We start from the raw sequence: 72,089 nt of genomic DNA, 5'->3' as shown, positions 1-72,089 counted from the left end.
TGTGTGCATGCGCAGGGGGGGGGGGGCGGCATGGGAGGGGGGTTGTGTGCATGAGTGGGCGCAGTCCCGGGATTGTGTGCTTGGGTGGAGGGAGAGCATAGGTGTGGGCATGCTCTCCTGCGCCCCCTTTTGGCACATGAGCCAAAAAAGGTTCGCCATCACTGCTCTAAACGGAAGGTAAGGAAATGAATGAGATGCATTGTTTATACTGGCTCTGTGCCTCATGTCAAGTCAAACCCTCTCTATGCCTTCATTTGAGGCCTCAGCATTCTCCTGTAAGGCTCAGAGGAAGCCCGATGGGTTAGAATCCTGTGCTAAAGAAGCTCGCTTGTTATTATAAATGCATGCATATTCATTAGATATCATGGAAATTGCCCTCCCTTCCCAATCAGCTCCTTCAAAGAAAATCTAAAACTGGATAAGCCAGGTGCCCCTGACATTTCTCACCGATTAGCAATGGTGTGCAAGAATGTGCAACACACAGTAATAGAATTCAGCGGTGAAATCCATTTTTTTAAAAACTGCAGACATGAATGGGAAAAGCCTAAAGATGTAGCTTCTATGTCTATGGGTGCCACCAGGGTTTGAGCCATTTTATAAATTTTAGGGCCACAGCAGGTTAGGAAGAGAGCCTGCTTCTTGTTGCCCAGGAGATCCTGGAAGTTGTTGGCTTCCAGAAGCATGTGAAAATGGCTCATGTATGTTGTCCATTCTTTGTTTTTGTTTTTCAATTTATTGATTTTGAAAATGAAAAAATAAAAAATAGCACATGTACATTTCTAAACAGTTCATACTCCGTGTCTGTTACCTTTTAAATTGTCATTTCTACACATTATTTTAAATTGAACTCTATGCATTTACATATGTATAACAAGCAAAGATACTCTTTATGTTGTCCATTCTTTGGTCTTCGGGTCAAAAATTGTTGGAGCGGGAGATCTTTGAGTAGCTATCTTCAAGTTTGGCCAGAACAGGACAATGTTTGCTTCTAGGATGGCCGTGGATGCCACGAGGTGCCTTTGTCCTGTTGTCTTCTTCTTCTTTTTTTAAAATAAAATTTATTTGTTTTTTTTCAAATATAACAAAAAAGACATACACAAAACATATACATACAACATTTGAGAAACAAAAGTTTCCCCACTTTTTTTTTGAATGTTCGATCAGAGAATTTTACTTCTTTCATATAGTATTAATTCTTCAATTCTTTTATTTGACGTGATGCTTTGCTTGAATTTTTATTTATTTCTTTGCTGCTCTTTCCTTTAACCAGTCATAGAATTTTGCCCATATTTTATAATAATCTGAATCTTCGCTTCCCTCTATTTTTTTGGATAACCTGTCCATCTCCGCACAGTCCAATATTTTTTTAATTACTATATTTTCTTCCGGTGCTTTATCCATTTTCCATTGTTGGACATATGATACCCTGGCAGCTGTTAATATGTGTATAACTAACCTCTTTTTCCATTTTTTAAAATTAAAATACCCAATAAATACAATTCTGGTTTTTTTTTCAAATTCTTCTTTTATTATTTCTTTTAACCAATCTATTATTTTATTCCAGAAATCTTTTGCTTGTACACATGTCCACCATTGATGATAGAACGTGCCTCTTTCTTTTTTGCACTTCCAGCATAACGGGGAGGTTTTTGGGAACATTTTTGAAAGTCTTTCCGGTGGTAGGTGCCACCTGTAAAATATTTTTAGAAACATAGAAACATAGAAGTCTGACGGCAGAAAAAGACCTCCTGGTCCATCTAGTCTGCCCTTATACTATTTTCTGTATTTTATCTTAGGATGGATATGTGTTTATCCCAGGCATGTTTAAATTCAGTTACTGTGGATTTATCTACCACATCTGCTGGAAGTTTGTTCCAAGGATGTACTACTCTTTCAGTAAAATAATATTTTCTCATGTTGCTTTTGATCTTTCCCCCAACTACGGTAACTTCAGATTGTGTCCCCTTGTTCTTGTGTTCACTTTCCTATTAAAAACACTTCCCTCCTGGACCTTATTTAACCCTTTAATATATTTAAATGTTTCGATCATGTCCCCCCTTTTCCTTCTGTCCTCCAGACTATACAGATTGAGTTCATTAAGTCTTTCCTGATAAGTTTTATGCTTAAGACCTTCCACCATTCTTGTAGCCCGTCTTTGGACCCGTTCAATTTTGTCAATATCTTTTTGTAGGTGAGGTCTCCAGAACTGAACACAGTATTCCAAATGTGGTCTCACCAGCATTCTATATAGCGGGATCATAATCTCCCTCTTCCTGCTTGTTATACCTCTAGCTATGCAGCCAAGCATCCTACTTGCTTTCCCTACCGCCTGACTGCACTGTTCACCCATTTTGAGACTGTCAGAAATCACTACCCCTAAATCCTTTTCTTCTGAAGTATTTGCTAACACAGAACTGCCGATACAATACTCAGATTGAGGATTCCTTTTCCCCAAGTGCATTATTTTACATTTGGAAACATTAAACTGCAGTTTCCATTGCTTTGACCACTTATCTAGTAAAGCTAAATCATTTACCATATTACAGACACCTCCAGGAATATCAACCCTATTGCACACTTTAGAGTCATCGGCAAATTTTAATTGGTTTTCCTTGAATGCAGTCGATTTTGTCATCTGCCAATTATTAGTCCATAATTTTTCCCATTTTTCTAATTCAATTGTGTAGCGTCCTGTTGTCTTCTTCAACCACCCTCGTCGCCAGTGTTTGATTGTGCAGGAATGAAGAGGCGAGATGTAGGAGCAGTTTAGCGCCTTTATTTAGCAGTAGCAGAAAGTAATACGGAATGCTGGCAGGCTACAGGGAAACTGGCCAGGCACTGACAGAAGTTTATTTCCCCCGCTGCCAAATTAGCCAATCAATGCAAATCCATGCTATCTACAGCCAGGGGGTAGGCTGTTGCCCTGATGGGGGCGGGGAAAGCAATGGGGTAGCAAAAATGGAGCTCCACCCCAGAGTACCCAATTTGCACTGAAAGATGTTGAAAGAAAATGCAGGGCATCCTGCATAAGCCACGCCCACAGTGTTGTAGTCAAAAATTGGGTAGCCCTTCACTGCATACATCCGTATGTAACAATTAACAAATTCCATGGGGCAATTAAAAAATGAATGCTATTACATATATATTACATATATATACAATCTTTTGGTTTTCTTGTTAGTATATCCATATATATGTAATAACTATTAAAAGGAAAATATTCCTTTCTGTACTATGTATGAGCTGCAAACCAACTACGCCACCATCTAGGTGGTGCTGATACTAAGCTATGATACCAAATATTCCATGTATAAAGCAAGATGCTTTATTCTTTTTTCTTTTTGTATGTTATATGTATATACTGTTGTTTTGTTGTCTTTTGTTATCTTGTTGTTTTAATGTATATATTTAATAAAGTATTTAAAAAAAAAAAAAAAGAATGCTAAAGGCTTCCCAAAACCAAAGTAGGGATGACGCTTGTCCTTACCATGTCATCATGTGATAAATGTTAACTGATAAGAGTGCAGTGACTGTATATGGAGGAGGAAAACTGATATGGAATCCTGCTAGAAAGTGTCACTTTTCACTTAATGGTACCTTTCCACCTGCTGCAATTGAACGGGGTGGAAAGGCCAAATTCTAACCATGAGCCTATGCCCTAAAGCAGGGAGTTTCTCATGCTTTGGAGAAAAGGTAGAAAATGTGTTAATTCTCAGAGTTTGTCCAGCTCAGAAATTCCCAGACAGTAGTTAGCCAAATGCTACGGCGAATTTCACCCAAAGGCATAGAAACATAGAAACATAGAAGTCTGATGGCAGAAAAAGACCCCATGGTCCATCTAGTCTGCCCTTATACTATTTTCTGTATTTTATCTTAGGATGGATATATGTTTATCCCAGGCATGTTTAAATTCAGTTAATGTGGATTTATCTACCAGGTCTGCTGGAAGTTTGTTCCAAGGATCTACTACTCTTTCAGTAAAATAATATTTTCTCATGTTGCTTTTGATCTTTCCCCCAACTAACCTCAGATTGTGTCCCCTTGTTCTTGTGTTCACTTTCCTATTAAAAACACTTCCCTCCTGGACCTTATTTAACCCTTTAATATATTTAAATGTTTTGATCATGTCCCCCCCTTTTCCTTCTGTCCTCCAGACTATACAGATTGAGTTCATTAAGTCTTTCCTGATATGTTTTATACTTAAGACCTTCCACCATTCTTGTAGCCCGTTTTTGGACCCGTTCAATTTTGTCAATATCTTTTTGTAGGTGAGGTCTCCAGAACTGAACACAGTATTCCAAATGTGGTCTCACCAGCATTCTATATAGCGGGATCATAATCTCCCTCTTCCTGCTTGTTATACCTCTAGCTATGCAGCCAAGCATCCTACTTGCTTTCCCTACTGCCTGACTGCACTGTTCACCCATTTTGAGACTGTCAGAAATCACTACGCCTAAATCCTTTTCTTTTGAAGTATTTGCTAACACAGAACTGCCAATACATATATAATGTATTTATATACATTATAATCATAATTTGCTTACACGGGGCCTTCCCCGCTTATCTGAGGTTAAATATTATAACCGCATACCCAAAATGGTTAAGCATTTCTATAACTCTATACCAGTAGTGGGTTATAAAACCCTTCGCTACTGGTTTGTGGATGTGCTTGTGCACACGTGCAACATTTCTGCGCATGCGCAGATGCTCCCCGGGTGGTTGGGCGGAGTCTCCTCCTGCTGGCGTTACCGGTTCTTAGAACCGTTCCAAACTGGGAGCAACCCACCGCAGCTCTATCCTCAGGATTTTAATTGGGTTAACTTAATTAGTTTGGAAGATCTTTTTATTTTATTTTATTTTATTTTATTTTATTTTATTTTATTTTATTTTATTTTATTTTATTTTATTTTATTTTATTTTATTTTATTTTATTTTATTTTATTTTATTTTATTTTATTTTATTTTATTTTATTTTATTTTATTTTATTTTATTTTATTTTATTTTATTTTATTTTATTTTATTTTATTTTATTTTATTTTATTTTATTTTATTTTATTTTATTTTATTTTATTTTATTTTATTATTTATTTATTCAATTATTCATTTATTCATTCATTCATTCATTCATTTATTTATTTATTTAGTCCAATACACAATGAGAGTTTTAGTGGGTATATATATATATATATATATATATATATATATATATATATATATATATATATATATATATATATATATATACAGACATAGTAAAATACATAATGAAGGTTATAGAGGAGATACTCATAGTAAAATATATCAATGAAAGAATAGAAAAAGAGATATAGAAATGGAAGAAAGGTATAGGAGATATAGGAGAGCAATAGGACAGGGGATGGAAGGCACTCTAGTGCACTTGTACTCGCCCCTTACTGGCCTCTTAGGAATCTGGATAGGTCAACCGTAGATAATCTAAGGGTAAAGTGTTGGGGGTTTGGGGATGACACTATGGAGTCCGGTAATGAGTTCCATGCTTCGACAACTCGGTTACTGAAGTCATATTTTTGTGAATGAAAATCTGTGATTTTTATTCATTCCCCCCCCCACCCCAATTGCTCCTTCCTGGTTTCACTGTGAAAAGAAAGGATGGGAAGGAGCGACAGTTCCCATGATCAGGCACCACTAGAGGAAGCAAAGAGGATTGTGAGAAACAGGACAGATTGGGATGCTTCTTGGCTGTAACTCCACTGCATGACAAGACCCCAACCCCAGCAAAAGCATCCTCCTTGGAATGGAGCCACCCATTCCCAGTAAATCTAGGCAAATTCTAGCTATGATTTCTTTGCAAACTCTTGTGTCTTAAATAACCAACTCATTTGCTACTCAAGCAAAGCCACATCTGAGAAAAAGATAGTAGAGCCACCTCAAGAGAATTGTGAGCCTATTGACGTAGTCCGGGCAAGAAATACAGGTAGTCCTTGACATATAACAGTTTGTTTGAAGTTACAGCAGCCTGAAAAAAGCTGCCTATGACTGTTTCTTACGCAGCATGTCTAGGGTCACGTGATCAAAATTCAAATGCTTGGCAACTGACTCAGATTTATGGGGGTTGCAGGGTCCCGTGGTCATGTGATTCCTCTTTTATGACTTTCTGACAAGCAATGGGTAAGCCAGATTCGATGATGATGATGATGATGATGATTATTATTATTATTATTATTTATTAGATTTGTATGCCGCCCCCTCTGGAGATTCGGAATGGCTCACAACAACAATAAAACAATGTCCAACAAATCTAATAATTTAAAACACTAAAAAAAAAACCTATTAAAAGCAAAGATACACACAAACATATCATGCATAAACTGTATAGGCCCGGGGGAGATGTCTCAATTTCCCCATGCCTGACGGCATAGGTGGGTTTTAAGGAGTTTACAAAAGTCAAGGATGGTGGGGGCAGTTCTAATCTCTGGGGAGAGCTGGTTCCAGAGGGTCGGGGCCGCCACAGAGAAGGCTCTTCCCCTGGGTCCCGCCAAATGACATTGTTTAGTCGACAGGACCCAGAGAAGGCCAACTCTGTGGGACCTAACCGGTCGCTGGGATTCGTGCGGTAGAAGGTGGTCCTGGAGATGTTACTAACTTAACAAGTGCAGTGATTCAACTATGGCAAGAAAGGCTGTAAAATGGGGCAAAACTCACTTAACAGTTGTCTCACTTAGCAACAGAAACTTTGGGCTCAAGTAAGTTGAGTACTACCTATACAACCAGAAAATTAGCTCTTTCTTTATTGTAAGGTTATAATAACATAATCTAGCAAGATTGAAAATACCAATCCCCTCATTTCCCGTTACTCTGGGGAAAACTAGAGTCCGTTCTGGAGTGTTTCCCATGCCCTCCTTCCTTCTGCAGATGGAGATATATTTTACACACTTGTTATTTATTTATTTATTTATTTGTTTGTTTGTTTGTTTGTTTGTTTGTTTGTTTGTTTGTTTGTTTGTTTATTTATTTATTTATTTATTTATTTATTTATTTATTTATTTATTTATTTATTTATTTATTTATTTATTTATTTATTTATTTATTTATTTATTTATTTATTTATTTATTTATTTATTTATTTATTTATTTATTTATTTATTTATTTATTTATTTATTTATTTATTTATTTATTTATTTATTTATTTATTTATTACTTAGATTTGTATGCCGCCCCTCTCCGAAGACTCCAAACTGGGTTCTCCTTCCCGTCTTTCCTAGACTGTTACAGGATTATGTATGTAAGATTTTTCTCTTTCACTTTCAGATTGGCTGGGAATGTGTATACAAGTCTAGATAAGGGTGTATGTGATATGGGGAAGGTTCCCCAAATGATCAGAACAAAGCTTGATTATGCTGTGTAGATTTGACAGTCGACTGATAGTGTGCGTCTTCTTTGAACAATCAAGTTGATGAATATTTTCATTCATTTTCTGCACATTCATTTCTTCATTCGGACCTTTAGTATGCAACCTTCCAAACTGTTATGCTCAAGATGATTCACAACACAACGATACATTGAAATAGGGCAGATCAGTACATACGCAGAGAGAGAGAGGGAGAGGGAGAGAGGGAGGGAGGAAGGGAGAGGAAGCGAGAGATTCAAAGATCCCAAACCAGGGATGGGATCAAACTTACCACCGGTTTGCATCCGCCTGCACCACATGGCTGTGCCGTGCGGGCACTTAAAACACTGGGCACACAGTTATATTGTGTGTATGTTTTATTGTTATTGTTAAAAATCAATAAAAATATTATTAAAAAAGATGCAGAGATGGATATGATGACAAGAAGGCTGAATGATCAAGAGGAATCTGAATATTATACTATATGGAATAAAGTTTATAAGTGGATAGATTAAAAATAAAAATAAAAATTAAATGTTATGAGAAATGTATGAGTATATCAAAATGACTTTATATTTTCTCTTTTTTTATTAACTTAATTTTATGTTATTATAAGGTTTGAACAAAATTCTTCTTTTCACCTAGATTAATATATTGATTTAATGAATCAAGAATATATTCTTTTTCTGTATTAAAAATTAACTTCTAAGATGAGAGGGGTAATTATAACCCCTACTATGTGTTAAATGTTTGTACGTTTGTGTGTGATTTTTATGAAAAATCAATAAAGTTTCTATTAAAAAAAACAGCAGTGCCTATGCAGTGCAGGAAAGTCAGCTTCTGCCTTGTGCATAAGAAAAAAATCCCCTTCCCCATTTAAAAAAAAATCCCCAAAAAGAGAGATGGCAGCACCTACGGACCAGCACCAACAGAACTTGCTCAATGACGTCACCAGCGGTTTGCTACCGGTTCTATAGAAATTGTTGCAAACCGGAGGAACCCACCTCTGACCCAAGCCCATAAACCTAGTGAGAATAAATAAATAAGGAGGTACATCTTGCAGGGCATTCTTCAGGGGTGAGGCAACAATTAAAGCTTACCTTCACCGTAACATTCAAGGGTGGGAAAATTTAGATAAAATCTTACTTGATCACTTCAAAGTGTTGGAAATGTGATCAGAGATTATATGTTCCTTTGAATCTTATGCAACTTGACATGGGAACCAGTGAATGAGCAAACAATGCACTTCATTAAGCATGGGAGAAGCATGCTCTCAGTGTCTTTAATAATTGAATAACTCTTGGTGCCAACCTCTAAATTTTGTGGCACGTCTTTCTTTAGCTGGATATCAATCCTTGTTTAATTGTATCTAATCTCAAGCCTTAATCATAGGAAGTGGGCTAAGAAAAAGTGGCAGAATAATGAATTCCAGGTAGTGCCTTGTTTTAAGAATGAAGTTAAACCATATGTTACTCCCACCTCATTCACTACCACACCTCTAATTTGTCAAATGTTAAGAATGTATTTACATTTATGTCTAGTTTCAACTAGGTGTATTGGAGTGGAATTAATATTCAAGAATTTAAAATGTCACCAAGTAGTTTCCGAAAAATGAAATCTCTATAGGCAAAGTTTTTTGATTGAACAGAAAAGTAAGGTAGATTGGAAAAGAAATTAAATGCAGTAACAATATTGCAAAAGACTGAAGTAGAGTGGAGATCAGGAAATGTTAAACCAGATTTTAGAAATGTAGCTATGAGAATATATTGCAGTAAAACCAACCAAGACTAATTAAAGACTAACAGATCTATTATGACTTACAGAAATAAAAGTTCTCCCCCTCCACAGCTACTGTATATTGAAGTATTGTGAAATTTTCTAGTCCTTGCATTGGCAGAAATCTTTGTTAGCTTAAATTGTTCTGCTTTGCTTGCTGAACTCTACTTAATCTTCGGATGAGGCCCACAACGGCTGCTGTTCCTACAGTTTCAATTTAGGACAAGTTAAAAGAAGCAATTGGTGGTGGTATCCATGGGCTTCATTCCGCTTTCCACCGAATTTATTTTGTCAAAGGGGAAAACAACATCATGTTCTCTCTTACCTGAAGAAGATGGGGCTGGAGAGGAGGTGAAAAGATGGTTAGACTTAATCTGGTTTGGCAACAGTCAAAACCTTGAATACAGGACAGCTGATTCTTTGATGCTTTCTATCTTTTGATCTCCCTATCTGGCTTACATTGACTTATCTCTCACTCTGCTTACACACTTTGCAAGTTGTCTGAACATCAGGTTGCAGATATGGAGGTGCTTTGCACCTAGGACCTATCATTTGGCTATATCTCATTTTTCCTCATTTACCATATCTCTGTCTTTTGCCTCCTCCTCACCTTCTCTTTGTCTTGCTGACTTACAATCTTCCTCTCTTTCTCTTGTGAAAACCTGGCCCTCCTCCAAATCATTCAATTGATTATCTTGGGCTGAATATTTGTATTCTTGTGGTTTCATAAATTATTCTCAATACTCCATGTGGCTGTTTTGTGCAGTAGGTGTATACTGCTACCCTCAAAATGATGCTATAGAGCAATGCACACCAGAACAAACAAGGCCAGCTGGCAGGACCGCGGGGAAGGGCCTTCTCTGTGGCAACTCCGGTCCTCTGAACCAACTCCCCCCAGAGATTCGCACCGCCTCCACCCTCCAGGCCTTCTGAAAGGCCTTAAAAACATGGTTTTGCCAGCAGGCCTGGGGCCATTGAGCACTAACGCTTTGCTTTGGCCAGTACCTATGAATGATAGATGGATGAGTGTTTTTTTAACATTGGGGTTTTAAATTGTGTGTGTTGTTTTATTGTTGTACGCCATCCTTAGTCCATCAGGAGATGGGAGGCCTATAAGTAACAAATAAACAACTAGACACAATAACAGTATTTTTCCTGGACATATGTTGGTTTGGATTCTTTCCTTAATGGGTGGCTAGCTTACATTCCCTTGCCCAAGGTTTCAATAATTAGTTTTGGATTTATTTATTTATTTGTTTGTTTGGATTTCTATGCCACCCTTCTCCGTAGACTCAGGGTGGTTTACAGAAACAGGAATACCGGTAAATACAAAATGCGACATGTAAAAAACCCCCCAAACATAAAATCTAATGCTAAACCCCCAGGATTATTAAAACCAGACACCCACATTCATCCTACACATTCAAATTGTCGGCTGGAGCAGAGTGCCAGTGCTCAACGGCCCCAGGCCTGAGGGCAAAGGTGTGTTTTTAAATCCTTATGAAAGACCAGGAGGATGGGGGCGGTGCAAACCTCTGGAAGGAGTTAATTCCAAAGGGCCGGAGCTGCCACCGAAAAGTCTCTACCCCTAGGCCTGTCAGACGGCATTACTTAGCTGACGGGGCCTGGAGAAGGTCGACTCTGTGGGTCCTCATTGGCCATTGGGATAGGTGAGGCAGGAGGCAGTCCCATAAGTAATCTGGTCCTAATCCATGTAGGGCTTTACTGTGGATTACTGTGGCTTGTGGTTATACACTGGATGTTTGCCTTTTACTCAGAGGTATTTCCTATGGGAGAGGACACAGCCAATGGCTAAGCTTTTGTTTGTGTGTTTCTCTGTCTGTCTGTCTGTCTGTCTGTCTCTCTCTCTCTCTCTCTCTCTGTGTGTATGTATGTGCATATGTGCATGCCTTTGAGTTGGTTTTTGACTCTTGCTGACCTGACAACAAATGCTCTACCCTCCACATTGGCAAAAAGAATCCTAATCGCACATACGAACTGAATAAACAACCTCTCATGGCTAACCCACATTCTGTAAAAGACCTTGGAATACTAATATCGAATGACCTAAGTACTAAAGCCCACTGCAACAATATCGCCAAAAAAGCCTCTAGAGTTGTTAACCTGATCCTACGCAGCTTCTGCTCAGGCAATCTCACACTACTCACAAGAGCCTACAAAACTTTTGCCAGACTCATCCTAGACTACTGCTCATCTGTCTGGAACCCATACCACATCTCAGACATCAACACCCTTGAAAACGTCCAAAGATATTTCACCAGAAGAGCCCCTCACTCCTCCACTCGAAACAGAATATCCTACAAAAATAGACTTACAATCCTAGGCCTACAAAGCCTAGAACTACAGCGTCTAAAACATGATCTGAGTATTGCCCACAAGATCATATGCTGCAATGTCCTACCAGTCAATGACTACTTCAGCTTCAACCGCAACAACACAAGAGCACGCAACAAATTCAAACTTAATACGAACCGCTCCAAACTTGACTGTAAAAAATATGATTTCAACAATCGAGTTATCGAAGCGTGGAACTCATTACCGGACTCAATTGTGTCAACCCCTAACCCCCAACATTTCTCCCTTAGACTCTCCACGATTGACCTCTCCAGGTTCCTAAGAGGCGAGTAAGGGGTGTACATAAGTGCACTGGTGTGCCTTTCGTCCCCTGTCCAATTGTCTTTCCTTTCTTTCATCTATCATATATATTCTCTTCCTTTCATATTTCCTCTCCTCTAAGCTCACTTTCACCCTTTTTATATTATCACATGTCTATTTTCTTCCTATGTACTTGTGTATTGGACAAATGAATAAATAAAAATAAATAAAAATAAGTTTGCTGCAATTTTCTCGTCAAGGTTTTAGAAGCGATTCCCCCTGGGCTCCTTCCTGCAGAATTGGTGCAGCCATCCACTCATCACACTAACACACACATTCTTCCTCCTATCTAATTATGCGAGGGTTTTTAAAAGTGCCACTCTTCTCACCTTCCCCATTCTCATGCTAATGCTATGACAGCTCTGGGCTGCAAAATGAAAAATGCTTTCTCCATTTAAGAATCAGTCCAGACAAGCAGCTGTTTAGTAGGCTGTAGCAAGAGCCTGATCCTGATCCTGCTATTGGGTGGCAGCAGGGCTTGAAATGAGGCTTTAAAAACAACAGGGGTATATTTGGTAGAAGTTGTAGCTCAGAAGGCTCTAGATCAGTGGTTCTCAACCGTGGGGTCGGGACCCCTTTGGGGGTTGAATGACTATTTCCAGACAAGACGGAGTGGCTGTGGGTGTTGCCTCCCAAGGACAATTCCATCTGTCCGTCCATTACCCTGGGGGGGGAACTACTGACCCCCTCAGAGAGGGTGCGCAACTTGGGCGTCCTCCTCGACCCACAGCTGACATTGGAACATCATCTTTCGGCTGTGGCGAGGAGGGCGTTTGCCCAGGTTCGCCTGGTGCACCAGTTGCGGCCCTATTTGGACAGGGAGTCATTGCTCACAGTCACTCATGCCCTCATCACCTCGAGGTTCGATTACTGCAACGCTCTCTACATGGGGCTACCTCTGAAAAGTGTTCGGAAACTTCAGATCGTGCAGAACGCAGCCGCGAGAGCCATCGTGGGGCTTCCCAGATTCGCCCACATTTCTACAACACTCCGTGGCCTGCATTGGCTGCCGATCAGTTTCCGGTCACAATTCAAAGTGTTGGTCATGACCTTTAAAGCCCTACATGACATTGGACCAGAATACCTCCGGAACCGCCTACTACCGCACGAATCCCAGCGGCCGATAAGGTCCCACAGAGTTGGCCTTCTCCGGGTCCCGTCGACTAAACAATGTCGTCTGGCGGGCCCCAGGGGAAGAGCCTTCTCTGTGGCGGCCCCGGCCCTCTGGAATCAACTCCCCCCGGAGATTAGAACTGCTCCCACCCTCCTTGTCTTCCGTAAACTACTTAAGACCCATCTATACCGCCAGGCATGGGGGATTTGAGACACCTTTCCCCCAGGCTTATTATAATTTATGTTTGGTATGTATGTGCTGTTTGGTTTTTTAAATTTATAGGGTTTTTAGTTTTTTCTTAATATTAGATTTGTGCCTGTACAATATTGTTTTATCGCTTGTTGTGAGCCGCCCCGAGTCTTCGGAGAGGGGCGGCATACAAATCTAATAAATTATTATTATTATTATTATTATTATTATTATTATTATTATTATTATTATTATTATTATTTCACAGGGGTCGCCTAAGACCATGGGAAAACACAAATTTCCCATGGTGTTAGGAACTAAAGCTTCTATTCTGGCGCCTTGGAACATATTTTTACAATCTGACCAATCAGGTATTTACAGCGGGGGTGTCCCTCTGACCTTCCTGCCAATCAGCTTAAAGCTCTGTTGGACTTATGGTTGGGGGTCTCCACAACATGAGGAACTGTATTAAGGGGTCGCGGCATTAGAAAGGTTTTCAGAGAGGGGCGGCATACAAATCCAAATAATAAATAAATAAATAAATAAATAAACCACTGCTCTAGATGGTCTGCAGATTGCTCATAAGTGCATTACTGTCCCTGAAGCAATAGCAATAGCACTTATATACTGCTTCATAGTATTTTACAGCCCTCTCTAAGCAGTTTACAAAATCAGCATGTTGCTTCCAACAATCTGGGTCCTCATTTTACCAACCTCGGAAGGATGGAAGGCTGAGTTAACCTTGAACCGGTCAGGATCGAACTCCAGGATGTCGGCAGTGAGTTAGCCTGCAGTACTGCATACCAACCACTGCACCAGGAAGGCTCCAGTAGCTTAATCTGCAACCCATGTTTTGGAATAAAAATGGAGAAGCAGGTGCGAATCTTCCCTCCCCCGCCAATTGCTTGAAAAGAACTTCAGAGGAACAAGGATACACAAATGGACTTTTGTATTTGTAATCCCAAAACCAGTTTGGTTTTTTAAAAAAGCTGCTGGTCTAGAAGCTGGGAGAATACACGTTCTAGCCCTTTCCTTAGGCACAAAAGCCAGTTGGGTGACTTTGGGCCAGTCACTCTCAGCCCTGTATTAAATTATTGTTTAAAAAAAACATATTAGGAACACAGGTCGGCTTTTCAATCTAGCCTGGTAAAGAAGTGCTCTTAATTTTACATAAAGGTCTTACAACAGAGAAAGGCTCGCCTGGAAGGAAGAGATAAGGCCAAAAGAAAACGTGGTAGCCATCACTGATATGCATGTTTTTGATGGGAAAGTTGAAGTTTGAAAAGCGCAACTTTCAGTTTGATTGCTTTTCTTCTTTACTTTCACAGCTGGCAAGGCTGATCTAACCTCCAGAGGGAGTGCCCATTCCAGAAAGGGGAAACCATCACGGAAGAAGCCCACTTCCAATCAAAATCTCCGGAAGAAATGCCAATCTTCTGCGGTGGAACGGAAATACTGAATGGGTTGTTCTGACTGGAGGAAGCATGCCAGCAAGTCCCACTGAGATTAAGTTACGTAAAGCTGTAAAGATCAACAGAATAGAAGAGAATAACAGGGTTAGAAGGGACCTTGGAGGTCTTCTAGTCCAACCCCCTGCTTAGGCAGGAAACCACACATCAATCTCTTCTTAAAAACTTCCAGTGTTGGAGCATTCAGATGTTGAAGCATTTGAATGCTCCATTCACAGAACACTTTGAATGGCACCCAGAAATCTAAGGGAATCCAATGGTGTCAGATAGGTGTCAGATAGCTGTCATGGCTATTGCCTAACAACAGGAGTGGGTGAAAGTAGAACTACAGTATATTCTGTACCAATTGCAGTTTATGAATTTTTCAAACGAAGCACCATTTATTTATTTATTGTACTTATATGTCGCCCCTCTCTGTGGACTCGGCGCAGCTCACAACGTACAAAAAGATACAATATAGAACTAAATATTAATCTAAGCCAATTAATAAGCCATTGCAAGAGGATAGCCCAGTGTGGATGAAGATAACACTTTATGTAGTTGATTTATCTAGTTGATTACAGATATCAGGTTGATATCAGTCAGGACATAAATAATTTAATTGCAATATTGGTGACAATTTTGCAGTACCCCAAATTCGAGGCATGTCTGAATAACAGCCTGATGTTAAAATTTCAAAAAATGACAAATATCCATTGTTTGTTTCTTTAATCCCTCAAGACATACTCACTGGTTAATCACCACACTACCTCCCCAAAAAGATAATGTGACCATCTGACATTGTCGTCTGCATTCATTTTAAGAATAAAATTCCATTGTCTTTGGCCTCAGTGGTTTTTATCCCTGCCTCATTAATTTGTTTGCTTTGTCATCTGATGAATGTGAAAAATGTGAATGCTTGCGAACCATTCTATGCAGTATTGGGCTGCCCCTGGTATGCCTGGGATTGCTGATCTGTTAGCAGAAACAGTGATGCGTGCGCATCTGCATGTCCCTGCCATGCCCCTGCGCAGCCCCGAGCAAGAATCGGCAATTTTTAGTGATTTTTGGACTTTCTTTGCTTCTAAGCATAAGCGGAAGCAAAGAAATAGGCAAAAATAGCCGAAATATTTATTGTGCAAGCGTCCGATCTGGTAGCAAAAGGTAAGTGTGGCCCTTCTGTAAATTTATGTGACTCTTTAGATTCACTTCTTATTTCAGTTTGTGCTCACGTTGTTCTATTATATTTATCGTGCTGCAGTTGTTTGAGTGACGTTCAATGTGTAGCTGCCACTGATCAGATCTCTGTATAAATCTAAATAAAAGACGGCTCTCTATCTTTCAAACAAGTTGACATGCACCAGGGAAATGGAAAAAAGGTAAGACGGAAAAAAATAAATCTTGGAGAGGTTAGAACAAAAGACTGTATTGTTAACAAAGCACTTTGTTACATAAACCCGGAGAAGGAGAAATTGTCTATTGCCAGAGATAGAACAGCAATGCTTGCCAATGCTTATGAGAACTGGAATCATCACATCCAGTGGGTATCCTGTTGGAAGAAACTGGTACACAACAGTTCATTTAGCGACCATGCAAAGTTACAGTGGTACAGAAAGAAGTGACTTGTGACCATTCCTCACACTTATGATGGTTTTACCATCCCCATGGTCACGTGAATAAAATTCGGATGCTTGGCAACCGACTCATATTTATGACGATTGTTGTGTCCTGGGGTCATTTGATTCCCTTTTGCGGCCTTCTAACAAGCAAAGTCAATGGGGAAAACAGATTCACCTAATAATTGTGTGACTGATTTAACAACTGAGTGAGAGGAGTGAGGATTATTTATACCCTCTCTTCTGTCTTGCCCTTGAGCTTCCTGTTCCTGTGACAAGAACATGTATTCTATTGTATTGTATTGGTTGTTATAGGGGTCACAGCTAATTTTGTAGATTGTCTGAGTCCCAGGCTTGATTGAAGCTTACTGGGTGTTGCAATGAAAGGCAATTCCTATTGTGATTGAATGGCTCTGCCCTGCCTTTGTTCAGAGCCAGACCTTGCTGCAGGCACTAATGGATTACCAAATCTGCATTTCTAAAGTTGCCCCATCTCAGTATCTGCTTATGGGATAGGCAGGGACCTGAGGTTCTGTCTTCCAGAGCATGTTTCTCAATTTTTCAACTGGGAAAATATAACATTCTGCCTTTTTAATATTTCCTAAAGTATTTCATTCTCCTAGCAGGCGTGGGTGCTAACTTTCTAAACCAGAAATATTTAGTACCAGAAAAATGTGACAAAGAGAATATATATATCTAATATTACATGTATTGAGAACAGGAAGAATTGTATTGTATTCCACAGCACTGGAAAAATGAGGAAACACCTATAGAAGAAGATGTAATTTCCATTTTTTTAAGATGGTGCAGAAATGGACAGCTTAACATTAAAGATGAAAGAAAAAGAAGGAACCAAGTTTTTTCGAACATGGGATTTGATTTACAAATGGTTGGATAATGGAGGTAGAAATTAGGAGCGGGATAAGTATTAACATACTGTACAAGCAAAATGATCTAGACCAGTGTTTCCCGACCATGGCTACTTGAAGCTATCTGGACTTCAACTCCCAGAATTTCCCAGCCAGCATTTGCTGGCTAGGGAATTCTGGGAGTTGAAGTCCAAATATCTTCAAGTGGCCAAGGTTGGGAAACACTGATCTAGACAATATCCCGTTTGCTAAGCACGTAAGTATGTAATGTGGAAAATGCATAAATAAACTGGTTTTTAAAAATTTTATAAATAAAATATGCAATGTGCTTTGTGGGATTGGCAACAAGTCATATTGTGGGTTGCCTGAAAAGAGTCGGTGATGCCACAAAGGGTTTGACCTATGATTTTACAAATAAAAGGAGATGGCTATGGCTGTAACATTTAAAAAGGACTCCAAAGGAATCAGTTGGTCAGTGGGAGAGAAAGAGAAAGGGGGAGATATTTACTGAACTGAGCAGAGCAACAGGCATCTTTCCCTGTCTCTGATGAGCAAAGCTTTTCACGAGCCAGAGAAATCTAATAGTCCCTGGGGCTTTGCTGCCAATTGCTCCCTAGGCTGCTGTTAGTAACACAGAAAAGCGGTGCCTCTCTCAGCGCATCTAATTTCATCTCTCTCCCTGCATCACCACCTCCTCCCCTCCTGTCCCAGCTGCAAAATGCTGGACCTCATCCTTCTCCTGCATCCTGGCACTTGCCGGGTTCTACCTTCGCACTGCGATTCTGCAAAATTGGGCCCAGGAAAAGCCTTAAAAAACCAACAATCCAACAACCCTCCCTTTCTTTCCTCTCTATTTCTTCCTGGACTGAGCCTGCTCTCTTCAGCGTCACCCCCACCCCCGTTCAAAAGCTGGGTAATGGTATCGCCCCAGCTCCATCGGAGGGGAGACACTATGCTTTAGATGTTGCTGGAACGTAGGAGCATCACTGCGGGCTGCGTCAGAGGCAGAAGCGGCTGCTGACCCGAGAGAACAAATCCTACTCCAGTTGTCTGCTAAAAGAAGAGACTGAATCAGCTCTCCTCCACCCCTCCTCTCTGAAGAGGCATTATCTGAAAGAGGAGCGTCACTTGAGAGGAAAAGATGACGCAGGGGAAGGTAGGTTCAAGCTGGAGAAGGACCCCAAGCCTTCATTCACATGGCTGAATGACCTCTAGGTTTGATTTATCAATGTCCCATCACCCTCTTTATCTCAAGGGCTTGTAAGCTAAATGCTTTCCCTGGATGTTCAGTGTGTACAGATGGAAAAGAGGTTTTTATTGTTCAATTAATATGGGGTTGATCGCTTTGCCTCCCTACACGCCCACCAAGATTAGGTTTTTTAACAGTCCTAGAAAAATTATCTTAATCTAGACTACTCACAAATTTTATAAAGCATTCTTTTTATTTAGCAGGGAAAGGAGGGGAGGGAGCGACTTTGAGTCCATAAGGGATGTAATGTCTTCATGCTTGCTTTGGTTCTCCCCCAGTACTAAGAAATCTGTTGGCGTGGCAACTTAGCAAGAGCATCTAATTGAATTTATTTATTTTATTTATTTATTCATTTGTCCAATACACAAATACATAGGAAGAAAAATAGATATGTGATAATATAAAAGAGGGTGATAGTGAACTTAGAGGAGAGGATGTATGAAAGGAAGAGAAAATATAAGATAGGTGAAAGAAAGGAAAGGCAATTGGACAGGGGATGAAAGGCACACCAGTGCACTTATGTATGCCCCTGTCTGTCTGTTGAGTTTTAGTCCTTGATAGGTTTCAGGACTCTTGGATAGGACAAATGATGTATTTTACAATGGTTGAAATCCTGTTGGTTGCAAGTTATATGTTGTCCTTCATCTGGAGTCTCAATTTTGTCACTTGGAATGCCACAAGGACCAGGCATCAGGTGGCCAGATCCTAAATCCAGGATCTGTAATTCAGGAAGAGGCATAAATCTTCACTCAGAGAGCTACAAATCATGGATTTTGCAGCAAATATCTATTTTAAGACAGATATGCTGAATTCTTTCTTTCTTTCTTTCTTTCTTTCTTTCTTTCTTTCCTTCCTTCCCTCCCTCCCTCCTTCCTTCCCTCCCACCCACCCTCTCCCCTTCCCCCCCTTCTCTCATTGTTTTCAATCCTTGGCCTATATACAATATATAGCAGATGTTCAACTTAATATATCATTTTTTCTTTTTAAAATAAATAATTCAAATTATGAAATTAACAATTTAGTAAAATTACTTATCATAAGGTAGAAGAGAAATTATGTCATTCTGGCTTGGGCAACAGAATGTAACTGGAGGATGTTGAAATTCTGAATTCCAATTGCATTCTTCTGGCTACGTAGGACAAAATACGAAATGATAGAATCTGTTCACCAAAGAACAGCAGGTCATTTTGGCTGGAGGGGAACTACAATCTCCGAAGCGTCTGCTGACTGGAAATTTTGGTTTATTGTAATCCTGGTGAGCACCAGGGAATGTGTGCATATATGTGTGTATCTAGAGCTTGTTCCATTGAATTAGGTCATCCCTGTGTCAGCAGCCCCACAATGACGCAGTTCTGGGTTTTCCTCTTGTTGTGTTTCTGATTCTGAATATATACTGATTGCCACAGCTTGTTGAGCTAAAAACGTGTTTAAATATCACAATCTGTATAGAATTTTGTCATTTCACAGCTGCAAGTGGCTACAGAGGGGCTTTATTTAATCAAAAGAGTTTTTGTCTTAGTTTGTCTGTCTTTATGCGGCTGCTAGGTTATGGACAGTAGTGACTTAACCCAAACTGAATGACAAGCTTACAATTTTAGACCGACTAAGTAGGATTGGAGTCTTATTAAAGTTAACAGGATTTCTAATTTGAATCAGTTATTTAAAGTACTGTCTATATTTTGAGAAATATATGGGAAGTACTGTCAAGGAGTACTGTCTATATTTTGAGAAATATATGGGAACATGGCTTTCCTATCCAAGGATATATTTTTTTTAACTGGCTGAAGAATTGGGTACCGTAATTTTTGTGTTTTCCCTTAGGTTTTGTTCAGCTGCAAATCCCAACATCCTTAGCTAAACCAGGAATTGTTCAATTACATACAGAGAACCATTGTTTTCCCTTTTGGGGGTCAAGCTATAAGACACATTCTGACATCCCCTTGGTTTCTGTTGGCTTTCTGAAAGGAGGAATAGAATAAAATATTCTTATGACTTCATGGCAATGGAAAATCGGATTTTATCCAATCTGTTCAGCTTTTTAAAGTCTCCTCATAGAACAGAGCAATCTAGGAAATTTAAATATGAGCACTTTCACAAATTAAGTGAAAAATATCAACAGCAGTATTATTCTGACAACAGTAGATTAGATGCTTGGGAAGCTATATATATTTACACCTGCAAAGCTGCCATTTTCTAGAATACCAGATATCTGCTGTAACCCCCTATCCCAACTACCTTTGCATAATCTTCCACACTATATATTTTGTTATTTTCTTGGCCTGAAGACATTTATGTAGAGAAAGCTCTGGACTGGTGTTTCCCATCATTTTGTTTCTAGAGTAGTTTCTATGATTGAGAGGTTTGGGTGGTGGGGTTTTTTTGTGTGTGTGTGAGAAATTAAGATGATCTTGAAGGCTGACATGGCAGATTAATCATCCCTAAAAGATAAGCCAATTGCAAAAATTAAAATATAAAACTTTTGAGAGTCAGTTTAGATATCTATGACTAGTGTGTTTCAATGGTATTTTGGTTAAGAGGTCCAGAGATGTCTTATCTAGAGATGGGCTCATCTCTGATTATATGTATAGTCTGGAGGACAGAAAGAAAAGTGGGGACATGATCGAAACATTTAAATATGTTAAAGGGTTAAATAAGGTCCAGGAGGGAAGTGTTTGTAATAGGAAAGAGAACACAAGAACAAGGGGACACAATCTGAAGTTAGTTGGGGGAAAGATCAAAAGCAACATGAGAAAATATTATTTTACTGAAAGAGTAGTAGATCCTTGGAACAAACTTCCAGCAGACGTGGTAGATAAATCCACAGTAACTGAATTTAAACATGCCTGGGATAAACATATATCCATCCTAAGATAAAATACACAAAATAGTATAAGGGCAGACTAGATGGACCATGAGGTCGTTTTCTGCCGTCAGACTTCTATGTTTCTATGTGGCAAATTTCAATATAATTTTAGATTAAAAGAAGTACCTATGGATACTTTGATACTTGGGGCATTATTTGGAGACTCACATCTACCAGATTAGATGCCTTCCATTAATAAATGCTTCAGGAGATCCTGGAAGAAAGACATTAGTTATATCTAATGGATAAAATAAACAAATTGAAAGTTACATTATTCATGTGCCTTCATTCAACTGCTATTGGCTAACAGAAAGGCTCTTGAAATAATTGAGAGGCAACTTTATGAAAAGTTTTGTTTCCATGAAGTACAGTGTAGCAGTGAGAAGGAAGCTAAATATCTATGTTTGGTTTCAGTCAGTAACTTTTAATGCTGATATATTGTCAGAAGTCTGCATTTAATGCAGAGTGCTCGTGGTGGCTGGAGGAAGGCAAAAATCCCCCCGTTTTTGCAAAAAATGGTCCATTTTTGCCTTCCTCCAGCCACCACGAACACTCTGCAGGCCTCCCAAACCCTCTGTGTGCCCATTTTTGTGAAAAATTGGCTCATTTTTTGCCTTCCCATTTCCCAGACCCTCTACACACCACATTTTTGAAAAGAAAAAAAGGTGAAAAATGGGGCGTTTTTGCAAAATAAAAGGATGCGCAGAGGGTTGGGGGGCATGCAAAGTGCGCAGGGGGGGACAGAGAGGACAAAAACTTGTTTTACTTACTTATCTCTTTTAAATCTTGGGGTGGTCTTATAGTCCAAAAAATATGGCAGCAACATAAATTCTGGGTTCAATTGTGGTCGTAAATCAAGGACTTACCTCTACCTTGAACCCTGGACCTCATCTATTTTTGATTCTCTTCTCCATCTCTCTCATCCAGGTAAAATTTACAAGAAAAATTGTCATTTAAAAAAAAATTAACCTACTTTTTTTTCTTTCCCTTTTGCAGCTCTCTGTAAACAACAAACCTGCAACCTCTGAAGGGCAGCAGGGAAATGCCGAACGAAAGCAACCCAGCGCCCCAGCAGTGCCACCAACTTATGAAGAGGCAACCTCAGCAGAAGGGATGAAAGCTGGAGCCTTTTCTCCCCCATTGAATGTCCCTCTCCATCCCACTTGGGCATACGTGGATCCCAGTGAGTTGTCCGATTTAAACAAAATAAACCTCCTTTGCTTTTCCAAATTTGGCAGCTTCTTCTCCAATGTTAGTCTGCTGAATTTGTAATAGATCTGAAATTCAGGTCAGAAAGTTTTTCTCTGAAAACTTGAGAAATCACACCCATAACATTTTGCTTGCAGGACAATAGCAGTAGCAATAGCATTTAGACTTATATACCACTCCATAGTGCTTTTACAGCCCTTTCTAAGCAGTTTACAGAATCAGCATATTGCCCCCAACGATCTGGGTCCTCATTTTACCCACCTCGGAAGGATGGAAGGTTGAATCAACTTTGAGCCGGTGGTGAGATTTGAACTGCTGAACTACAGCTAGCAGTTAGCTGAAGCAGCCTGCAGTGCTGCACTCTAACCACTGCTCCACCCTGGCTCTATACAACCAGGTTTCTTTTCCTCTGCATGAAAAAAGAACCAATGTGGAATAGTAATAGGAACATTAAGAGTCTTCAGAGGGAAAGTCAAGAAAGTGATACGATTGAAGCCCTTTGGATAATTGACATCTTGACTATTCTGAAATATTCTCCACTCCCTCCCCACCCCCTGCCTTACTTAAAGTATGAGACTGGAAATAAGGAGCTTATTATCTTCAGCCATGAAAGCTCACCAGGGTGGGTCTGGTCACTGAGGCTATGTACCAGCTTCCAAGATGATTTGGAAAAAAGAGTTTAGGAGTCACTCAAGCTCAACCCCACTCTCTGGTGTTCATGAAAACAGCCCTGCCTTTTTCTGGCCTTCTGAGTGTGATCTGAGAAATAGAAACGTACAGTCTCGGAAACGTCCTACAATCTACCAATAAAATTTTTATTTTTTATTTTTTAGTGAGAGAGATCTCAAGAAAGTGGAAAAAAGGTGAATGGTGTTAGACAAACAGGGAAGCAGTTGGTTTGCGCCCCAAATAGAAGAGGCTTTGAATTTTACTTTGTCCCACTCCTTGTTTCATGCTCCACAGGGCCTCAGTAGAAGCTGCAGTGGAGGAAAGAAGGAAGGAGTGAAAATTGTACCACTATCTTCTCTGCTGCCACTATAAGCTATCACCAGAGCAGGCAGCAACAGAAAGCCCTTTACCTAGTCCTCTCTCCTACTTCCCCTTAGATGGGTCACCTGGAAACTACACAAGGAGAGACTTGATCATTTGGTGCAAGCAAACTACTCAGAAAACCCTAGAAGCTTCCTTGATGCTCACTTCTTTCTCTCTTCTAACCAAGGAAGAACCAACCTAGAACTAAAGAGAAGTTTCTGATCGTTAGAACCATCAGTGGGATGTTTTCTCTCCAGAAGCTATAGGTGCCCCAACAACTGGAGTTTTTAAAGAAGAGATTGGACAACCATTTGTCTGACATGGTACAGGTTTCTTGCTTGAGTCGAGGGTTGGAATAGAAGACCTCCAAGACCCCTTTCCAACTCTGTTATTCTGTCTTCTGGATTGAGAAGGAATCTATGTAGAAAGACATCTAAGTGATGTTCCAAAGGAGGGGTGGGCTGCTGCCCGGACAGGGACCGTGTGTGTGTGTGTAATGCAATGGATTAGCAAAAATTAGCGGAAAAAAAGCTCCACCCAAGAGCACCCAATTTGCACTGAAAGATGTTGAAAGAAAATGCAGGGCATCCTGTATAAGCCACGGCCACAGTGTGGTAGTAAAATTTTTGGTACCCCTTCACTGGGGGTGGGGGGGCATGTATGATGGATATATGTGCAGTTGTATTCTGAATAGAAGCAGGGAAGAGGTGCCCCCGAATCAAACAGGGAAGCAGAGGGGAGAGGGCATACTTTGAGGATCACGAAGACGAGGGAAGATCTTGCAAGGGAAGAAATGACTGTAGGTAAAATACTTCTGGTTCACTTGTGTCTGTCAGTCGTTGGAGAATAGGTCGCGAAGGGAGCATCAGGCTCTGCCCACCTGCCCAGATGCCACCATTTGGGTTCTTTTACTCTCTGTACATGCACAAAGCATTCTGTACATATGCAGAGAGTAAAAGAACCCAAATGGCGACGTCTGGGTGGGTAGGTGGGCAGAGCCTCATGCTCCCTTTGCAACTGACTCTGTAACAACTGACAGGCACGAGAGAAGCGGGACCATTTCCCCCCTGAGGTAGAGGCTTCTTCCTCTTTATCCTTAATCACTGCAGCTTAGAGAGGGATCCTAAGGGCTTCTACCAGATTCTTCCAAAACATTGCCAAGATGTGAATGTGGATATCTGGCCTTACTTGGGGGCGGGTTTCCAATCTGAGATGGCCTGTGTAGAAAAGCAAATCAAAGAAGAGTTTTGTGTGGTTGGAATACCAGAAACAGTCACGCTGAAGCATTTCTGAACAAGTCATTTTCTTATGATAGATCAAGAGTAGTGATGGGCGAACCCAACGGTGTTCGGGTTCGGCAAGTTCGGACGAACTTTAAGCAAAATTCGGCCGAATCCGAACTGAACCCGAACTCGAACGAGAAATCCCACCAAGAGATTCTGGGGGGGTGGAGCTTTGATGTCACATATACCGGCAGGTTGCTAAGAATGCCAAGGTGATCACTTCCTGGATTCCATGGAATCCAGAAAGTGATCACCTTGGTGTCCTTAGCAACCTGCCGGTGACGCCAAGGCTCCGCCCCCAGAATCTCTTTGTGGGAGGGATTCCCCAGCTCCTTCAAAGGGAGGTCTTCACATAAAAATAAACATTGTTATTTTTACGTGAAAGGACACCGTAGCTGCACTGCAAGCAAAGGGCAGTCCTTTCATGTAAAAATAAACATGGAATCCAGGAAGTGATCCCCTTGGCATCCTTAGCAACCTGCCGGTGACATCAAAGCTCTAAACGTCGAACGCGACCCCGAACTTTGCCTGAAGTTTCAAAAAAATTCAGGTTCGTGTTCGGCATACCGAACACCACAAAATTCGGTACGGACCCGAATTGTGCGGGTTCGATTCGCCCATCACTAATCAAGAGTGCCAAACTCAAGGCCTGCAGGCCTGTTCCAGCCTGTGGGATGCTTAGATCTGGCCTGCAGGACTGCTGTAGAAACAGCAAAGGATTGGCCTGCAGTACCCTTGCCAGCAGAAATGGAGCACATGGTCCCCCTAAGCTCCACCTACAATGGCAGATAGCAGCAAGAGGCCGTTGCGGCTGAAAACATCCCACCCCTCTGAGTTCTGCTTTCCCTGTCAGAGGGTGACAGGAGGCCATTGTGACTGAAAATGGAGCCACGACAGAAGCCTCTCGCATGAGTGACATGAAACTGATTATGCCCACCCTGGCCACGCCCACCCCGACCCCCAAGGCCAAACACAACCCTGACAAGGCCCTCGATGAAATTGAATTTCACACCCCTGTCCTAGTTAATAGCCAGTGTGGTTAGTTTACTTTGGCTGTACACAATAAACTAACATTATTATGGCCTGGCATTGTGTGTGACTCCAGCCTTTGTGGTTGCTTAATTAAAAAAAAGCAGCTTAGCTATGAATATGGCTATGCTAGTGGCTATTATTTAGCTGGTAGAAAACAATTTTGGCTTGTTTTGGCTTATCAGGAATTGAAGATCAGGGCAGTGAGAACATACCAAGACAATTGGGGTGGATGGTGAAGTAGACACTGGGAAATAGCAGTGTGGATTGGAAGATAACAGAAAGATTGGGGAAGAGTACATTAAAAGCATGCTTTACCTGTTTTAGATAACACCTTTGAGTCATAACTGACTAAAGATGAGAAATTGAGCCCCAGAAAATCATGACAACAGTGAATGGGAGATGCCATCAGTCTCCTAGAGATTTCAGTCCTATGCCATCACAATGAAGTGACTTGGAGGACTGGACAACTTTGCAGTAAAACTTTTCTCCCATTGCTCTTCATTGTTTTTATTATTATTTTTAACTGCTAGAGCCTTTCAATGCCTTTGGAGACGGTTTTTCTGCATAAAACCAACACGAAGCTGGAATCCCTACAGAAATACAGTAAATGCAATTCATCAATTAATTCTTAGTTTAGCTATTACTGTACAAATGGGCATTTGGGAAGTGGATTTTAGGTAATGGCAAAATGGAACCACTCCCCAAAGGCCAAAATTATTGACTATTACCACAATGGCATATTGTAACGCTTGATTTTCTTAGCTGTTTATGGGAGTGATTTAAGTTAATCAAAAACTGCTTTTATAGGATATATTGAGCTATATAAATCTTTTTATTAGCACAAGATTTTAGTACAATTTACTGGCAAACACTAGGATTATCATTACATTTTAAGCAATAACATGGATAAATCAGAATTATTCCCTACATACCCTGTTGCTTCCCTGACTAATAATGGTTATGTGAAATGTACTATATCAAGTAGATGGTGGGAATATTCAATTTGGAGAATTGATAAAAATGGATAGCCTTAAATATGTGTCTGAGATTCCTACCTTGAGATATATCCTTTGTATTATTATTAATATCTGTAATGTTTACAGGACCATCTCCTGCCGCATACCTCCCCGTGACTGATTAGAGCCCATAGAGTTGGCCTTCTTCAGGTCCCGTCGACTAAGCAATGTCAGTTGGCGGGCCCATGGGGAAGGGCCTTCTCTGTAGCGGCCCCAGTTCTTTGGAAACAACTACCTCCCGAGGTCCGCACTGCCCCCATCCTAGTGGCTTTCCATAAGACCTTGAAGACCTGGCTTTGCCAGCAGGCCTGTGGGCTGTAAGACACCCTATTCCCAGACAAATTATTTTATTGGGATGTCTGATAGTATGATTGTAATGAGTTATTTAGGGTTTTAAAGTACTTTTAATTGTTGTATTTTAATTATTTAATTGTTTTTTACCTTGCTGTAAGCCGCCCTGAGTCCCATGGGATTAGGTGGCATATAAATCTAAATTATAAATTACTAAGTATAAATGCCCATAGCATTTGGTCATTAGCTATTTGGTCATTAACATAGCATACATAGCTGCAAATTAAATCATCTGAGAGAACTTTTACATCTGTTTAAAGACCCTCTACCAGGAAATGTAATTCCCAATGTCTTCTTTATGGTAACTAATCTTGATACCAGAGGAGAGAAAGAATAACAGCTTACAGGCTAAAGATTATTTTTAATGATGAGTATTGTTGGAGCAGCGGTCCATAATCTTTTGCATACTGCAGACTGGTTTTGCAGAAGACAAATTTTCCACAGACTGGGTGAAGAGAGGAGGAGCTCGCAACATAGAAACCTCGCATGCGCAGTTCACAGTAGGTTTCACTCTCCTATGAGAACCTAATGCCTGATTATCTGAGGTGGAGCTGAGGCATTGATGCTAAGGCTGGGAGTGATTGCAAATATAGATGAAGCTTCACTTGCATGCTCACTGTTCATCTGCAGCTGGGTGGCCCAGCTCCTAACAAGGCTAGGAGCAGTATTGGTCCATGGCTCGGGGGTTGGGCACCCCTGTGTTGGAACATCGATAGAATAGAATAGAGTGGAGTGGAGTGGAATGGAATAGAATGGAGTGGAGTGGAATGGAATAGAATGGAGTGGAGTGGAATGGAATGGAATGGAATGGAATAGAGTAGAGTGGAGTGGAGTGGAGTGGAATGGAATGGAATGGAATGGAGTGGAGTGGAGTGGAGTGGAATGGAATGGAATGGAATGGAATGGAATGGAATAGAAATGAATAGAATAGAATAGAATAGAATAGATGTTGTGGTTAGCTCTCGCCCAGCTCCTGCCCCAAGGCATGTGGAGGTGGAGGTGGGGGACACTTCCACATGCCGCAGGCCTGTTTTGCTCCCGATGGAATCTGCCGACGAAGCCTCCTCTGACCAAGGAAGCGGGAGTGACAGGGAAAAGGGGAGTTTGGCAGACAGCCCAGGAGGAGATCAGTCATCTGTATCATCCCTGGATTCTGAACAAGAATTAATGACACATCCACGCATGCATAGAGTGATGCATAGGAGACAACAACTGAAAGATTATTACAAGAGAAAAGGAGGCCACTTGTGATTGGGTGGGGCTGTTGTAATTAGAGCTACAGATAAAAGTGCAGCCTGGTGTTTTAGCCTCAAGGCAGTTTATCTGATTCATTGTTTCATCAAGATCGTGGTTTTTGCTGTTCAAGATTGTGTGTGTGGACTCTCTGGACTTTAGAATTGGACTCAATTTCCCAGTTATTGGGTGAGCAATTGGACTGCATTTAACCTGTGCCTTGTGTGTACCAGAAAATCCCTTTGACATTTAAAAAGAGAGCTGTTTCTGTTTTTCTGTTTTTAAAAACTTTTGGGTTTTCCTTTTATTGTGTGGTGTGTGTTTTCCTGGACTAATTACCCTGTAATTACGGGCGGTTGAGACACGCCGGCAGAAGAATAGAATAGAATAGAATAGAATAGAATTCTTTATTGGCCAAGTGCGATTGGACACACAAGGAATTTGTCTTTGGTGCATATGCTCTCTGCGTACATAAAAGAAAAAGATACATTTGTCAAGAATCATGTGGTACAACACTTTATAATTGTCACAGGGGTCAAATAAACAATGAAGAAACAATCAATATTATTAAAAAATCTTAGGATACAAGCAACAAGTTACAGTCATAAGTGGGAGGAAAAGGATGATAGGAATGATGAGAAAAAACTAGTAGAAATAGAAGTGCAGACTTAGTAAAAAGTTTGACAGTGTTGAGGGAATTATTTGTTTAGTAGAGTAATGGCATTCGGGAAAAAACTGTTCTTGTATCTAGTTGTCTTGGTGTGCAGTGCTCTGTAGTGACGTTTTGAGTGTAAGAGTTGAAACAATTTGTGTCAGTGAATATTTTCACTGCCCTCTTTTTGACTCGTGCAGTATACAGGTCCTCAATGGAAAACAGGTTGGCAGCCATTGTTTTTTCTGCAGGTTTTGTTAGGAAACATGTTTTGTGCATGCTTAGGGCAAGCTATAACATGGAATATTTTTGCTCATTTCACGAGGTCTACCTGCCTGATCCTTCTCTAGGGCAAGTGCAACATTTATTTCTTACAACAGGTGAAATAATCCAGCATCCAAGGAGGCTTTGGCAACTTCTGTTGCATAAAATATGACACTATGGATATTGGTTGAAACATCTGCAAAGTAACAACCTTTTATTAGCTGTAATTTTTTGGTTGATCAATTTCCAAGCTTAAGTTCAAAAATTTGCTACTGGGCATTAAGCCTTAAAACATTTTTGAGTATCAAGCATTGTAAAAATAATTCCTTACAGTCTAAAAAAAATATGTACTCTATGAAATTCTGCCATGTTTCCTCCTGCTGGTTGAGATATAGGTATATTAAGTGGAGCCTTTCTAGAGACAGAAATCAGTATAGTGAGTCGCCCTATAAGCTAAGAGTTATAGGAGTTGTAGTCCCAATTCACACCGAAACTATCAGCCTAGAGAAGGGTGCTGTAGAATAATACCCTTTCCAGCTACCTTACATATGTGACTAAGAGAGGCTTTTAAGAAACTGGATTTTTTTTTAGAGTACAGTATATCATTTGATTTTGTAGCAATTCCTTTTGAGTAGTGTTTTGATTATTACTGCTGTGCTTGAAATGGTTACTTCATTTTATTCGTTTTATTTTGCTTTATATGGGGTTGTTGATAACCACTTTGAACTAGTGGGATAAAGTGTTTTAAAACTATCTGTCTAAACTCTACAGGAGTCATCACGCCTCACTGCTTTATAGAATGTTTGTAGTCTGTAATTCATTAATTGAATCTGTCACAATTTTAAATTGGGTATCTATGCCTCCTACAAGATGGCCCTCAATTTAAAGGTTTCCTCTGTTTGGACTCTTCAGCTGAGATCAGTTTCACGACAAGTAGAGAGAAAAGGAAGGATCTTGTCATTGCCCATCGATATGCAGCACTTTAATAGAGCTGATGTTTTGCAGGTGTAATTCGATTTAGATTAGTATTTTTTACAGGTGTCATTTGGTTTAAATTAGTACTATTATTCCAAGATCAGTCTCTCTCTCTCTCTGTCTCAAGGCCAGATTTTTAACAAATAAATGCATAACTTTCTTCTTAATTATATATATGATAGTGATGGCGAACCTTTTTTCCCTTGGTTACCGAAAGTGCTTGTGCATGTACTATCACACATGCGTGAGTGCCCACACCCATAATCCAATGCCTGGGGCTACCAAACTTTTTACTACCACACTGTGGGCATGGCTTATGCAGGACGCCCTGCATTTTCTTTCAACATCTTTCAGTGCAAATTGGGTACTCTGGGGTGGAGCTCCATTTTTGCTACTCCACTGCATTTCCCCTCCTCGAATCCGGGCAGTAGCCCATCCCTGATGGGATGGCGAAAATGGCCTCCCCTGGGACCCCCATAGGCCCTCTGGAGGCCTGAAATATCTTATTTCCCAAACTCTGGTGGGCCGTGTAAGCCCGTTTTTTGCCCTTCTCAGGCTCCAGAGGCAAAAATGCCTTTCCCTATCCCTCCAGAGACTCTCTGGAACCCAAAAATGCTCTCCCATGGCCTCCGGGTGAGCCAAAAATCAACTTGCCAGCATGCACATGCACAATGGAGCTGAGCTAAAGTAACAGCTCATGTGCCAGCAGATATGACTCCACATGCCATCTGTGGCACCCGTGCCATAGGTTCGCCATCACTGGTATATGGTATGTGTAGTAGCAGTCTGATTATTTATCAAAGGATTCAACTGTTATTTTAATTCAGAAGCTTGGATAATATTTTTCTTAAGTCGATTGTTAGCTTAAGCAGGATACCAACTGTTCAAAAAAAATAAATAAATCAGGCTGGTGCAGCAGAGACATCTGTCTCTGGAGGGACAGAGTTTTCATCATAAATGATGTCAAGGAGGTTAATCTCAGACAATTAGATAAGGCCAAGGGAATCCATCTGCACAAGGATTAATTATATTCATGAGCTTGTTTAAAGAAAGCCTTTGACCCACAGCTGAAAAATAGTCCAATCTGTACAGAAAATATACTTTTCACCATTTCAGTTTATCCCATTGCTATCAAAATGCTGCCTATTTGGTTTGGAAGATGGGTTGTTGTTTTTTTCCCTTGCAGTTTTCCGACGGTATGGATTTACAATCACAATTGGGACTAGAATTTCCATCATTAATCGATATGGTCATAAAATTAATCATCGTCATGTGATCACTTGACTTTTATCACTATTTTTTACCAAGCAAATCACATATCAAGAGCCGTGGTGGTACAGTGGGTAGAGTGCAGTACTGCAGGTCACTAAAGCTGACTGTAGATCTGCAGGTCAGCGATTCAAATCTCACCACCCGCTCAAGATTGACTCAGCCTTCCATCCTTCTGAGGTGGGTAAAATGAGGACCCGGATTGTTGGGGCAATAGGCTGGCTCTGTTAAAAAGTGCTATTGCTAACATGCTGTAAGCCGCCCTGAGTCTAAGGAGAAGGGCGGCATAAAAATTGAATGAATGAATGAATGAATGAATGAATGAATGAATGAATGAATGAATGAATGAATGAACCATGTGGTCATTAAGCAAATTCAGCTTCCCCAATTGAATAGACTTGTTGGAACTGGCTGGAAAGGTTACAAAACCCAATCCACATAACTGTAAGAGGCTGCAAGTGTAGAAAATAAGAGCTGGTTGCAAGGCACCTAAGCTGTGATTATATCACTAAAGGCAGTGGTGGGCAGCAGGCAGGATGGGGTGGAACTCAGTTCCACCAGTAGAAATGTATTTATTGATTTATTGGATTTGTATGCTGCCCTTCTCCAAGGACTCGAGGCGGCTCACAACATAAATGACCCTCCCACCCTCCCACCCTCCTTCTCCCCGGAAAGCAGCAGGGACACCAGCACTGGCAAGAGTTGCAGGGGGCCCATTTCCTCCCCCCACTTTTCTCAACAGCTAATCGGCCCCCATTTGCCTAGCTACCCAGCCTGAGGCTGGGGGCAACCCATGAAGGAGAGCGCAGGAAACGCGAAGCAAATTGTCACTTCAGAGAGCGACACTGGTGAGGTTGTAAGTCGAGGACTTCGCAGTTCATTTGAACAATGATGATCATTCAAGCCACTCGCACCTGGTCACATGGCTGGCAAGCCACTCCTACCCAGGCACATGACCATCAAGCCACACCCATAAAATAAACCACACCCACAGTGTGGCAGTAAAAAATTTGGCTGCCCATTACTGACTATAGGTGTGTGTGTGAGAGAGAGAGAGAGGGGGGGAAGAGAGAGAGGGAGAGAGACAGAGACAGGGAAAGACAGAGGCAGAGACAGAAACATAGAGAGACAGTCAGACAGACAGAGAGAAAGACAGAGAGACATTGTTGTAACTTTGAGGATAGGTTGTAAGTCACTTTTTCCAAGGCTGTTGTAACTTTGAATGCTTGTTAAAGAAATGGTCATAAGTCAAGGACTACCTGTCTTACAATGTATGTCTGTGCCTTGTGAACTCATCATATCATGTGCTTGCTTGCTTATCTGCCATCAATAGGGCGCCTCTTGCTGGAGAAAGGATTTCCAATTGTAATAACTGAAATGTCATTTCCGCGATATATTTGAAAGGAGAGAGTTAAAATAAAAAAGATCCCTGATGATCAGATAGCAAACAACTCAATAGAATTATCAGCCAAGCATGAGGTGGCAATGGAACAGATGAAGGCTTTGCTTGAAGGTATTGGGAAAAGGAGTGAAACTAAAAGAGAGTATGTTATACTGCAGTGTTATTTGCACTGCATTATTATAGTGCATTTTCTACAGTGGTAACTATCTTGGCCTGTGGCAGCAAAAACAACAGAGTTATATTTCACCTTACAAAACAATAGTTTCTTTATGGCAGAGGCTATGTTCCATGACAGATTACATTACGGTAAATGTTTATCTTTAAAAATATTGGAAATTCTTAGTGGTGGTAGTGATGATAGTGATGTTAATCTCCAATGCACCGCTTTAGGCTTCCTCTACATTGTTCTGGGCTGGAAACACAACCACCCCTACAATTATATTGAGACGTGATTCATGAAAGTGGATCCCCCTAATATTGAGCCTCAATATGGGAAGTTAATCAGTGTTTTTTGCCAACCCTTTGATGTGTTTTCTCTGTCTTATTTCCCAGAATCCCTCTTTCTTCTTGGTACAGAATTGTGGAAAAAGTTATGGTAGACCCTTTGCATATTAACAAGTTGCATTAAAAGACATAAGTTTTAATCTAGTGAGATGGAATCCCTAGCAAATGCCAATAGTTGAGGGAAGTGATAAAAGAGGGTTATTGCTTCAAAATGTATTTGTGCCATGGTGGCGCAGTGGTTAGAGTGCAGTACTGCAGGCTACTGCTTCTGCCTGCCTGCTGCCTGCAATTTGGCAGTTCAAATCTCACCAGGCTTAAGGCTGACTCAGCCTTCCATCCTTCTGAGGTGGGTAAAATGAGGACCTAGATTGTTGGGGGCCATATGCTGACTCTGTAAACTGCTTAGAGAGGGTTGTAAAAGCACTGCAAAGCAGTATATAAGTCTATGTGCTATTGCTATGGCTATTGTAGCCCCCCTCCCCACAAAGCGTGGGTTCTTTGTATGACATTTAATACATATAAAGCCAACCCTTCCATCCACCCCGACAGCATTACAGGTAATCCTTGGGTTACAACCGGTCACTTAGCAGCTATTTGAAATTATGAGAGATCTCCCTAGAGCGACTTACAAGCCAATTTTGAAGTTCCAAGGGCTGCCCACCTCCTTGTGATCATGTGATCACATTTTGGGCAATTGGCAGTTGTCCCTTATTTACAATCTTTTGCAGCATCCTGCAGTCATGTGATTGTAATTTATAAGGTCTTTTGCCAGAAACCAGCATTTCTAGCAAAAACAAAAAACACCCACTGGGTACATTGCCCATTGCAAAGAACAAGGACACACATTCAATTTTGTAGCTAAGTAAGATTGTTGGACGAGCCAGCACAAAAACAGCCAGAGAAGTGATTAAAGCCTGGGAAACAGGCCCCTTGTCAGTTAACAGGAGTGCTGAATTATCACCAGCCTATCAAATATTTAGGAGCTGAGGGCTTGGCAACACAAGAAAATGACAGCCAATTGCTAGCCATCAACACATCAATCAGTCAATAGAAAAACACCAGGAAAACACAAATCACAGAAAGCCCAAAACATATATTCCAGTAGAGAAATTCCCTGAAGATGAGCTCCGGCATGAGTTTGAAAGCTCAGAAGAATAAATCTGTGATCCCAGTGACTGATCCAAATTTGATTTTGCACAATGGGTTTACTCAAGACTCATTTATACCGCCAGGCATGGGGGAGTTGAGATAGCTCTTCCCCCTAGGCCATTACAAGTTATGCATGGTATGTTTGTGTGTATGTTTGGTTTTATAATAGGGGTTTTTAGTTGTTTTTATTATTGGATTGTACATGTTGTGCTTATTATTGTTGTTAGCCGCCCCGAGTCTGTGGAGAGGGGCGGCATACAAATCCAATTAATAATAATAATAATAATAATAATAATAATAATAATAATAATAACAATAATAATAATAATAATAATAATAATAATAATAATTATTATTATTATTCTTCATGATCACCATGTTTGTGTAACGATTGTGAAGTTTGCTTAATGACTGCCACAAAAAAGGATAAAATCCTTTTGGCTTAACAACCATAATTCCAACCATCCAATCCCAGTAGTAAGTCAAGGATTAGCTTTTTTAGTGTTTGAATGGATAGAATGTTAATGGAATAGTTGAAACAGAAACATGATTTCTGTGATACCAAACACATGACCTTGGTATGCAGTTCTTGCAATTTCAATCGTAAAGCTGTTGCTTTCTTGAGATGTTCGCATGATCACAAGAGGACAACGTCTGCCCAGACCCCCCTTGCCTTGTGGCCTCTTGATCCCACTTTACAGCTTGTGGGTCAGATCTTTCTGCAGAACTGGAACATGCAGTTTTCAGATTCATCTTTGACATTTTTCTTTTTTCATAAGATCTTTGACCTCTGATACTGTCGCCTGTGACATCTTTTAAACTTGCCCATCTAGGAGACTGGGAATTTTCCATGCACTCCAGCCTCAAAAGTAAATTAAAGTCGCGGTCACTGGGACCACAATAGAGAAATTCCCTGAAGATGAGCTCTAGCATGAGTCTGAAAGCTTGGAAGAATAAATCTGTGGTCCCAGTGACTGACTTCGGCCTCAAAAGTAAATTAAAGTTTGTTCTCTTCGTCTCTCCTTCCCCATACCTTCATATACTAATAAAAGATTTAAGTGCCAAAGCCCACTGCAACAATATAGCCAAGAAGGCTTCAAGAGTTGTAAACCTAATCCTACGTAGCTTCTGCTCTGGCAATCTCACACTACATACCAGAGCTTACAAAACTTTTGCCAGACCAATCCTCGAATACAGCTCATCTGTTTGGAGCCCATATCGCATCTCAGACATTAACACCCTTGAAAATGTCCAAAGATACTTCACCAGAAGAGCCCTTCACTCCTCCACTCGAAACAGAATAATCTACGGGACTAGACTTTCAATCCTGGGCCTAGAAAGTTTGGAACTAAGACGCCTTAAACAAGATCTAAATATTGCCCACAAGATCATATGCTGCAATGTCCTGCCTGTCGGCGACTACTTTAGCTTCAACCACAACAACACAAGAGCACACAACAGATTTAAACTTAATATTAAGCGCTCCAAACTTGACTGTAAAAAATATGACTTCAGTAACCGAGTTGTCGAAGCGTGGAACTCATTACCGGACTCCATAGTGTCATCCCCAAACCCCCAACACTTTACCCTTAGATTATCTACGGTTGACCTATCCAGATTCCTAAGAGGTCAGTAAGGGGCGAGTACAAGTGCACTAGAGTGCCTTCCGTCCCCTGTCCTATTGCTCTCCTATATCTCCTATACCTTTATTCCTATATCTCTTCTTCTATTCTTTCATTGATATATTCTATTCCTATATCTTATTTTCTATTATTTCTTAGATATATTTTACTATGAGTATCTCCGCTATAACCTTCATCATATATTTTACTATGTGTATATTGATATATACCCACTAAAACCCTAATTGTGTATTGGACTAAATAAACAAACAAACAAACAAACAAACAAATAAATAAATAAATAAATAAATAAATAAGAATAGAATTCTTTATTGGCCAAGTGTGATTGGACACACAAGGAATTTGTCTTGGTGCATATGCTCTCAGTGTACATAAAAGAAAAAGATACATTTGTCAAGAATCATGTGGTACAGCACTTAATGATTGTCACAGGGAACAAATAAGCAATGAAGAACAATCAATATTAATAAAAATCTTAAGGATACAAGCAAACAAGTTAAAGTCATACAGCCCTAAGTGGGAGGAAATGGGTGATAGGAATGATGAGAAAAAACTAGTAGAAATAGAAGTGCAGACTTAGTAAAAAGTCTGACAGTGTTGAGGGAATTATTTGTTTAGTAGAGTGATGGCATTCAGGAAAAAACTGTTCTTGTGTCCAGTTGTCTTGGTGTGCAGTGCTCTGTAGCGACGTTTTGAGGGTAGGAGTTGTCCAGGATGTGAGGGGTCAGTAAATATTTTCACCGCCCTCTTTTTGACTCATGCAGTATACAGGTCCCCAATGGAAGGCAGGTTGGCAGAAATTGTTTTTTCTGCAGTTCTGTTATGTTCAGGATTCAAATGCACAGAACCCACGTAGCCCAGAAACAAGGTATAAAACAGGGAATCGGACTAAGTTGTTGCTAGCTTAGTCATGCAAAGAGGTGGAATTGTTGTTCCTTCTTTATCTTTTGCGTATTGCCTCTTTCTCTCCCAGGGGGTAGAGTAGGGTTATGAGGCATTACTTTGGGTGTACTAATCATTACTTTCTCCCATTGTTGTTATTGGGTCTGCATTGTTTTACACCCCCCTGTCTCTGTGCTCTACCAGCATGCTCTCTTGCCTGCAGTTTGAGTTTGCACAGAGACAGGGGTGGGTAGAACAATGCAGACCCAATACACAATCATGGACAAAAAAGATGTTAGATGAAACAATGTGGGTGCCTAAGGAAGGGAGGAATAACAACAAGGGGGAGAAAGTAATGATTAGTACACCCAAAACACATATAACTCTTCCCTGGTACAAGTTGAAAGGAGGAGATCCTGTGCAGGGAATGAAGTGAGATGAAACTCACAAAAGTATATGCCTTTGAATAAAATGTGTTAATGAGAACATTAACATTACAGCTAGATGCCTATTGATTTTTGGTACCGCGAATTAGCACGACTTTCCTCTAACAGTGTGAGCTCCATAGGAGCAAAGAAAAATCTCCCCATAGAAGTGTTGTGGTTGGCTCTGGATCAGCTCCTGCTCCAAGGATGGTGGGGGTTGATGTGGGAGAATCCTCACATTATCAGAGGCCGGTTTTACTGCCAACAGCTTCAGACAGTGAAGCTTCTGTGTCAGGGGAAGATTCTGGGAGTGAAGCAGGATCGGATGAGGAGGTAATTACAGGCAGCCCATTAGCTAATTACCCCATTAGTGAGCCATCGTCATCCCATCCTCATCGCCAGTATAGTGAAGACACCGGACAGCCACAGCAGATACAAAACAACTTTATTTAACTTCAGAACTGAGGTAACTAGCATCATTGACAGGATATTTATACTCCTCTAATTAACCAATGAGATCACTAGAACAATTCCGCCAAATGTCTTCCCCTGCTGTTAGCCAAGGACATGACACTCATCATCATCGTTAGATTCAGAAGAGGAGGGATTCATAGATGCTCGCAGATGCAGGTTTATGACAAGGAAGGAACAGCTGCACAAGTATTATAGGAAACAAGGGAGAACACCTGTGGCTGAGGCAATTAGACTAATGGGGCTACTAATAAATTGCCAGTGTGGGAGATTATCCATTTTGTGTGAGAGAGACTTGTGGTTTGCTTCAGGATTTACAAAGATGTTTGTGAACTGCTTCAGGATTTTTCAAGGACTTTGTGGAACAATTCACAGTTAAGTACAGCATGAGGATTCTTGAAGGGGGTGGCTGTGACGTCTTCACAGCTGCCTTTTATCTGCTTTGCTTTTGTTTTATGTTTTTCACAGCATTCAAGGCTTGTGGGTTTTGGGAGAGCACTTTGGCTGATTAAAAGTGCATTTGGACAATATTTTCCTTATGATAAACCAACTTCGTTTACTTTACAACCGTGTGTGCTTGAATTTCTACGTTGGACTTAATTGGGGGATCGTAAAGTGAAGCCCAGCATAACATAGAAGATTGACTGCTATTTCCTGCAAGCAATTTCAGCAGAGTGGGGTGTACAAAGCTGTGCTATGTAGTGGATAGACATCCCAGAATGAATTTGGGCTGCTGAAACCAGCCAGAATTGCTAACCAGTCCATAACATAGACTTCTATACTTTCATGGTTTCCATGGAGGTATAATTTGCCTTCAATATTTTCTTTGATTAGCTCAGAAAAAAATCAGATAATAAGTTAATTCAATTTAATTCATATTAAACCTGAAACCTTGTGTAAAATAAATATTCAGATAATAAATTTCAATGGGGAAGAGCACAGTCTCATCTTACATGACATTCCTTTTTCATTAAACAAATTCTTAATTATTTTACCTGTTTCAGATTCTAGCCCTAACTATGGAAGTGGATACTCAGGGGAAACTGAGACCCTCACAAGTTTCAGCTGGGATGACCAGAATGTGCGCAGGCTATTCATCAGGAAGGTAATGTCAAAGCGATTAAGACCAAACCAAACTCAATGCTTAATCAGTAGCTAGGAAAAATGATAGGTTGCAAGGGCTTAGTTCATTTTATTCAGGTCAGAAGGAAGCGCAAGATCAAGAACAGGTGTTGGAACAAAAACCCAACATCAGATAGAATCAGAGGCTAAAGCAGATTTCAGAAAAAGTCCAGTCCTATTGAGGGGCTTCAGAAACAATAATTAAGGCCAAGGTCAATTGTCTACTAAATGAAATCACAATTGTTAAAAATTACACTGAAACCTTAGTCCTCAGGCCATCTAAAATTCCTGCTTCTTAGTTTTAAATCTGGATCATCAATTTCCTCCAATTTCTGGAATTTGAAGATATTCCAGCTAAGTTTGGCTAAGTCCTGGCCACATAAATATTTGAGCCTGGAATTGTGTCTTGAGTTAGACTCAGCAATGTTAGGCATAGATTCTGTCCGGGAGTTTCTGTCATGCCCCAAGAACCAGGAATAACACAAGGAGTTATTTCTGAGTAGTTTCTTTATTGTTGTTAGCCTACAGACATAAATCTTGACAGACTAAACCAGAGATAGGCAAAGTTGGCTCTTCTATGACATGTGGACTTCAACTCCCAGAATTCCTGAGCTAGCATGATTAGCTCAGGAATTCTGGGAGTTGAAGTCCACAAGTCATAGAAGAGCCAACTTTGCCTACCTTTGGACTAAACCAATTATAACTATAAATGCACTCCGTGAACTGTTAATTGGGTCGGTGGGGGGTTCCATCTTTGTCCTCTTCCTGCCTATCAGACATTCAAAGCGTCACTGTCTGAAAGAAATAGTAGAAAATATATATAAAACTAAGAATACAAGAGTTAAAGAGATGAGAAGGAAAATTTTACATAAATGGTACTATACACCAGCACAACTTTTACACTTCCAGAGGAAAGGGAAAGGTAATTGGTTGCCAAAAGAAAGGAATCTTCATGCATATGTTCTGGGAGTGTGTTGAAGTTCAGAAATTTTGGAAGGAAGTGCAGAATGAAATAAATAAAATGTTAAATATTAAGTGGATAATTACAAAAGAAATAGCGATATTAGTTAAACAAAGAGAATTAAGAGACTTCAAAGAAATAAAAACTGCAGCATTAGAAAGCGCTCAAGCGGTAGTGGTATTGGGTTGGAAAGAGTCTAAAAAATGGACATTACAGAATTGGTACTGGTACATGGTGGATCACATTCATTTTGAAATCATGGAAATAAGATTAAACAATTTTGACGAAAATAAATTGGAGAAGCTGATGGTACGATGGAATAAGGTGAAAGATTACATGCTGAGTAGAATCTGTGACGAAAATGTAAAAAATAAACTCCAATCACTCTTTCAATAATAAACAAGTGCAAAGTAGAGCTAAGGAAATAAAAGAATATAAACTAGTAATATTTGAACCCCCCGTAATTGTTGTTGGTGGTGGTGGCGGAATTGTCAGTCGGGTGATGGGCACATGCACTGTGTACCGTTTTATGTTTGTTTATGTTAATTTCAATGTGCAAAAACTAATAAAAATATATTTTTTAAAAAAAGATTATATGGCCCTCATGGAGATGGTCAGAACAAGATCGTCTAAAGAAATTACAGTATAATATGTGAACTTTCCCCAAAAGAATGGGTGGTAGAACTAGGTCGATAGGGTCTGGCTTGCTTTTTAATTATCAGATCCTCAGAATAATTGCTGGGCATTAGCCAGGCTGATACTTATTCTGTTTCTTTGATATTAGGTTTATAGCATCCTTTTGCTTCAGCTCCTTGTTACAGTCAGCATTGTGGCTGTCTTCACTTTCTGGTAAGTCTGTGTCCCAGCAACCCTGCCTAGCAACAAAGCTTTTGCTGCTGCTTTTCCCCCCCCTGGTTTGCTATTTTTATTTTCCTATTGATGTTACTCCTCCCCTATTCTCATACTCCTTATTTTACAGGTGAGAAATTAGACATGCAGAGTTTTCTGATGTTATGCCCCCGACCATACATCTATACTGCGTGACTCAATCATGTTTTAATTTAATTTATTTAATTTATTTATTCATTTGTCCAATACACAATACATATGGAAGAGAATAGACATGAAGTAATATATATAAAGATAATATGTAAAAATAGAGGAGAAGATATATGAAAGGAAGAAAATATATATGATATATGAGATAAAGGAAAGACAATTGGACAGGGGATGAAAGGCACACTAGTGCACTTATGTACGCCCCTTACTGACCTCTTAGGAACCTGGAGAGGTCAATCGTGCACAATTTAGTGCACATTGGAAGCATTAAGGAAGGCCACTTAAAAATATTCAGATCACAGCATATCTTAAGGGAGGTATTTTTAATCAAGCACTAAAATCCAAGTTTGTCTTGATACTTTCATAAATCAAACATAGTGAGCCTTCTATTTTGTTTTCTATGATAGCCATAACCAGCATCAATCAATGTATGTTGTTTCTAGCACATCAGAAAGGCAGGAAAGCATGCAAGCAGGGCGGTAATTTATAAAAGCATTCTTAAGTCAGTACTGAAATTCCTTAGTCGAGGGTTTTAGTGCTCCATATTTTGATCTCATTCTTCTAATCTCTTGTGTTTTTCATTGCAGTAAACCAGTTCAAGGATATGTCCAGGCAAATCCAGCTTGGTACTGGGCTTCCTAGTAAGTACAGATTTGATCTCCAATATTATTTGTTTGTCAGCCATCAAAGTTAACGTAACACCTTATAGGATAAGGAAACAAACATTATTTGCAAAATTACCTTCTAGCTTCATTTCATTTTTTTTTCAAGGTAATATGGAACAACTTAACCAACCAGGATCAAAGTGTAAAAATGGTGGTAGCCAATTATATTTATTTATTGTTATTTATTATTATCAGTTTGTTTGAGGGGGTTCAGTTTGGTTACCATATGTATGTATTATGTAGCACATAATAACCATTTATATTGCAACTAGGTTAAATAGAGAATACAGTGATACCTTGTCTTACAAACTTAATTGGTTCTGGGACGAGGTTCTTAAGGTGAAAAGTTTATAAGACGAAACAATGTTTCTCATAGGAATCAATGGAAAAGCGATTAATGTGTGCAAGCCCAAAATGCTATATAACACATAGCATATAAACATAATCCTGTTAAGGCAGGATGGCTAAAATAAACAGAAGAGTATCTAATTAGTTTTTTTACCTTAGACAAACAAAAGGATTTTAATTAATGGAAGCTTAAATGAACAATTATTTCCTTAACTTAATCAAAGGAGTGGGTTACCTTTAACCAGGCATGTAGGTTTAATCCTATCATATCCACAGAGGGCATTCCACATCCCTGTACATAAGGATATTTAACCCATGCATAATTTTGGCCCAAATTCATGGGCTCAATTGAAGCCATAACAAGCATGTATTTAAACAATGTGAGTTCAACTATTCATTCAAGTTGGAAAATCTAGGCTCTCAGAAGAACAACTATTTCCATTTCCAATCTATGTGAAAGAGGGATGCTGGGAATTGTAGTTCGGCAGCACCTTCACTACTGACTTGACCAGATAAGAAAGGGAATTGAAGAAGAACTTGTACAGACAGCTACTTGTACAACCTTCTTCAGACCTGCTCATATGGAAGAACCAGGTCTTGAGAAACTTTTCCTCCTAATTTGGAGGTCAAACCCCTCAAATTGATTTGCATAAGCTGGTCTTGTAGATCCATCTCCACAGACAAGTGTTTCTCCACTCTAATTGCAAATTTAGATACAAATGGATGATAGCTATGTAAGAAAAATGCAAACCTGGAGAGATTATAGGATCATATCAGCTTTTCAATATGAAAGAATCTTAAAAAGGAAGATCTCAGCTCAGTCATAAATGAGCCTACTGGGAGAGAAGAATTGAATGGCTTATTCTGGAAGACAATATGTTTTGTTTTGCTGTTACTCTCCACCCTTTTAATGTCAATTTGGATATTTTGGTTTTCAGTGGAATCAGTCCCTGTGATGACCCAGGAATTCAGGAATCTCGTGCACAAGGCATTTTACCCAATGGTGGGATTCAAATACTGTAATTCATCAAACAGTTCTCTGCCCTAATGATTTCTCCCAACAACCAGTTTATCAAACTGCTCAGAAAGTTAACAATTGGTTCTCCTGAAATGTTGCAAACTGGCCGAATCCCACGGTTGAATTCACTTGGATCCTGATCGAAACTAGGCTCTGTATGCAAACTTAGAATGACAATAATTTTGGGGTGGTGAGCTCTTTGCCAGCTTTGAAATTCTGGTAGGTACCTAGAATGGCTACAGATCAGCTGCAGCCACACAATCATTTGGCATATTCAATTGCCAGTCACCAAGGGGAAATCAAAGTTAGGGAAATGAAATTATCAGTATGAGTGAGTGAGAGGCATGTAAAATGACAGAGAAAGTCCATTCCAGCAGGAAAAAGCTATGCAAGCCATGAATCCATTATTAAGGTCCAATAAAAGATGAGAATTTATTTTACTATGAATAGTGGCCTTGAAGAGAGAATTTAGGCAGGTAAGCATCTTTATATGTGCACAAAAAGACTTATTTATTTGTTTTTTTTAATCCTGACTTTATTACTTCATTACAAGATGGGGTGTATGAAGTGGGTATATGGAGTTTTTAGGGAGGGCAGCTCCTCTGGTGTAGGAGCACGTCATGTCCTTTTATGGCAGTTCATTTTAGGGCAGCTTTTAGGGTGGATCGCTCACCTTTGGCTCTCACCTGTCACTCAGCTCTCACCTGTGGCTTTCAATAGCTATTGTATGCGCAGCAGTCACTCCCCAGGCAACAGCTCCTACAGGCTGGCCAAACCAGGTTGAGAGTATCCATGTCATTGACCTTTGGTGAGATAGAGACTTGTCTATCCCAAGCACATGAAGACATATTCTGGCGCACTGAGAGTATGAAACCTACTTGAATAGGACCATGGTCATGAAGGCAGTCTCTGCAAGCGATGTGGTGTGCTAAGAGGATGGCAAGACATGAAAGACGCCCTAGTCAACCACTGCGCCCAGCCCATCTCCAACTGTCTCGACTCTTGTCCTGCTGTTGAAGCAAGATGGAATCTGGGAAGAGAGAGTGAAGCTGACTATGTGCACCTCCCCCTCACTTTAATCCAATTCATGTGCCAGTCTTGGCATCCCCCGCCCTCCAAGATGTCAAGATCCTCTTTGAAAATGATGGACAAACACCAACAAGATGGAAAACATACCTAATATTCCTCCCTCCTATTATTTTCTCCACAACAACAACCCTTTGACCATCCCTTCCAGCTCTATTCTCTGATTGAAACCCTGTGAGGTGGGATAGGGAGGGAGAGAGAGTGTGTGTGTGTTCTGGTACAAATCAACTTTTCCCAGTCAGATAACTCAGCACAATGAAATATCACAGGTCATTTTATTACAGGCATTCTCACAATAACTCACAATTATGATGCGATTCTTCTGCAGTATAATCTTTCCCATTGTGCAGAGTTATCTGACTGGGAAAAGTTGATTTGTACCAGAACAGTAAAAAGAGGTTGAATTGACCCGGGCTCTAGGTGTAGCATCTACATGCTGGCTGGCTTAATGGCTGAAGACAAAGACCCTCTGGAATGTTCTCTCCAATTACCCCTCTTCCCGAGTCAGAGCCAATAGGAATATACAAATGTGGTCACATGTAGAACTACATTACCCAGAGTGCAATTTCACTACATTTCCCCATATGCAATATCTTAAAGAGACATGCCTAAATACAGTCCAACTATCTCTGTCTCTGGGGACAGCAAAGAGAGAGAAAAGCCACTAAGTCGGCTTTCATGCCTAAGGCAGAACTAGAATTCAAAGTCTCCTGATTTCTAGGACCTTTACCACTAAACCCAAAATGGAGGTTTTCTTTCCATTTCCCAAGACATTCTTCTCTGGATAAGTTTTGGGGTTATGCAGTAGTGGGCTCGAACTTAAACAGTGGGGAACACAATTCTGGTAGTGGCAATGTAGTGGGTAGCCTAACTCAGGTGGCGATGCTGGGTGTGCACGCGCCACCAACGCTTCCCCGGACCTATGCCTCCCCTGCCCCACTGCGAGCGCTGCCTTCCCCCGCCGCAAGCCCTTCCTTCTCCTGCCGCAAGTGCTGCCTTCCCCTGCTGCGAATGCTGCCTTCACCCCGCGTGAGTCCTTCACTTGCCTCTCGCGCAGTCTCCTTCCACCGCCCACACTGCCAATGTTCGCCCCAAGAGCGAGAGGCGAGTGAGGCGAACAGCGGCAAGTGGGTGGTGGCAGGGCAAATGGCAGAAAATGCAGAAATGAAAGAACCCAGAAATTTTGCTCGCATGTGAGAGAGAGAGAGGGTGGAAAGCGGGAGCACACTCCCAGCCAGTTCCGGTAGGGCTGGGAATGGTAGCCCCCTCCTGGAGTTATGGCAAAGAAGTCAGTTAAACACTCAAAAGAAGTATAGGGTGGGATGGGACAGAGCACTAAAATCCTAGGTTTATTTATTTATTTATTCTTTGTCCAATATACAATACATATGAAAGAGAATAGACATTAATATATATAAAGATAGAAAGTAAGAAAGAAGAGAAGTAGAAGGAAAGGGGAGAAAATATATGATATATGAGATAAGGAAAGACAATTGGACAGGAGACAATAGGCACATCAGTGCACTTATATACGCCCCTTACTGGCCTCTTAGGAACCTGGAGAGGTCAATCATGGAGAGTCTTAGGGAGAAATGTTGGGGGTTGGGGGCTGACACCACTGAGTCCGGCAATGAGTTCTACGCTTCGACAACTCAATTGTTAAAGTCATATTTTTTACAGTCAAGTTTGGAGCGGTTAATATTAAGTTTGAATCTATTGCGTGCTCTTGTGTTGTTGCTGTTGAAGCTGAAGTAGTCGTTGACCGGTAGGACGTTGCAGCATATGATCTTGTGGGCAATACTTAAATCGTGTTTTAGGCGCCACAGTTCTAAGCTTTCAAGATCCAGGATAGTTAGTCTGTTTTCGTAAGGTATTCTGTTTCGAGTGGAGGAGTGAAGGGCTCTTCTGGTGAAATATCTTTGGACGTTTTCGAGAGTGTTGATGTCTGAGATGTGGTGTGGGTTCCAGACAGATGAGCTGTATTCGAGAATGGGTCTGGCATAGGTTTTGTAGGCTCTAGTCAGTAGTGAGAGATTGCCAGAGCAGAAGCTATGTAGGATCAGGTTAACAACTCTGGAAGCCTTTTTGGCGATATTGTTGCAGTGGGCTTTAGCACTTAGGTCATTTGATATTAGTATTCCAAGGTCTTTTACTGAGGGCGGGTTGGCTGCGAGAATTTGTTTATTCAGTTCATAAATGTGGTTTGGATTCTTTTTGCCGATGTGGAGGGAAGAGCTGGATGCAAAAGAAAAATTACAGCAAGACTAGCATGCGTGACAAGAGGCTTGCTGAATTTTCTTGTTCTGCATAACTATTTAAGGTGCAGTACTTTTGTCTCTTCACCGAGTGCCAACTTTTCACAATTGCGTTGCTTCTTCAGCCTAATGGCACATCACCTGACTATTGCAAATGTAACTGGAAACCTGCCTTCCCATTAACAAGCCAATTTCTTCTTTACCAGGCAGACGTTGACTGTCTGGGGAGCAGTTTAAGGTTACATTCTATTAAATTTTATCTCATGGAAAAGTACTGGTGGAATGCTTAGGGAGCAAGGGTTAACATTAACCTCCCGTACACTTTTGAATCAGAAACCTTGGCTCCTTAATAAATCTCCTTTGCATTCTGCTAGTTGGCTGCAGTACATGGGTGACCTGGTACATGGGTGACAGGGATCGGAAATATCTATTTTCCACCCTGACATGGGGTCTGAATTTTAGCATAAAAGGATTTGGAAAAGGTATGCCAAATTAGCCATCCAGTTGAAAGGCTAATTTTCTTTAGATCAATAATCTCTTTTGGGCAATATACTGTACAAAGAGAAATTAAGATACATACGGTAGATCAGAGGTCTTCAACTTGGCAATTTTTAAGACTTGTGGACTTCAGCTCCCAGAATTCTCCAGCCAGCATGGCAGGGAGTTGAAGTCCATAAGTCTTAAAGTTGCCAAGTTTGGGGACCCCTGCTGTAGATACAAGCAAGCGAGGAGGGGAGGGGAGAGAGAGAGAGAGACTTCTAGTCAGTCTTCACTCCTGATGACTGCCTGTTCCTGCATTTTTCTTGGCAAGGATTTTGAGAAATGGTTCACCATTGTCTGCTGAGAGACAGAGACTGGCCCAAAGTCACCCAGTTGGTTTTATACTTAAGGCAGGACCAAAACTCACAATTTCTGATCTCTAGCCTGATGGTTTAGCCACTGCACCAAACTGGCTCCCTATATAATAATATAGATATCTTCACGTTCAAGTCTGACAATCTTTTCCTAACTGACTGTCTACTGATAATGGAAATTGCAATCTAGGACTTCTGGAGGACAGCTGAGTACAGGAAGCTTATATAAAAGTACAGTATCCTCTAGAGTTGAACAAATCATTTTAAAGGGGTATTTTGGAATACCCATGCATAGTACAAAGCTCTTCTTTTCAACTCATGAAAGCAGCTGTGTCTTTTGTCTGCCTTGTGCAGTTGCTCTGGAAGCCGATCTTGTCTGTTTGTGTTCTGTTGAATGTAGAGTCACACAGCACTTTCTCGTGGTTGTGTGGTCACATGTGTGGGAGATACCGGGAACAGCTCCCCAAAGTATGGCTTTTCAAGTTGCTAAATTGTTCCAACACCTATGTTTGAAAAATCTGCTTTGGTAGGTTTCAAAGCATCTCTTTCCAAAGAATTGTGCTACCCTAATGTCCATGTATTGTGGAACAATGCCTGATCAAAACTGCAGAACTGGCTTGGGGTGCATAAATTGGATGAAAAGGAACATTGCCATTTTCTCCTCTGCTGTCACTCAAGGGTCAGACTTTGCATAGGATACATTTTCAGGCCCGTTCTTCAAATATTTACAATTACTACAGAAAAAGTACCAGAACGTTCACAGCAGTAGGGGACAGCAATGTAATAAAAGGCAATATATGGATATTGGGAAGCGCTTGTATAATTTGAGACATAGAAAGATACTGGTCCCTTCCTCCTTCCTCAAATTGGTATCAGGACTGCAACTGGGATAGATGAACAAAATATCTGATTTGTTAGAAGGTCATTGCTGGATAAGAGGCTGAAAACATCTGTTTACTTAATTTTATGACAGAGCACAGAGAGGTATTTAAGGACATTGTTAGGGATGGGAACTTCATGAACTTGGTGACACTACCCTATTTATGGGCCTTATCCCTTTGTCGCATCAACATAGCTTCAACTTGGAATCGCAGTGGGTTGTGGTAAAAATGTTATAATTTATTCTTGCCTTTTAGTGTAGGAGAAACCATTCATCATTCAAGCCATTGTCTATCCATTGTAGGCTGAATGCCTCTTCCATGTTTCCAACCAATATGGTCCTGAGAGGGGGCCGATTTTGAGATTGTATTGATGTGTGGAAGAAATAGACCATAGTCTGCCATGCTGGTCCAATGCAGGTTGACAGATATGATTGCTGTTAGTCTGGGGTATCCGTCATGGCTTGTTTGCCCTGGGAGACCCTTCTGGACATATACAAGTCCAACAACATAGTCCACTACGTCATTTACCCTTTGCCTCGTCAAGGCCACGATCATAGAAGGAAATAATAATAATAATAATAATAATAATAATAATAATAATAATTATTATTATTATTATTATTATTATTATTAGAACAAATGCTGTCAAAGCCAGAATTGAAAAATCAACAGACAATCCAAAGTGCAGACTCTGTAAAGAAACAGATGAAACAATCGATCACATACTCAGCTGCTACAAAAAGATCGCACAGACTGACTACAAGCATAGACATGATGCTGTGGCACAGATGATCCACTGGAACTTGTGCCGGAACTACCATTTACCAGTGGCAAAGAACTGGTGGGATCATAAGCCCGAAAAAGTGGTCGAAAATGAGCAAGCAAAACTACTGTGGGACTTCCAACTTCAGACTGACCGAATTCTGAAGCATAACAAACCAGACATCCTGATTGTGGAGAAAAAGAAAGTATGGATCATCGACATCGCAATCCCGGGGGACAGCAGAATTGAGGAGAAGCAGCTAGAGAAATTAGTGAAATATGAAGATCTAAAACTCGAGCTGCAATGACTCTGGCATAAGCCAGTGAAAGTGATCCGGGTGGTACTTGGCATGCTGGGCGCAATGCCAAAGGATCTCAGCGGACATTTGAAAACCATCGGAATTGACAAAATCTCCATCTGTCAATTGCAAAAGGCCACTTTACTGGGATCAGCAAACATAATTCGCCGCTACATCACGCAGTCCTAAGTGCTTGGGAAGTGCCCAACTGGTGATGAAATGTGAAATCCAGCATAGTGATCTTGTTTGCTTTGTTGTACTGACATAATAATAATAATAATAATAATAATAATAATAATAATAATAATAACAACAACAACAACAACAACAACAACAACAACAAATGTTTATTTATAATACCCTTTTAACAAAGGGTAGAACAGCAAGCCATATACAACTACCAAAGACAGACTGTAGGCAATACTCATACTTAACTAAAGCGCAATGAATTATTATATCTAGTACCTATAGAGTGTTTTTTTTCCTCAGAATTTGTTAACCAATGATCATCTAAGATAGAAAAAAGAAGAAATTCAGAGCAACAAGATTCCGTCTTCTCTCCTTGGTTCATTCTCTCTCTCTCTCTCTCTTTTCTCCTAGTGCTGTTTTCTTCATCACCTATTTGATCCTTGCCTGCTGCTCTGGACCAAGGTAAAATTACACCACAGGTTTGGACTATTTGTGGTGGGTTAATTCTGTTTGTGGGAAGAAGCTGTGCAGTGTGGATACTCTAACATCACTTGAGTTAGTCTTGTTGGCCAGTCTAAAGAACCATTGGCCACCAAATTTTTATGGATTTGCTTCCTTCTGGGAATTAGAATGTATTGTTATTGGGCTGATTAAAAATGCAACAAATAGGTGAGCATGTTGAGTATAATGGGAAGAACAAGAATATAAACAAGCGATTCCTGAAATTTTATTTGTTTATTTATTAAAAGGTTAGGCCGCCCATCTCCCCTAGAAGGTGATGAGCACCAGTTTTTTAAAAATATGTCAATTTTTCTTTGCACAAGCTCTCTGTGGCTGTTAACTATAAACTCAGTCATGCCTTGGGGGACAGGAGGAGGCTGAATCAAAAACACTCCATTGGTTTATCCCAAATCCTTAGAGTTGAATGTATCCAATGCATAGTTAGTCACCAGCTCTTTTCGAAATTCACCTTGTATCCATTCAAGTGCGAAGAAACACTCTCATCTTTTAAATTGCTAAATCGTTACCTTTTTCCTCTGCAAGTCTAGGATAAATTTCTCAGTTCTACATGGTTCATACTCAGGACTTTGTTCTAATATATACACAGATATACTCTGCGAGAGGGAAAAGGGGATGGAAAAGGAAATATTGTGCAAAACAGCTTCATATAATGAATGCGACTAGCTCAGCTTTTATCTTTCAGTTGCATCAAAAGACAGTTCCTATATTTCAATGCTATAGCATTTAGCATTTACACTTATATACTGCTTCACAGTGCTTTACAGCCCTCTCTAAGCAGTTTACAGAGAGTAAGCTTATTGTCCCCAACAATCTGTGTCCTCATTTTACTGACCTTGGAAGGATGGAAAGCCGAGTCAACCTTGAGCCTACTGAGATTTGATCTGCCAAACTGCTGGCAGCCGGTGATCAGCAGAAGTAGCTTGCAGTACTGCACACTAACCACTGCGTCACCGAGGCTCTTATGTTTTGGCATTTTATGATTGGGGGAAGTTGTCTACTGTATATGTTTACTGTTTATTATATATATATGCTATACATTGGCTTAGAAAGGAAAGGAAAAGTTCTCATTCACCTGATTACTTTGCTTGAACGGACTGATGTATCTCAGTGCTGTAATATTTTGGCTAATATTCGATCCAAATTAGGCTGGCTAGCTATTCAATCAGTTTCAGTTCCTCTTTAATAGCTATCCAGCTCCATCCACATCTATTAGGAGGTGAGAGTTTAATTTTCATGCTATAAAAATATTTCATTCAATAACTCCTGTACTTTTAGGCTTAGCCATCGTTCAAATGGAGCCGGTGCCTTGATATCAGGCTTTTTTGTGTAACCAGGACTCTTGCAAAATTGTATATGCTGTGGCCTGATTGCTTTAATTGCTCTGTTGTTCTTTAATGATCTTATTATGCAAGTTAATGATGTACAGCTTTCTTTGATGATGCACTTTGGATAACCTGGTTCACTTTGGCTCCCTTTCATTTAAATTTACAGGAGGTATTTCCCATGGAACCTGATCCTCTTCAGCATCTTTGTAAGTAGCTTAATTGTCAGTGCTGGGACAATTCTTGGCCCTATGGGACTTTCACAGCACACTTCCCACCTTAATCTGTAAATTCAAAAGGCGAAAGGTTTACCCCACCCCCCTCTATTTCCAACCACAAGTAATTATGGCATGCACTATCCGTGGCACCCATCCAGTAGATCAATAAGGAATATATAGTCAACTCCTGAAGATTCCAGCTCTTCATTGGTGCAGTAAATAAACCAAGCACATCAATCAATTAACAAGAATAATAGGAGTTTCAGCCTATGAACCTGGCTTGCATGTAGCTGCTCAGTCTGAGTTTTCTGTGCAATACTTTCATTATCTTGCACAATTATCTAGTTAGCCACAACTTATGCCTAACATGTCCAGGTCCAGCATGTTTGTCTAAAACCTCACTTATTCTTCCTTATTTTTCTACCACGAGATAAATCCGCAAAATGGTTGGATGGTTAGGGGATATGGTAGACTATAGGATGTGGTCTTTCAGCTCAGTTGTCTCAAATAGGCTTAAAAAAGGATATCTATAAACACCCTTTCTTCTCCTTCATCTCCAGCTTTTGCTTCTGCAGTAATTAAAGATTTTTATTTTTATAGACTCTGTCCATGGGTTACCTGACAGGAATGCTCTCCAGGTAAATGTCCATACTAGGCACCTGAGTAACATGTTAGGTATTTTGTGTGTGTGTGTGATATTATATTTTCCCCTGGCATTCTGCATTTTTCCACAATTAATTTCTGAAAATCTAGCCCTAATATATAATTTGATTTTAATTTCTAGACCATTAGAATAAAATAGAATAGAATAGAATAGAATTTTATTGGCCAAGTGTGATTGGACACACAAGGAATTTGTCTTGGTGCATATGCTCTCAGCGTACATAAAATAAAATATACATTTGTCAAGTATCATGTGGTATGACACTTAATGATTGTCATAGGGGTCAAATAAGCAATGAAGAAGCAATATTAATAAAAATCTTAGAATATAAGCAACAAGTTACAGTCATACAGTCAACATGGGAGGAAATGGGTGATAGGAATGATGAGAAAAACTAGTAGAATAGAAGTGCAGATTTAGTAGAAAGTCTGACAGTGTTGAGGGAATTATTTGTTTAGTAGAATGATGGTGTTCGGGGAAAAAAACTGTTCTTGTGTCTAGTTCCCCAATAGTAGCCCAATTCTATAACCAATACTCAGTTGCCTATAATTAGCCAACTTTTCCCAACAGGATTGAGCATCATTATATTATATCTCCAACATTAGGGAAAGTGATATTTACTTAACCTAGCTGGCATGTAGTTCCTGTGGTTGAGGAATGAGATTATGATACAATATTCTATTTTCAGAACTAAGCGCACCCTCTTCCTCTATTTATCCCCAATACCTTTTCCTGAGTAAGACTCAGTATCCAATGAACTGCAGTTGTTTGGCAGGAAAACAATCTATTAATATGAGTCAATGGGACAGTCAAGCTCAATTTTCTGCTAACATGAACTCGTTTTCTGGTTTACACAGAAGCTAGCAAGATAGGAATAATAACAAAGTCCCAAATACTAATTCTGTACTTATTTATTAAATTCTTAATAAAATCAGTTTGATACTGGTTAGACAAATCTTTAAGATTAAGAGTATTTATTCTTAACTAAAAAGAAAGGGAAAATACTACAGTGGTTATTTTTATTTTTGTTCTCTTAATTTTTCTTAGTATTTGAAATCACACAGAATTGTTTTGTAATTTGAAATTAATTTTATTTTACTTATATTACTGGCAATGTATAATGATTGAAATCTTACAAGATTACAAAACCTCATACTATTTTGATGGAATATATATCCATTTTAAGGTACGATCTTGATAAAGTTTAGCCATGCTGAAAACCTGTGGGTTTTTTAATAGAATAGAGTACTTATGTATTGCCTAAGATCACCCAACCCAGTCTTCAAAATGCCATTGTTAACTTGCAAATTTATTTTCTGTTCTTTTTTTCTATAGCAATGAAACCCATATTTTTCTGAGAATTCTGTCTTGTCTGTTTGATAATGTACCTGTGCAGATGGGCAAAATAAAATAGCTAATGAACAAAACATCTACACTGTGTATATTCTGCACTGTAGTACAATGTTTATAGCTTCACTATGCACATCGGGAAAGTTTTTAATGAGTGGAGAAGAAGTGTTAGCAGAAGGACTGTTCCAAAATTTTACTCCTCTGAAATGCCATCGTTTCAGGGAACTAAGACCAGGCTGATAGGATGCAACTGCTGTATAGTAGCTCTAATTCTGCCCAGAAACGAACAGATTGAAGTGGGGAGAGGAGGAAGATGCTAGAAAAAAAACCTTTTTCAGTCTGTCTCTGGTTTGAGTTTTGTATAATCCTCCCTTTTATCTGCTGTAACAATCCCATGTAGGGTGACATGATGGATTTCCATTGTTCTGTATTCATCAAACACCAACCAATGGCATGAGCAGAGCAAATGTGAGGAGCCGATAAACAAAGCTGTCACTCAAGCAACCCAGATAACTGAACAAGGGTGATAACCACTATGCTTCCCCTACGTATTCAGGAAGCTTTTGCAAAAGAATACAAAAGTAAATTGAGAGACTCAAATACTGAGCATATTTTTTTCTAGGAGCAGGTTCTATTAAAGTCTAAGGCTAAGAACTTTGGATAGAATATACTGGTGGAACCGTAGGAAAATATTTTTTAAATTAAAATTTAAATATGTTTTAAAAATTGGGATTTACACTGTTATAATTGTTAAAGGGAATTTGTTACATTGTTAAAAGGGATTTGTTACAAAAGGATACACTCTTGGTGCATATATGATTGCAGAAAAATTGTTTTGGAATGTTTAAAGGTGCTGATAGAAGACAATATTTGTAAGTTAGGGTTTAACTGTTGAGTCCTTGGGACTCTCTAAGCTTGGTGGCTTTCTTGCAGATGTTTCATTACCAATAGGAAACTTCATCATGATGTTAATTAGTTTGGTAAACGAAATCTCCAGAAGAAAACCACCAAGCTCAAAGAGCATCAAGGACCCTACTGTATAAAAGTACTTCACATTTATTATGCAAACAATATGATAGGTCATTTTATTATGCCTGGTGGACTTGTAAAAAAGCCAGATAGTTCTGGATTTAAATACATATAACGAGACAAAGGATGTTCAGAATCGACATTCAGCTGAAACCAGATTATTATTATTTTTTGCTGGGATTAATTAGAAAAAAAAGTCCCACAGATAGTTTTCTATGACCCTGAAGATGGAAATTGGCCATTTGATGAACAAATTGATCCATAGACAAATGTATACATTTTAGGCAGACTTTCTTAAGGTGTGTCTGATGTAGACTGCTTGACTCTTCTCAACGATGTCCTGTCATTACTCCTTTTGCAGCTACTACAACACCACATCCGTCCTCCTCTGCCTGGGGATTACAGCTTTGGTTTGCCTTTCCGTCACCATATTCAGCTTCCAGACCAAGGTGCATAAATGCATTTATACCATAGTTCCCTGATTTTACCTCTTATGTAAGCAGAGAATTTTTTTCTTTGTTCAAAGTTATCAGGCAAACATTTTGTGATCAAGTTATTTTCTAGAGCCATGTTTCTCGACCTTAACAACTTCAAAATGTGTTGAAGATTCTGGGAGTTGAAATCCACTCGTTTTAAAGTTGCTGAGGTTTAGAAACACTGCTTTAGAACTTAACATACATTACTAAGCAAATTTATAATGCTCCTCCTGTCAGGCAGTTAATGGATACCTCGAAAAACAACTTTTCCACTGATTTAGACTTGCCCCCTCCCACTATTCAAATTTGATAATTGGTTCAAGAATTGCCAGTTGGGAAGTAATGGTTCCCCCCCCCCACTGGGAATGAAGTTATTTGGCAACTTTTTAGATGGAGGGGAGAAAATGCTATTTATTTGTTTGTTTGTTTGTTTAATTATTTATTTATGTGTTTGTTTATGTGTTTGTTTAATTGATTGAATTATATGCCACCCCTCTCTGAGAACTTTAATACCTTTTCAAACAATATAATGAGTTTAAACAACCCCTCCCCCCCCCCAAAAATATCATCACTCATTCAGCAGGACTTTACCAGGCAGGAATAGCAGGAAAACCAAAATACAATAGAATAATTTGAAAGAGTCTTTTGCCCTTTGCACATTGCGGAAGAGCTGAGTTCATGCTGTGTTGACAGCTACTCTTGATCTGATCTGATCCAATCAGTATTGACGGCTGATTTGGAGTTTATAGATAACATAAAAGGGAATGTACAATCTACATTAAGTTCAGAGAACAAGTAGTAATGGCTATAAAAAGTAGTGCTATGTTTCATATGGGTGCAAAATGAAGTAGCAAATCTTTGGAAATGTTTTAATCCATTTATGGGAGCCCTGTCAATTTTGTGATTTGAGGAGTCATTGGATATCAACTTCATTGGTGCTCTAAGGTGGCAGATTCAATGCACCTGGTAAATATTAACTTGGGAAAGGTAGATGTGGATATTACTTAGGCCAGGGATCCCCAACTCCCCGGTTTGTGATGTGCCAAAAACCAGACAAGCGCAAACAAATGAAGCCACATCCCTGGGATTCAGGCAGCACATGAAACCACGTTCCCTCCGGTCTGTGGAAAGACTTCTCTCCATGGACTCAGTCCCTGATGACCAAAAGGATTAGGCTATCCAGGAGCTAAGGGACTTTCAAGTTAATCCATGCATTTTACACTAATGTCCTCTTGTTTTCTCCCACAGTATGACTTTACATCTTGCCAGGGGGTGCTATTTGTGATGCTGATGGTGCTGCTGTTTAGTGGGATCATACTGGCTATTACGCTTCCTTTCCATTATGTAAGTTTCCTATTTTTGCCTACCAAGTTCATATATGCATCAGTGATGGGTTTCAACTTACTTCGCTGCCTGTTCGCTTCCTACTGCGCCTCGTAGCCACGCTTGCTGAAAGAATAAAATTTTAAAAACAAAATGGCGACACATACACAGTGCCAGCAACTCAGCTTCTGCACATGTGCAGAATAATTTCTTATTAACACCCCCCCCCCAAAAAAAGGATGGTGACATTGACAGACTGGCACTGATCGATCCGGGTTGGTGACAGTATCGTGACATCACCAGCGGGTTGCTACCAGTTCGGGCGAACCAGGAGGGACCCACCCCTGATATTCACCCTACCAAGTGTTATTTTGCCATGCCTGGTAGCAGAAGAGATGCAGAACTATCTTTCTATGCTCAGTTATGCAATTTAGTTAGAAGCAAAAAATACTCACTATTTGACTTATAGCAGTTCACTTACTGACCATTCGAAATCACAATGGCACTTGAAAAAAGGGATTTGTGATCATTTTTCACACTTATGACCATTTCAGCATCCTCATGGTCACCTGAATAAAACTCAGATGCTTGGCACATGACTCATATTTATGACTGTTGTGGTGTCGTGGGGGCATGTGATCACCTTTTGCGACCTCCTGACAAGCAAATTCAATGGGAAACTGGATTCACTTAACGACAGTGTTACTAATGTTAACAACTGCAGTGATTCACTTAACAAATGTGCCAAGAAACGTCATAAAATGGGGCCAAACTCACTTAACAAATTTCTCATTACATTTCGGCCTCAGTTGTGATCTTACATTGAGGACTACCTGTATCTTAATTTTTTTTTCTGCACATCAGTTTTCCATATCTGTAACACCTTCACTAATCAAATACAGAAAGATCCTTTGAAAGGAAATATGGTTCAAGCATGTGAACCTCACTAGTTGTTTGGAAGGGAAATCATTTCCTTTCTCCTTTGTCACTGGACTCTTTAGGTTTGATTTATTTTTCTCCTCTGTTTTTTAAAAATGTTTGCTTCTATCCAGTGAAGGGCTACCAAATATTTTACTACCACACTTTGGGCGTGGCTTATGCAGGACGCCCTGCATTTTCTTTCAACATCTTTCAGTGCAAATTGGGTGCTTTGGGGTGGAGCTACATTTTCACTGCCCCACTGCATTTCCCCCACTCCTGGCCCACCCTGCTTCCATCACAACTGCCACTGGCATAACTAGTGTAAGGCAGAAGGCCTTGGGACAGATTGTCAGCCACAAGGAGAAGTGTCACTTATCATATGGAGGCGGTAAACAATTTTGGAATATCTTGTTTAAGGGAGGAAAGTAAAGATGAGTTAAAAACCAAACCCTATCAGGCATCTTCTGCTGATCTTTTGTTCCACTGTTTGTAGAATCTGTTCTGGAGGCTGCTAGTTGCCTGGTAGCTTATTGGCATGTTCTCACTGTCTTTTTTAAAAATGCTTTATTTATTCTTTTTTTATTTTATTTTTAAAATCATCACAATAATTTTACACAGATCTATAATCCGATCTCTGTTTTATTTATTGTTTTATACATTGTATCAATTCTATAGTATGTTTTATCATTTATATTTACATAGCTCCGTTTTTCATATGTTCTGTCACATTATATCACATTGCTTTAATTTTATCCGGGCGAACCTCGATTCCGATTGGATAGCAGTGTCGGCTGACAACAAGTCAGTCAAAGTGATTGGGGCCTGTCCTTGTCCATCTGTCTGGGAGGAGTTTGACTTAGTGACACCTGATGAAGTGGACAAGGCCATTGGAGCTATGAGTTCCGCCACCTGTTTACTGGATCTGTGTCCCTCTTGGTTGGTTTCGGCCAGCCGAGAGGTGACACAGAGCTGGGTCCAGGAGATTGTCAGCGCTTCTTTGGAAAGGGGGTCCTTCCTGGCTCTCTACAAGGAGGCACTTGTGCGCCCCCTCCTCAAGAAGTCTTCCCTGGACCCAGCCGTGCTTAACAACTACCATCCAGTCTCCAACCTTCCTTTTATGGGGAAGATTGTCGAGTAGGTGGTGGCGCTCCAGCTCCAGTGGTCCTTGGAAGAAGCCGATTATCTAGGCCCTCAACAGTCAGGATTCAGGCCCAGCTACAGCATGGGAACTGCTTTGGTCGCGCTGATGGATGATCTCTGGTGGGCCCGGGACAGGGGCTTGTCCTCTGTTCTGGTGATTCTTGACCTTTCAGCAGCTTTTGATAGCACAGCAGCTTGACCATGGTATCCTTCTGCGCCGGCTGGAGGGGTTGGGAGTGGGAGGCACTGTTCTTCAATGGTTCTCCTCCTATCTCTCTAGTCAGTTGCAGTCAGTGTTAGTGGGGGGTCAGAGGTCAACCTCTAGGTCTCTCCCTTGTGGGGTGCCTCAGGGGTCAGTCCTCTCCCCCCTGCTAATATCTATATGAAACCGCTGGTTGATATCATCCAAGGACATGAGGTGAGGTATCATCAGTATGCTGATGATACCCGGTTATACATCTCCACCCCATGTCCAGTCAGCAAAGCAGTGGAAGTGGTGTGCTGGTGCCTGGAGGCAGTTGGGGTCTGGATGGGTGTCAACAAGCTCAAACTCAACCCTGACAAGACGAAGTGGCTCTGGGTTTTGCCTCCCAAGGACAATTCCATCTGTCCATCCATTATCATGGGGGGGGGATTATTGCCCTCATCGGAGAAGGTCCTCAACTTGCATCCTTCTCGATCCCCAGCTAACATTGGAACATCATCTTTCAGCTGTGGAACATCATCTTTCGGCTCTTTAGACAGGGAGTCTACCCAAATTTTTACTACCACACTGTGGTCATGGCTTATGCAGGATGCCCTGCATTTTCTTTCAACATCTTTCAATGCAAATTGGGTGCTCTAGGTGGACCTCCATTTTTGTCCCCCCTCCATCTGAGCAATAGCCCACCCCTGGTTCTCACTGAGTAACAGAATAATAGAATAACAGAGTTGGAAGGGACTTTGGAGGTCTTCTAGTCCAGTCCCCTGCTCAAGGAAACAGAAAACTCTACCATTTCAGACAAATAATTGCCCAATCTCCAGTGTTGGAGCCCCTGCAGCTTCGGGAGGCAAGCCGTCCCACTGATTAAATGTTCTAACTGTAATTTCCTCCCAAGTCTTATCTCAGTTTGTTTTGCCATAACAATTACCTGTGTTTCAGGCCTTGTTATCACTTTGGCAGCCGCAGGAGGGGTTTTGGTTTTTTGGGTGGGTTTTTTTTGGCACTGGGTTGCATTTAGTTTTGAGTCACTCATGGGACAAATATTTAATTGTGAGAGGGAAAAAACGGGTAGAATGGAGACAGGTTGGTATCGCTCCAACAACAGAGTTTTCATTCTACTATTTGTTATCACGAGAGGCTTCTAGATATTGAGAAGTATTGATGGGGGGGGAAAGGTGTGTGTGTGTGTGTGTGTGTGTGTGTGTGTACGTAATAAGGTCCCCTTGATAAGCATAGCTGGCCTACGTAATAAGGTCCCCTTGATAAGCATACTTTGTTTGCTTGCTTTTTTGGCTGGGCTGGGCTTCCCATTAGCTTTGTTGGCTGGGATCATTTGTCATCACTAATTGTTTCCTACTGGAAACCACGTTGTACTTCCATTCACATTCTTCTGTCGTTATCATTCTGCAGTAGCAGAAGATGTCATTTACGGTGGGAGTGTTTTGTAACCGCTATTATCAGTTCAGCTGTTTAAATCTCTCCAGGCTCAAGGTTGACTCAGCCTTCCATCCTTCTGAGGTGGGTAAAGTGAGAACCCAGATTGCTGGGGCCAATAAGCTGACTGTAAACCGCTTAGAGAGGGCTGTAAAAGCCCTATGGAAAGGTATATACTGTAAGTCTAAGTGCTATTGCTATTATCTTAAATAAATAAAAAATCCTGTCCATAGGCTTCTGACAGGGTGTGGGAGAAAAGGGTTATGCTATTTTATAGCTGGGATTTTCAAGTTCTGGGAGAAACAATTTCTTCTTCTTATCCCCATAGGTGTCCATTAAAAAAAATACTGATGGATTAGAAATAGCATTTACCAACCAAACCATTGAGTGTGACCGGCTTTCCTTTTCATTTGTTAGAATTAAAACAAGTGTTTAAAACAGGAATTAAAAGCATGGAGAGGTGTCAGCCCTCAGACGAAGCAGCAGACAAGTTGGGGGCTAGCAATAGTTTTTAGCCTAGTCCTCAGAGTATCTGATCCCTCTTATATTGGACCTCTGTATCAGTGGTGGGATTCACAATTGTTTTACTACCGGTTCGGTGGGCAGGGCTTGGTGGGCGTGGTATGGCTTGGTGGGCGTAGCTTTGTGGGTGATGCAGGGGAAGGATACTGTAAAATCTCCATTCCCTCCCCACTCTGGGGGAAGGTTACTGCAAAATCCCCATTTCCTTCCGATCAGCTGAGACTTGGGAGGCAGAGAATAGATGGAGGCGGGCCCAGTCAGAGGTGGTATTTACCAGTTCTCTGAATTACTCAAAATTTCTGCTACTGGTTCTCTAGAATTGGTCAGAACCTGCTTTGGACAGAATTGGTCAGAACCAGAACATTCCACCAGTCTCCTGTCTCTTCTGTATGAGAACTCAACGCTTCTGAATCCCACTTCTGCTCCCCATGTCTTCATTTGCCTAAAGTCTAAAACTCTGATGCATAAGGCTCCCAAGAAAACAAAAATTGGCTAGATAATGCACTGTTTTCTTTTCCTGGAATGTTGAAGATGACGGAAGTGATTGTTTACAAAAATTGTGTATGTAAAGAGTTTCATTTCAATATTCCATTCTCTCTAAATGGCTTTCACCACATTCTTGTTTTGTCACTGTTTTTCCTGATCACAACTGTCACTTTGGGCAAGTCTGCAGATTAGAGCAGATCATGACGTGAAGTTTGTCCCAGTCAATCACAAGATGATGAATGGTATGCTTGAATGCATTCAAGAATGGAGGTTGAGAAACAGACCAGAACACAGTGAACTATCTTGACCCAGAGAAAGTTGTCCTCTTCCTTAAATGTGATTGCTACTTGAAGAAAAGGTAGCAAGTTCCTTTTTTATTTGGTCTTAAATAAATCTTGCTAGAAAGATTTTTTATATAAAGAAGCTTCATTCATGTCATCCTCCATTTACAATTGTTGCCTATCAGTGCAACAAGCTAAGCTTTACCATTGTGATCTATGCAGATCTTTTTTACCATCTCTATAGAAAACAACACACACACACACACACAAAAAGCAACAACAACAACCCCTTATTTCAACATGGTAATTCTAAAAAGCGATAACTATTCGAAATCTGATTGAGGGGAATGTAAGCTTCCGTCATCTACGCAAGGCCCAATAATGTACAAATGAGATATTATCAGTTATATCAAAATGTATAACATTCCATTCATACATTCATCTTAAATATTAACAGAAGCAAAAATGGGGAAAGTAATATTGCCTGCATGCTTGAATTATGCAGGCCCAAAGTTAATTTAGTGATGCTTTTTAATTAGTCTCACTATAAGAAAACAACGTAGCTCCTTAATTACACATACATACCCACAGAAAGATGCACAAAGATAGAAATAGTAGAGATTTGTCCCATTAGCTTGAATGAGAAGGCCACCAGTAGAATTCTGCAGGTACACAAGTCCATAAGGAGATTCTAACCTCGTACAAGAGGCAGAATAACTGAATGGTTAGAAAGATAACCCTGTTCAAGAGGTGGGTTCTTGCTGGTTCGGACTGGTTCGATAGAACTGGTAGCGGGAATTTTGTCTTTGCCAAACCAGCAGTGATGACCGGTTGGCCACACCACTGAACTGGTTCTCAAGGTGGGGCCATAGGCGCCACCATCTTGGTTTTCAGCACTGTGTATGTACACGCACCCATGCAACATGGACATGCAGTGCGTGTGCACATGCACACCAACACAGCACGAGAGGAAGTGAACCAGTGGTGAGGTAAGTTAGAACCCACCCTTGCCCTGTTTGCTGTGATGGTGAAGGAGAGTTTTGCAACCATTTCAAGAAGAAACCTCCAGGGCAATGATGGGCTCCTACAAACACAGTCAGGTATGCAGTACCGGTAGGTGCCTGCTGATGACATAGAAACATAGAAACATAGAAACATAGAAACATAGAAGTCTGACGGCAGAAAAAGACCTCAAGGTCCATCTAGTCTGCCCTTATACTATTTTCTGTATTTTATCTTAGGATGGATATATGTTTATCCCAGGCATGTTTAAATTCAGTTACTGTGGACATCACTTCCTGGGGCCATCATCTCTTTAAAAAAAATTAATTTTTTTTGATTATTTTCCTTTCCCCCCCCTTCTGGGCTCTGGATATTTTATTCCCTATCGCAGTAAATGAGGTTGAATGTTTATAATTTTAGGAGAGCTGTGCGTGGGTGGGTGGGTGTACATATACATACAGTTTATATAGTAGATAATGTATATTTTTGTGTGCCTGTGTGTGCCTGTGTGTGCCTGTGTGCAAATACACATAGAGTTAAATAGTATATTTTGGATATTTCAGTAATAGTAGATAGGTAGGTAGATAGATAGATAGATAGATAGATAGATAGATAGATAGATAGATAGATAGTAAATAGAGAGAGAAGGAGAGGCCAGGCATCCTAATTCTAACCCAAACCCTTAACACAAGTGATGTCAAGTTGGCATCTTTAAGCCAGTCACATGACCTTTAAACCACCCCCATACACATGACCTTTAAACCACCACCCCAGTCACATGACTGTCAAGCGACTACCACCTGGTCACATGGCCAGCAAGCTACACCCATAAAATAAGCCACGCCCACAGTGGGGTAGTAAAAGATTTTGCAGGCCTTCACTGCTCCAAGGCCACAAATGAACGACTCCTACCTTTGGGAGCACTTTAGGGAGTGATTAGAATTTGCTTCCCTATGTTTTCCAGCCACAAGGCTACCTATCATTATGCTCACTTGGTTCTTTTCCTTCACCCAGAAACATTTCTATTTTGGATAATGCGTTGGAGATAAAGTCCTTACGTGTGTGTCCAATCACACTTGACCAATAAGGAATTCTTCTTCTCAACCTTCTTTCTTTCAGCAGTCATTTGGATGTTTCTGTCCTCATATAGATTATATTAAATTATGTCATATTAGGTTGACCCCAAATCTCTGTTTCTTTCTCTGCAGGTGCCATGGCTCCAGGTCATTTATGCTATTCTGGGTGCAGTTGTATTTACAATGGTAAGTCAGCATTGCTTATGTTGCCTAGGTTCAAGCAGAGTCCTGTCAATGCATATGGGTTGTAATAGGAGGGGCAGCAAAGGGTGAAAGTGAGCTTGGTGATAATGCATAGTGGTGGGAGTTACATCATGGACATGGACGAGGGAGTTCTGTTTTGGGTCACTTGTCAAGTAGATTAAAAAAAAAATTGTGAAGCCCGTTTTAATGTACACGTTACCCCTCCAAAATGAAGATGGGAGATTAATCTGTTGATGCTGTCAGGGAGGCTCTGACAACTTGAAATATGTGGCTTAGGGGCATTTTATATACCTAGGGCTGAAGATTTATGGAGATTCTCAGTCATCCAGGTCATGATTGTCCCAAAGGTGCTTTTTCAAAAGGCTTCCTTTGGTTTTTTTCCCCTTGAAGACATTTCATTTCTCGCCCAAGAAGCTTCTTCAGTTCTTCAATCCTTTAAGCCAGCAACTTTTGTAAGCTTCTTAAACCCAACCTCTGAGATATTCTTTCCCCCTAGGCTTTTACAATTTATGTATGGTATGTTTGTATGTATGATTGGTTTTAAAATAAGTTGTTTTAGTATTGGATTGTCGCATGTTGTTTTACCACTGTTGTTAGCCGCCCCGAGTCTACAGAGAGGGGCGGCATACAAATCCAATAAAAATAAATCAATAAATCAATAAATCAATAAATCAATAAATCAATAAATCAATAAATCAATAAATCAATAAATCAATAAATCAATAAATCAATAAATCAATAAATCAATAAATCAATAAATCAATAAATCAACTTAAAGAAAGAAAGTCCAGTTTGGAAAAGCACCTTTGGGATTTAAGGCTGAAGTCTGTCCGTATCTGGATTAAAGTAGTGAGATCTGCGTGTCCCTTTTATGATATTACAATAATCTTACAGAAATTAGGTAAAATATTTTCACCATTCCTCAACTGCCTTAAAGCGGAAGAGGAAGTCCTTCGACAATGCCATTCTTCAGTTTAAAGAATCTAAAGCAGAGTAAGGCATTCTGAAACAAGCAGGCCAAGAACAGCTAAAGCAATATAGGCTACAATGTGCCATAGACATAAAAGGATTGTGGAAAGTACATATACTGTGTCAATGATCAGTTACAATCAAGTTGGTCCCAAAAGACGAATCTATGGTGGAAAGGATGCTCAGCCTAATTTTATCTCCATGAAAACCAAATCTCCTCTCCTAATCATGTTGGATTGTTTGGATTTCTGCACACAATGCAAGATAACCAGAAATGTGGACTATTTTCAGGTCGATGGATGAATGGTCTCAATAAAGTCATCAACTTTTTTTTTTAAAGGCACGTGCTAGAAGCTTGTAGGCCACATACATGAATTGAAGGGATGGATAACATGTACATTCATGGGAGAAGAAAGGTTGTGTATACTTTGCCCCTTTCCTATTCTGAGTTTTGCCATGATGAGAGAATGCAACATAGTCAAAGACCAAAGAACAAGGCAGTGAGGCAGTGAAAACGTTGTAAGCTGGCCTCACATTAGATCCTCTTCCATGTACCATTTCCCTGTCCACTTGTTGTGGTTGGCTCTGGCCCAGCTCCTGCCCCAAGGAATGTGGAGATGGATGCAGGGGAAACATCAACATATCATAGGCCTGTTTTATTACCGACAGAGTCAGGTAGTGCAGTTTCCTCGGACAAAGAAGAAGGTGGGGGTGACTTGGAAGAGGGGGGGCTTGGCACACAACCCAGGAAGCCAATCTCAATTATCTTCGGTCGATTCGGATGAGGAAGTGTTAGACCCATGCATGCGCAGAATTATGCATCGAAGAGACCAATTGAAGAAATATTACAGGAGATAAGAGAGGCCACCTGTGTTTGGCTGGGGCTCCAGCAATTAGAGCTGCTGCTATAAGTAGCAGCGTGCTGGCTTGGCCATTGTGGAAGATTATCTGATTGTTGTTCTTCAGGACCGTGCCTTGCTGTTTCCGGACGTTGTTGATTTTTCACGACTTTGAAACCAAAGCAGAGCAAAGTGTGTGTGTTTCACTTCGTGAAAGAAGGAGGGCTGTGACGTTCCTTCACAGCTGCTAGCTAAGTACTTAAGGACTGATTAAGGGGATTGTACAGACTACCAGGTTGTTTTGGGACGAGTGCTCTTTGCAATACAAAAAGGGTGCTTTGTTTCTTTTGAATTTTTGTGATGAAGAACATTGTTTTTGAACTTTCAAGTGTGTGTGTGTCTGAAATTTGTACCCTTGAATTTTCGGGACACTCATACCATAGAGCCCAGCAGAACACCACTAGGATATTCTAAGGACAGATTCATCCTGCTGGATCAGCAGTGTTTTCAGCTCAACAATTGGCAGCCCTATTTCTTTGTTCAGTAATCCATCTGATGGGAATGGACCTCCTTATTTGAGATACATGCCTTCTGGGTGCTAGAACATTTCTCTTATTTTGTCAGGGTTTTTGTCAGGGTTCTTGAAAAATCTTCCTGTGGATTTCTCTGGATACTTCTCTGAGCTACTGAAAAGTTGTTGTTTTTTGTTTGGTCCCAGCCCACCTTCAGTTTCCGTTTGTCTTCTCTGCTCCTGATTCTGGACCTTTGAATGTGGTTCTTACGCAAATACCCAGCGATAGGAGAGATATACACATATCAACTAAATGGGCCAGTGCCTTAAGCCAACAAGGTTATCTTGACTATTCATGTAATCCTGTTAACAATACTGGAATAAACCTGCTTACTAGTTCCAATTACAGAAAGGATGTTGTCCTTGCTTTCTGATCATGTCACTTTGCACCTTTGATAACCTAGGACAGTAATGGCGAACTTTTCGGGTGCCAAGAGAGCATGCAGGTGCACTATGGTGTATGTGTGAGTGGCCACACCCATAATTCAATGCCTGGGGAGGGTGAAAACAGCTTTCCCCACCCACCAGAGGCTCTCTGGAGGTTGGAAATGGCCTGTTTCCCAACTTCTAGTGGGCCTAGTAGATTTGTGTTTCACCCTTCCCAGTCTCCATAGGCTTCCCTGGAGCCTGGGGAGAGTAAAAACATCCCTCCCCACTCCCCTGGAGGCACTCTGGAAGCAAAAAACACCCTCCCAGAGCCTCTGTGCAAACCAAAAATCAGTTAGCTAGCACACACATGCACCTTGGAGTTGATAATAATAATAATAATAATAATAATAATAATAATAATTATTATTATTATTATTATTATTATTATTATTATTAGATTTGTATGCCGCCCTTCTCCGCCCCTCTCCGCAAATAACCTTGGAGTTGAGCTAAGGCAAAGGCTCATGTGCCAGCAGATATGGCTCTCCATGCCACCCATACCATAGGTTTGCCATCACTGACCTAGGATTACTCATAGCACCAAACCACAAATATGAATGGCAAGTCCTGCCAAGCTTCTTTAATGACGATTCTAGGAAACAATCATGAAGTAAATGAAAGGAAGGAGGATGGGGGAACTGAGATACTCTTTCCCCCTAGGCCTTTACAATTTTATGCATGGTATGTCTGTATGTATGTTTGGTTTTATAATAAGGGGTTTTAACTGTTTTAATATTGGATTGTTATATGCTGTTTTTACTACTGTTGTTAGCCACCCTGAGTCTACGGAGAGGGGTGACATACAAATCCAATAAATAAATAAAATAAATAAATAATAATAATAACAACAACAACAAAACAACAGCAACAATAACAATAACTGAGTCCAGTAGGAGAAAGGCGGCCTTTAAATTTAAGTAATAAATTTCAGATGATGATGATGATGATGATGATATAATAATAATAATAATAATAATAATAATAATAATAATAATAATTTATTAGAATTGTATGCCGCCCCTCTCCGTTCCTCTTCACAAATAATTAGCTTGAGGCTTTTCTGGGTTGGTGTTGGAATGATATTAAAATACAATTTGGACTTAAGGCTGCCTTATACAGCAGTGGGTTGCTCCTGGTTTGGACCGGTTCTTAGAACTTGTAGCACCTGCAGCAGGAGGCTCCGCCCACCTGCTAGGGATGCTTCTGCACATGCACAAAACTTCTGTGGATCTGCAAAAGTGTTGCACAGATGCGCAAGCACACATGCGAACTGGTGGCAAAATATTCTACAACCCACCACTGGCCTCATACATTATCTGGGATTAAGCAGCAACAAGGGGAAAACAGTATAAACAATTGCTCAGACATGTTTTTGCAACAGTTGGTATTGTGGTTAAGGCACCAGATTGGAAACTGGGCGACTCTGAATTTTAATCCTACTTTCTAGTCCTACCTTAGTCACAGAAGTGACCTTGGGCCAATTCCTCTGTCTAAACTCAGGCAGGCAGATAAAGACAAACTACTCCCAAAATCTTGCCAAGAAAACTCAGAGATGACAAGCCAGACAATTGCTAGGAGTCAAAGTTGACTTAAAGAGACCATTAAAAAAAAAAAAAAAGAACGTTCAGTGGGAAAAAGCAGGTGTCTGAAATTTAAATCATCTAAGTTTAATATAGAAACATAGAAGTCTGACGGCAGAAAAAGACCTCATGGTCCATCTAGTCTGCCCTTATACTATTTTCTGTATTTTAGCTTAGGATGGATATATGTTTATCCCAGGCATGTTTAAATTCAGTTACTGTGGATTTATCTACCACGTCTGCTGGAAGTTTGTTCCAAGGATCTACTACTCTTTCAGTAAAATAATATTTTCTCATGTTGCTTTTGATCTTTCCCCCAACTAACTTCAGATTGTGTCCCCTTGTTCTTGTGTTCACTTTCCTATTAAAAACACTTCCCTCCTGGACCTTATTTAACCCTTTAATATATTTAAATGTTTCGATCATGTCCCCCCTTTTCCTTCTGTCCTTCAGACTATACAGATTGAGTTCATTAAGTCTTTTTTGATACGTTTTATGCTTAAGACCTTCCACCATTCTTGTAATATGATTAATACCACTTCATTTGTAGTTGTAGAACTAGCAGCGCCATTTCATGAAGCATGTTGGGATGTGACAACAATGCAAAGAATATAACCCCTGGATTCATTTCTAGCTTGAATTTTAATTTAGCCTAGACAAATCTTCAGGAGCCAACTTTATGCCACTTATGCAAACAACTGGAAAAGAAAAAGAGACTTTCATATCTTCTACCCAATAAGCTTATTGAAGGAAAAGTAGAACAGCATTAGAATTCCCTAGCTATGATCCCCCCAAAAAGTTAGGATGTAAATCTAATGATTAGCCTACCCATTTTTTTTATTTTAATATTTATATTTTGACCTGCCAATAAATATGCATCAGTTATAGTGCATGGTTTGATTTTATTTAACATAATTTTTGCACCTAGCCATTATGGTTTGTTTTGACAAAGCACAATAAAACTAAGCCTAGGCTAGGAAAATCAGGACATATCTACTGGATTGGATGATTCCTTTTCTTATATTTCTGCTCTGTCGTTGAACACACTGGAGCTCCAGTTGGCCAATGGCTGGAGAAGATCCTCAATTTGTAATCCAAGCCAAGGGAACCTCCATAGCAAAGAGCAGAGTTGGGGAGGAGAAGCTGAATGTTCACGGAATAGCGGCACTTCCAAGAGAAGTATCAGGGAATATCCATGCACGGGATTATAGGGACAAAGCCCTACATGGCTTTGGGCCAGACTACCTCCGGAACCGCCTGCTACCGCACGAATCCCAGCGACCGATAAGATCCCACAGAGTTGGCCTTCTCCAGGTCCCGTCGACTAAACAATGTCGTTTGGCGGGCCCCAGGGGAAGAGCCTTCTCTGTGGCGGCCCCGGCCCTCTGGAACCAACTCCCCCCCCGGAGATTAGAATTGCCCCACCCTCCCTGTCTTTTGTAAACTACTCAAGACCTTATACCGCCAGGCATGGGGGAGTTGAGATATTCCTTCCCCCTAGGCCATTACAAGTTATGCATGGTATGTCTGTGTATGTTTGGTTTTATAATAAGGGTTTTTAGTTGTTTTATTATTGGATTGTCACATGCTGTTTTTATCATTGTTGTTAGCCGCCCCGAGTCTACGGAGAGGGGCGGCATACAAATCCAATAAATAAATTATAATTATAATTATTATTATTATTAGAAACATAGAAGACTGACGGCAGAAAAAGACCTCATGGTCCATCTAGTCTGCCCTTATACTATTTTCTGTATTTTATCTTACAATGGATATATGTTTATCCCAGGCATGTTTAAATTCAGTTACTGTGGATTTATCAACCACGTCTGCTGGATGTTTGTTCCAAGCATCTACTACTCTTTCAGTAAAATAATATTTTCTCATGTTGCTTTTGATCTTTCCCCCAACTAACTTCAGATTGTGTCCCCTTGTTCTTGTGTTCACTTTCCTATTAAAAACACTTCCCTCCTGAACACTATTTACCATTTAACATATTTAAATGTTTCAATCATGTCCCCCCTTTTCCTTCTGTCTTCCAGACTATACAGATTGAGTTCATTAAGTCTTTCCTGATACGTTTTATACTTAAGACCTTCCACCATTCTTGTAGCCCGTCTATTATTATTATTATTATTATTATTATTATTATTATTATTATTATTATTATTATTATTATTATTATTATAGGTTTTGCACACATTTCCCCCCCCATATACCTCTGCCAATTCTTTTATTCTTACTTAAATAATGGGATTTGGGAGTAGGGATTCCAATTTTCTCCATCCAACGCCTTGGACACCAAAACTCTGCATTTTAATGACTGCCTGCATTTGGTTTGCTTTCTCCTTAGTTCCTGGCCTTTGATACCCAGCTCCTGATGGGGAACCGTCGCTACGCCATGAGTCCAGAGGAATACATCTTTGGAGCCCTCAACATATACCTGGACATCATCTACATATTTTCTTTCCTCCTGCAGATTTTTGGAAGCACTCGAGACTGAGCAGTCGAGGCTGAGGCTGATAAAACAGAAATATATTTAGAGAGAGAGAGAGAGTCAGAGAGATTTATAATAATACAGCAAGCATGAAAGGAGAGAAGTAACATCTCAGTCCTTTAGTGAGCTTCACTGTGTCAAGTGAGCATTTGCTCACCTGCTGGTTTACTTGAGCTCCCGATGCAGCCATGTTGTATGTGTGTGTGCACATGCACACATGCGTGTGTATATTTGTATACACACGCTCTTAGGGTAAACTGGTATATATGCTAGATTTTCCCTTGCTTTCATAACTGCTTTCAAAATGTATATTAAAATTAGTGTAGCAATAGCAGAAAGAGCATTGAGGAGGGAAAAAATACTATTTATTTTAACTTAAAACTGAACAAATGAAGAAATGACATAGTCAGAACTTTACGTTTGCTATATCCAAAATGAGCAGGATGTAAAAACATTTATGTGAAGTTCATTTTGTATTATGTGAATTGTTCCAAATTTCAGAGTTCGGGCACACTCCTAGTCTGTATATTGTTTCTACTTATATCTGCCCCCACAAAGTAGAAATTTATATAGATAGATATTTTTTCAGCCGACTGAATAACGAGATTTTATTTGCTGAAATTTCTTGGTATTCTTTAGGGCAGTGTTTCCCAACCTTGGCAACTTGGAGATATTTGGACTCCAACTCCCAGAATTCCCCAGCCAGCATTTGCTGGCTGGGGAATTCTGGGAGTTGAAGTCCAAATATCTCCAAGTTGCCAAGGTTGGGAAACACTGCTTTAGGGGTCTTCATTTTGGCTGGACCATTGAGGCACTCCAGTGATGGGTTGCTCCCAGTTTAGACTGGGTCTTAGAACCAATAGTGCTGGTGGCAGGAGGCTTTGCCCACCTGCCTGGAACACTTCTGCGCATGCACAGAAACATTGTGCATGAATGCAAGGATGTGCACTAACTTGGTAGTAAAGGGTTTTAGAACCCTCTATTGAGGCACGGCCGCTGAAATAATTTTATCTGGCTTACCCATTTAATTTGGCAATTTCTAGTTGAGGATATCTTTTTTTTTTTTAAGGGTCAGTTATTTTGCATATTTTTGTTTCGGGCCTAATTCCAGACAGGCCCAAAATAGGCAGGTAAAAGTGAACCTCATAAAAATGATCTTTATGGTCTTGCTTAACCAAGGAGAATGTTGGAGCTGTTTATGTTTTTAATAGGAAAGTGAACACAAGAACAAGGGGACACAATCTGAAGTTAGTTGGGGGAAAGATCAAAAGCAATATGAGAAAATATTATTTTACTGAAAGAGTAGTAGACCCTTGAAACAAACTTCCAGCAGACGTGGTTGGTAAATCCACAGTAACTGAATTTAAACATGCCTGGGATAAACATAGATCCATCCTAAGATAAAATACAGAAAATAGTATAAGGGCAGATTAGATGGACCATGAGGTCTTTTTCTGCCGTCAGTTTTCTATGTTTCTATGTTCTGGTTCCAATCACTGGTAGAGTCACTGTTTGCTTTCCTTGCACATGTGTTTCTACTATATCACGTCTTCCACTTGTCCTTACTCTACTC

General features: G+C 40.3%; 1 protein-coding gene across 1 annotated transcript; it reads left to right on the top strand.

Annotated features, from left to right (window-relative positions):
• The first annotated feature begins 17,940 nt into the window (after positions 1 to 17,940).
• FAIM2 (Fas apoptotic inhibitory molecule 2) lies at positions 17,941 to 71,163 on the top strand. Its single transcript, XM_070736030.1, has 12 exons — positions 17,941 to 18,212; positions 22,165 to 22,351; positions 38,965 to 39,065; positions 40,828 to 40,892; positions 41,690 to 41,743; positions 49,871 to 49,921; positions 51,473 to 51,512; positions 52,122 to 52,159; positions 54,926 to 55,013; positions 56,289 to 56,384; positions 63,560 to 63,613; positions 70,373 to 71,163. Exons 1-12 carry the CDS (start codon positions 18,198 to 18,200, stop codon positions 70,520 to 70,522), a joined length of 939 nt encoding a protein of 312 aa, XP_070592131.1. The 5' UTR covers positions 17,941 to 18,197; the 3' UTR covers positions 70,523 to 71,163.
• The last annotated feature ends 926 nt before the right edge of the window (positions 71,164 to 72,089 follow it).

Source organism: Erythrolamprus reginae, chromosome 2 (genome assembly GCF_031021105.1).
Source record: "Erythrolamprus reginae isolate rEryReg1 chromosome 2, rEryReg1.hap1, whole genome shotgun sequence".
NCBI lineage: Eukaryota > Metazoa > Chordata > Lepidosauria > Squamata > Dipsadidae > Erythrolamprus > Erythrolamprus reginae.
Note: the sequence above shows the minus strand (reverse complement) of the source record. Positions and strands in the feature narration are given on the sequence as shown.

Coding starts and splice junctions, on each gene's coding strand:
- FAIM2 (XM_070736030.1), top strand. Junction 22,352..38,964: donor TTGGGCATACGTGGATCCCA/GTGAGTTGTCCG, acceptor TACCTGTTTCAG/ATTCTAGCCCTAACTATGGA. Junction 56,385..63,559: donor TTACGCTTCCTTTCCATTAT/GTAAGTTTCCTA, acceptor CTTTCTCTGCAG/GTGCCATGGCTCCAGGTCAT.